Source organism: Phytophthora cinnamomi (assembly GCF_018691715.1).
Source record: "Phytophthora cinnamomi strain GKB4 chromosome Unknown Contig30, whole genome shotgun sequence".
Taxonomy (NCBI): Eukaryota; Oomycota; class Peronosporomycetes; order Peronosporales; family Peronosporaceae; genus Phytophthora; species Phytophthora cinnamomi.
In genome coordinates, this window is record NW_027150963.1 from 4328 (window position 1) to 66643 (window position 62316).

Consider the following 62316-nt stretch of genomic DNA (forward strand, 5'->3'; position numbering starts at 1 on the left):
CTTGAAAAATGGTAGTGTCTGTGAAGGGTGACAGTGATTATTTCTAAAAATCTTTGGATGAAAATCCAACAACGACTATCGAAACGGCGAAAAAAGGCAAAGGATAATCCACGCAAAGCGGCCGCATCAGCTGGTTTCTGGCGAGCGCATTTGAGCTGGTGAAGCGGACATTGGCATGTTGAGCTGGTGCTGCTCGCGATCTGCTCGCGTCGACCGAAGTTTTGAAAGCTGAGAGCCGGAGAGAACTCCTACGGGCTCACCAGTAGTGCACTACAACTACAACACAGGTGCAGCGTCTGCATTGACTTCAACTTCAACGGACACTCCCAACAATGGCACAGCAGCAACAGCAGCATCTCAGAGCCACCAGCAGCAGACAGACAGGCAATGCTGATGACCATCACACAGCGTTCAACAGGAGTTCCTCGACGACGAAAGCAAGAGCCTCATCTGTATCCCATGCCATTCCAGCTCGACCAGCAATTTCGCCGCCGCTCGCGAGTGCTGCATTGCACCGCGCGGACCGCCGACAGTTATCCGTCGATCTGCTCCTACCGATCTCCACCACCACCCCGCCATCGTTGCTACAGGTGCCTTTGCCGCCGCTGCTGACTCTCCACCAGTCCGACTCGAACCGTAGAGTCCACGAAAGGCGATAGCTGGACTGAGGACGAGCACGAGCGGTCTTTGCTCGGCATGGAGATGTTTAAGGCCGGGCCCTGAAGAAGATCGCCGGTGTCGTCGGTATCGCGATGCGAGGCAGACTATGAGTCACGCGCAGAAGTACTGGCAGAAGATCAAGGCCGCAAGCTGGGGCTGCTGACGCCCGAGTACTCCGCGCTGCGTTGACCACGGATCGTCATCGCCTCCTCCACCGCCAAAAGAATGCGGACGGCGGTGACCACGAAGCCGCGCCAACAGGTGAATTCGCGCAGCGGATCCGTGGCGCGACTGCGGGTCTCGACATGTATCACCGGGTGGGCCAGCTACCGGAAGCACTGATGAGAGAGCGCGCGCGTGACCGCTGGGCTTATTCCTGCGGAGACTCATGCACGCGATCAGAGCTGTCGCGGATAATGTGGGCAGCGGCGCGCGTACAATCTGACCGCGCAGTGGTCGGAGCTAACATCGACGCGAGGACACCACCCAACCGTAGTCACAGACGCGGCACTAGGAGCCGCCGGACGCCAATGTTTTGTGGTGCAGGATGCTGGCTCGACCAGATGAGCTGTGGAGTTCTCGGATTGGGCCGCGCTGCGTCGGGGCTCGATGCGGCCGGCGATGCCGAGGCAGCCATGCTTGCGAGAGGCAGGCTATCAGTAATCGGATTAAGAAAGTTAGGACGGCGGCGCCAGTGCAGCGCCAGTGGGTTGCCTTTGCCTGCGCAGCGGTGGCGGTTAGGCAATGCAAGTGCGGCATGTGCTCACGTTTGTGCTCATCGTTTGCGTGGCGGCATTTGGGCAGAAAACACGATCCCAACAATACTTGTACGAGGAGTCAGCGCACCGGTCTAACTTCAACGTTGACGAGCCACGTGAGCGCTCGTTGATCATCGGAATTCATTAGCGCAGCTGACGACTCCTGTATTGCAGGCGCTGTCGCTGTGCGGCGACGGCGACGCCGCCGACGTTGCACCGGTCCAAAGAAACCCAGAAGCTAGCCCGGGCGGCGGCCAAAGTTTAAAGGCTTCGCAGCCCGTTTGGGCTGTAAACGGTCAATGACGTGTAACTCGTACGTGTACTTGTTGAACAGCTGCAGTCGCGCTCGCTGATTCTACAGCGTGTTGCTCGCTGGGCGGCGCATTGTTATTGCAGCGCCTCGACGCTTCCGGCCTGGCCGGCTGGCACGCCCAACTGGCCCCACCGCGAGGGAGATAAGACAGCAGCGGCGTCGCCCTCATCGCTGGATTTTGCTCAATAGCTTCGCCGTCTGAGGAAACCCAGGCGTTCCATATTGCCTTTCAGTTGACTCCCGGGATTTTTTCCGCCAGTTCACAGCGGGCGCCGACTTCCGGCTGCGGTGGGCCAGAGAGCGCGAGCGACTACCCGTCCGTCTCACACCTTTACGCGCTTCCGCGCTTGTGCGCGCAGTAAACAGTCAGCAGGGCAGAGCAGGCATTCCAACTTTCGCCTCGCAGCGCTTCCATCTCTCAGTCAGCGGCCATCACCGCCGACGTCAAGAGCTGGTTCGTTCCAGCCTGCGACCGCGGGCGGTGGCGAGCTCATCCGCTTCCCGAGGCGGCGCCGCTGTCCCCGGGCTCGAGCTCCAGCAGCTCGTCCTCGGACATGAGAAGCTTCCCGCCCGGTAGCACCAACGGCCGCGCGTGGACGGCCGAGGAGCTACCAACCGTTTCCTCGAGGGGCTCGAGCTCTTCCTGTCCGGCCCGTGGAAGGAGATCGCGGCCCACGTGGGCTCGCGCACCACGCGCCAGACCATGACGCACGCGCAGAAGTGTTCGCGAGAAGATCGCGCGCTGCGCGCGGCCTGCGCTCGTCCGCTGGCGCAGCCGCGCTCGCTCAAGCGGCGGCGCGCGACCACAAGCAGCAACAGACGCAGCACAAGGCGACGCCGCGTCGCCCTGTTCCGTGGCTGCGCCCTGCGCCCGTGTCGGCGCGGCGAGGCGTGGACCATGGACTTCCACGGCTGCTTGTGCCGGCGCCCACCGTGACGCTGCTGACGCAGATGTACCCCTACGCTTTGGGCCTGAGAGCGACGGCGCCAACTTCGCGGCCATGCTCTGCGACCTGGACCCGCTGCCCATGTCCGAGGAGGAGATCGACTTCATCCTCGAGGTTGCCATGGTGCCCACGCCCGTGCAGTTGCCGCTGCACCAGTCGGCGGGAAGGCCGTGCTGTGAGAGCATGGATACGCGAAGCGCCGCTGAAATCTCAAGCTCTGCTGGAGCTACAGTACTCACTCACACCTCACGCGGACAGTTCCATCCCCCCCGAGCCTCCTGCACGCATGTTGCCCGTTGATCGTCGCGTCGTAAAGAGCTCTGCACACTCACACATACTATACTGCGGGTATCCGTTGAGGAACGCCAGTTTCGCTCCATTGCCCATGAAGCTAGACCGGGGCCAGAACAGCGGTGGAGAAGAAAAGGACGCGCAATTTGGGTGCAGACAGAACATTTTTTTTTCATCGCAGAATAGAACTCACGCGTATCTCATCAAGCATCACCTCGTCTCCTTTTAACTCCCCCCCGTTCGTGTGTGTGGCGGAGACCGAACTCTTCCGGGCACACGTGATGTGATTTCCGGTGTCGGGCCAATAACCTTCAGGCAGAGCGACATCAATGACATCAATGGCCGCGTCGGACACCAAGACTTCGACACCTTTAGCTTGATATACGTGTATTCTGCGGGCGCGGCGCGTTCCTACCTACCTACCTGCTGCTCTTAGTCCCAGTACTTGATGAGGCCGTCCCAGCCGCACGAGATCACCTTGTTACCCGAGCGTGATGCCATAGCGCCCCATCGTCGGCCGCGGTCGTGCGCACGCAGCTTCTTGATCACCTTGGTCGTCTTCCAGTCCCAGAACACGAGCTTGCCCTCGCCATCGCCTGACATGATGTACTGGCTGTTCGGGGAGAAACCGACTGGTACGCGCAGCCGGCGTTCTGGTGGGCCCTGAACACCTTCTTGCGGGTTGATCTTGAACTTGTCCTGCGCTGCACATCGCCGATCTGGTTGTTCAGCGACTGGCTGGCGAAGAAGCCGCCGCTCGGGTGCAGCGTCACGGGCCGGCATCAACGCATGCTCGGCTCCGGAGATGTACTTTGATCGGTACCGGATGCCCTAATTCTGTGACCAGCAGCTTGTCGTCGGAAGTACTCACGAAGCGTTTGTTGTCGTCCACAAACGTCACCGAGTTCACCGCCCGCAAGTGGTGTATGTTGGGTACCCTGCACGATCTCTCACCTGACCGCGTGTCGAACTGCAACCACCATGTTGTTCGAGTCGCCCACCACGAAGTTGGTGTTATCCAGCGGGTAGAACTTGACGGAGCACGGCACACGCCGAGTCGTGAACGAGCGCACGGCCCGCCCTGTTTCCGTGTCCCACAAACTGGACAAACCGGATCGAAGCTGCAGCTCAAGAACTGCCGGCCATCATTGCTGAAGTTGATACCGCGCACCGCACCTCGAGCGCCTTCATACACCCGCTGACACTTGCGTTCGTTGTAGACGTCCTAAATACGTAGGGGACCGTAAGCTGTCCACCGCCCGAGAGCAGCAAGGCGGGCCATACTGCGGAACAGCCTCGGATCGCCTGCACGCCCTGTGTGCCCTGTCCACTTGTGTACACACCCTGGGCAGAAGACCTGGTGATCGCCGTCGTCGGTTTGAGGTGCGGAGGCTCCACCCACGCGCGTCCCGGGTAGCGTCGTACTCCTGGTCTCCCGAGGAACGTGGACTTGCCTCGAGCGCCGTCTGCCCCGCCTTGAGCCCGCCGGGAGCAAGTGCCGTCTTCTCCACCATGCGGTCGAAGTCCATCTCGTCGTCCGCCTTGGCCTCCCGGCTTTGCGTCGCTTGGCCTCCTGGTGTTCCTCCTCAGCGCCTTCTGCTGCTCGGTCATCGTGCCCGCTCCGTCGGTCAGCGCCTGTTCTCCTTGTACGGGGCCCAGATGTCGGTGGCTTCGTCCCCAAAGTCCTTCGGCTGCTGCTCGCCCTTGGAGACGGTCTGGTTCTTCCTCTTCTAGTTGCGTCCTCTCGTAAAGACGTTCTCCGCCCGGGCGACGGTAGACTCAGCCAGCTTCTCCTGGCAGTGCTAGCCGAGGGCGGCGCCCCTTTCGGCTCTGCTTCTGGCGGGTTGCGGCTCAGCGTCTGCTGGAGCGTGCGTGGTACTGGCACTGAAGCAGTCCGGCGTCCGCCTGCTCCACGACGCCCGTGACCACCGCTTGCGCCGCCGGCGCGCAGCGGGTCCGCGAGCGCCAAGTCCGTCGTCGCGCTGCTCTGGGGACCCACGTACGGCGCGCCAGCGTCGACTCCACGGGCAGATTCACGGCCAATTGCGGTCTGCGTATGGCTGTCAGAACGCCGCCTTGTTTGCCCGTTCTGCCGGTCCGAGAGCGCTACGAACGGCGCCGAGTTGACCACGGGGAGAGCGAGAGACGGAGAGTCCGTGGAGCGCGGAGACGTGGAGCGAGGCGCTCCTCCTCGTCGCTAGACGCATACGCACCGAGCGCCCCATGATCGCAGCTTCGACGATGCTCGGGTTAGGCTACTGCTGCTGTGTGGTGCACGCAGAAAAGTGATGTTGTGTGTCGAACACAAGTTTGAAGTTGCACAGCGCCTGTCTCTGCGCGATAGACGGCTGCGTCGTCACGACGCTGCGTGGTTAACATCTCTTACAGCATCCGATATGACTCGTATTGTTGTACAGGTTTAAATAATAGAACACGTTCGTATATACCGGTATATACCGGTTAAAATGAAATGTCTACAGGTGAATACCGGTTTTGAATTTGGTTTGGTTTTGACCGTTACAGTCGGATGCGCGACGCTGCATTGCTCCACCCAATTCCGCTTGACGTCATTAGCCATCTTGCGGAAGAGCAAGCTGATATCGGATTGCCCTGTTCCGGGCGAAGCACCCAGCATCCAAGCACCATCACAATGGCCACGATCTTCGGTCTAAATTCCGCAGAAGGCGCTGCGCTCGTCGCCGCAGATCACGGGCCGCCGCGAGTCCGAGCGCCGCATACCGTCGGGCTTCGGACTCGACGACGCCCATGTTCGACATCGCGGTGCCCGGCGATTCCGGCGCAGACGACGCCCGTCCCGTGGTGTCTGGCGAGCTGCGCGACCAGATCATCGACCGCATTCGGCGTATGTCGACCTCGTTCATCGGAGCATCCTGAGTCGGGTAAGATAATGACGAGTACAGACGAGATGAACGTCGAGGAGCGAGCGCGCAGCCTGTTGATGACGCCGCCGCTGAGACTGCCCACACACGGACGCACCCCCACCAGATGAGGAAATCTGGCCTGAAGGGGCAGCATGCAGCTGCGAGACCTGACTGACTCATCGGCATGATAATGATTTGGTGAATTGTAGGTTGGGGGGCACCATCGGAGACCACGGGCTCATCAACACGGAGCCTGCCCTCCGAAGTCCAGAGATAAGTGACAAAACAACAACGTTGTGGCAACGCCGCTGACGCTGCCTAAGCCGTTTGTCGGAACGGGTATTTTGTTCTGCCCGATGGGTTCCGCAGTGGTGGCATTCTCTTCTCGCCGCTGTGTTTGGCGTTTGTCGCGGCTCACGCTCTACGCAATCGTCATGGCGGTGCTGCAGTGCCCGGAGTTGGTCGGTGGCACGTACGGCCATGTCGGATTCAAAGACGGCTCCTGGGGCGCCGCATTGGTGCAGATTCCATCATCATGATGGATGGCCCTGTCTAAGCTGCACCTTATGTGATTTTTTGTGGCGCAAAATATGGCCGAGGTGCTCTCGCGTTCGGGCCACACTGTGGATACGTCGATGCTTATCCTGCTTCAAATTGCGGTGTATATCCTGCTGTCTTGGATCCGGTGCACATCAGCTATCTCCATTAGCAACCTTATCGCCGCATGTGTTTATCCCGTAGAAGCGGCTCGCCTTCATCCTGGGAACAGCTTCTGGCTACTCACTGGATGGTCCCGCGAAGGATGTCATTTCTTCAACCAGCAGGATTACCCTGCGTTCATCGGCACTTCCGATCTTCACGTTTGAAGGTATTGGTCTTGTGCTACCCACGCAGAGCTCTTTGAACCAGTCACGGTAGCGCTCCTTCGCGTTTGCTATCGTGACGCGGTGGTCGGTCTCTCGTAAATTCTACTCTGTCTTTGCCGGCATCAACTACATCACTTTTTTTGGCAGCAGCATTGCTCCTATGGTCACGTCCAGTCTGCCACGCAATGGTGGTGAGTCGGTGCGCAGTTTGGCATACCAGTTTGCCCAGCTTCTATCGTCATCCTCTGTTCTCTTCCTGCTGTGAAGATCAGGAGGAGATGCTGGCTCCCATGGCGCGCATCCGGCCAGAAGGCTGTGCCAAGAACTGCTTCCGTGTTGTGGCTGTGCTCGCAACTGTCGTGCATCGCCTACTTGGCCAGGGTCTCTCGACCTCTTCTGCTCTTGATCGTCGGTGCTTTCTGCTGCGGTAAGTTTTTCGATCTAACCTGCTTCTTCTGTTGAGTCGGCCGTTATCTTACTTAGGTATTGTCGTGACTAACGTGAGAAAAGTCGAGTTTGCGTACCCTCCGCTGTTCCATCTGAAGCTGAACTCGAACGCGTCGTGGATGGACTAAGATCGTTGACAATGTCCGTGATCACGGTGGGTTGCTCACGTTCTTCTACGGACGTACTCGAACCTCCAATCCTGGAGCAAGTAGGGATGCCTCCACGTTGAAGGAATGTGCTGCTACCCATGTACTGAAAGCAACTGGTCATCCGATCGTAGCAGAGTACCTAAGAAGATCCAATCCATCGAGCTTGAAGGTGTAGCAACACAGCAAATAGCAAATAGCAAAACCCTCACACCTCAATTGGCAGCCTCTGCCCGACCTAACAACTTGAAACGCGGTCAAATCCCATTCCGTCTTGCATGCAGACTTCAACACAAAATAATAGAGAGAAGGAGATGGCGATTTCTAAAACATGTAGACTAGGGCAGGACTAGGAAAGTCACTTCCTGCGTGCCACATCAGTCCGAGCGTCAATCCTGAGCTTATCGTCCTCTGACCTTTGGGGCGAGGTGAAGCGCATTAGCCCATTCGTCGATGGCGTACTCGACGACCACGCGGCTGCATGCGACATGAGGTGACCTGCTCGACAGCGGCGGCCTTGGTTGAACATATTTAAATACCGGAGCGCGAACTGAGCCCACGGGCCTCCATGGCTGATGATGACGCGGTCGCCTCCTTCTGCCGCCGCTGTTGTTCTTGAGCGTGATGTGCCGGCGCCCAGGTCGCCGTGAGACCGAGAACTTGACGCCCTCCTGCCCACGGCGATGCCGTCGGTCGCCCATGGTCTGGCGGTCGCGGCAGATGCGCTGGAACTCGCCTGATGGCATGCGCACGGTGGCTCACATACCGGCTGCCGGGATGCTCCAGGTGCTCGCTGTCGATGTCCATCAACTTGAGCGAAAAGTCGGATCACGCGGTCGCCGGCCGCCACAAATAAGCCAAAGGTTAGAGGGGAAATCGGATAAAATCGCAAATGTGGCAAAAAATCCGGCAAAACGGCAAACGCACAGGTGGCCTTCGAACATGATGTTGAGCGCGTCGCCGTTGTCCTCCGCCGAGAAGCGGACAGGGTCGTCGTTGCCGAGCACTTGAGATCTTGACAGCGACGCCGTCTGCACGCCCAGCGAGATGTTGGGTCGCAGCGGTAGTGCTCGAAGCCCCGAGCGCAGCAGCAGCGACAATCGAGCGACACGTGCGAGCCGTCCATGGACTGCAGCGCCAGGCCCGACTGTGCAGTCGATGTTGCCCGGAGATGAGTCTTCATATCTCCACGATGAGCTTCAATGATGCGGCCCTGGGGAGTCTGGCCCGAACATGGCGGTTAAGCGTGCTAAAACGGTTAGTGGAGCCGAGCTGGGGCGAGGCAAAGCCGACTGTTAGGCGAAGTGTTATGAGAACTGGCAAGGATTTTAGGCGCTGGATGGAGGCGGGACGGAGGGGGAGAAGATGAACCACTGGCGATTTGTATGCTGCGTGGAGGGTGACGCTCTCCGCCAAAATGGCATTTGCGCGAATCAGAGCGAGGAAACAAGTGAGAGTGGACACCGGATTGAGGATAATATGGGGTACGTCGCAGCGTAACCTGAACTTCAACATGTAACCCTCAAGATCTGTGCGGCGCAGCATCTACGGCAATCTGTCCAGGCGACCTGAGCTGCTCCAGCTTCTAACGCGGTTGTGCTGTCGGAACGCGATTGGGGAGAGTGGTGCGGATATGATGTGCCCCCCAGCGCTTGGAGATGCACAGCCTGCGACCGGAGCTGATATTCGGTGGTAGGTGCTAATGGTGCTGGTCCTTCACGGGCTTTAGACACTCGTTGTGGCAGCGAACTGAGGTGAGGATTTGGTCCGCTTCCAGTGTTGCTTGATTGGGTTTGCGCAGCGTTCCTGCTTGTTGTGGTGCTAATCGTGACGCTACTCGGTGGCAATCATCGACGGGCTCCAGAAGAAATGATGCTGCAGAGCGTCGAACGAGTGGGTCGGCGGTCGGGACGTGGTTCAACTGGCTGTTGCTGCTGCGTTAGGTTCTCTGGTGGCGATCGCGATTGGCGATGGAGAGCGGTGGCGTCGCCTTTGCGACGTAAGCGTCCCTGAGCAAGGAGCGGCCGAAAGGTTGAGTCGTCTTGGGCTCTCGGTGCTGTTCGAGCTTGCTGTCGGAGCCGGGTCTGGGTTCATCTTGATTGTTGCTTGAAGATGTCTCTGGCAAGTATAAATGATTTGGCAATGCGGCAACCGGTTATGACGTGATGCTCTTACGTCGGCAATGCTGGCAAACCTCTTCTGTGCAATACGCAATCTCTGATCGCCTGGTTTGAGCGGTTTTGCACGATGAGGAGAACGCGTGCTGATTGGGAGCTGCCGCTGTTTCGAAACAACTGGATCTTGCAACACTATGGCTTCGCAGTGCCGTCCAGATCTTCAAACAGTATTGATGATAAGCCGCTAGACCTACAACAAATGTCGAGTTAGAGCCCTGATCATAGTTTCAATTTATCTTTCATCTTACATCACAACACTCGGTTCGACTGGAGCACATGCTAAAATGAATGATGCCACGTCCTTTCTTCTGAAAGCTAAACTGGCATAACGAGCACCAATTACGTGATCATAGCGTCAGCAGGGCACCATATGCAACTTTATTGGTGTAATTTACAGGACTCGGCGGGTCGCAGCGCCCATTGTCCACGTGGTCACGTAGTTCCGTGCGAGTGAATACTGCGCCACAATGTGAACACTTGCAACAAGCACTGTGCTCACAGCGCAGGATCTGCTAGTGTTTCTTCTGCTTTCACACACAAGTGTGCATTCTGGGCAATGCTGATGCCGTTCTTATTCACTGTAGAATGTTATTGTGGCAGATAGAGCATTCAAATCCGTGTTCACTCATCGCAAAACCACAGCAAATGCTGTCAAACTACAACATCATGAACTAGTATTCGTGACGTACCTTGTGATAAGCTGGGTTCTTGGTGCAGCGCAGCGTAATGAATTTCCAGTTCGTCGAGGATACATCAGCCAAACACAATTTTGCATCTGTGAGTCATCGGCCTGTTGCTGCTGAAATCAGAAGAAGCTTGATTCAGCACTCTAATATGTGCGTTTGAGCATTCGTCCCTTCGTAGATTTTGACTGTAGATATCTCCGAGATACTGTGTGGTCTATAATTCGTGGTTGCGTGCAGTCCCAAAGCATATCCAGGAGTTGAAAACGGTCCTGAGATAGACGAAGCTGGGTAGCTAGCACCGATGAATCCGAAGCTGCAGCAAGTGCATCGATAGAAGTAGGTCTTTACTTTTGTCTCGGATAATTTGTTGTGCTTTTTGTCAAACTATTCAGAGAAAGTTTGCGTGGATGCATTCTCATATCCCTGTTGTCAGTTGAGGATCAGGGGCGGTAGCTGAGCTTTCCACGTACGCCATCTTCTCAGTTTCTTCCATAGCATAGCCTGGAAGTCAAACTATTATAGTGGGTGCTGGGTTGCGGTCAGCATACAGAATTGGGTTCGAAACCAGTGCAGCTTCATTTGATGAAGATGAATTTTGCTGTTGACGGGCGCTTTAGGATCAGATTTCTGAAGAGCAACGGGAACAATCAGCTTATTTGGTCAAACTTGCGCAAGAATTCAACAGTACCACCACTGAGTCATGAAGTTCGTCTCCAGGTCAACATCGCTGCATAAGCGTAATCCACTCGACGCTGGTTTCAATTCTGCTACGCGTACGTAGTAGCGCACATTGCCATACTCGATTACGATCGTCGAGTTCACGCTCGGACGAGTATCTGCGGGAGACAGTTTCATCAACAGCTACCATATCGTTCTTAATTATTCCCAAACATGCACCATTTTTCAGTCGATGCTCTTAGTACCTTAGGGTCCAATTTCTGCAACCAAGTCCAGGAAGCCTGTAGTTTCGGTCTGTAATCGACAGTCACCATTGAGGAAGGTTGTGTACTAGATACGATGACTGACCCTCCTTCCGGCACATGTAGGTTCTGCATTAGTGCAGTATGTGGTCGGAAAACTTGGGCCTTCTGGAGCACTGAACCCTGGACGGAGTTCAATACTGGAGGCAGGCAATCAGCAATTCCTCGGCTACGTTTACCCTGACAGCTCGGACCTGACCATAGTACATCGCGTTGGAGATTATTCCCTTCACCAAGTAGTATTCGAGCCGACGTACCGTGAAAAGGAATGGTGTTGGGATTTTCGAGCACTGCAACCTGGCAGGATTTTGTACGTACAACATTTGTGTATTTGCACAGGAAAACAATATGCCTCGATAGCACGCACCGAGGTAGAACAACTTTGTCGCCAAACTCGAGGTGAGGTAATCTACCAGCGAAACAGAAAGCGATAGTCATTCATTGTCATGTCGTCATCATGATGGTACGCACGTACACGCGACCGAGGCAAGCTTTCCAGAGAAGCATTGCAGTTTATCTCGATAGAAGGGAGGCCCATCTTCACCTGAGCGGGCAGTTCTTGTTTCCCAGGGCGGCCATCCAGCTTTGATGAAATGGTCCGCGAACCCTAAATTTACGCGTAGGTTTTATCACATGAACACCATTCGTGAATGGGTCCGACTCCAGCGCAGTCGAATGACCGGCATATAAGGCGGCCCCTAATGATACGGTTCATTTGCCTGAGCGAGTAGTGAGCTGGCTGGTGCATCATCGACGAGCACTAACGAAGTTGTCAGCTTATACACCTAAGAATGACCGCCTTCATCGCGCAGAGGAACTTGGCGTCAGCAACGGATAGCCTGCTGGCAGATTACGCACGCTTCCCAAAGCGAAGTTTGGCATTGACAAGTTGTCATCCGACTAACTTACCAGCTACGACTCGTGCAAGCTCCAAGGCTCCTCACCGCCTTCATACCATCAACTTTTCACTCGACCATGAGCCCGAACATCCCTGACCAAGACGCTGCCCAGCGAGCCCGAAATGCCAATGGTTGGCCTGGGCGGTATCTCTCCGAGCCCGGAGCGGAGACCTACAACGCCGTCCCTCTCTCGCTCTGCAGGCTACCGTACATCGACACGGCCCAATACTACGAGAACGAGGCCGACGTTGGTCGCGCCATCAAGGAGGCATCCTCGTGACGAGATCTTCGTGACCACCCAAACTCTTCATCACCAATCAGGTTACAACAACGCTCTAGCGTAGGCCAGAAGGCCAGCAACGAGAAGCTCGGCCTCGGCTACATCGACCGTACTCCTTCACGCCCCAGGTGAGGTCTCCACGCGCGACGAGTCTTGGCGTGCTCTGGAAGAAATCTCCACCGAGCAAGGCATCCTTCGAGAACATTGGCGTCTTAACTTCAGCGAGGCTCACTTGGAGAATTCCTGAAAACGGCCAAAGTGAATAGCTCGCCTGAACAAGTGGAGCTCGCATCCGTGGATGATGCGTCGTCGTTGGTCATACGCAATTGTGAGCATGGCATTCTCCTGCAGGCCTATCTGCCCCTTTGCATTCGGGCGGCGCAAGATGGATGACCCCACGCTCTCGAGATTGCCTAACGATGTAGGCGCCATCAGCCTGCCCAGGTGCTGGTGGCCTTCAGCTTGGCAAAACGACTTCACGACGCTACCCAAGTCCGTGGACTTCTGACCGCCAGAAACTCAACCTGATGGAGCGAAAGTCGATTGAGCGTTTCGCAGGTCGCTGCTTGCAGCCCTGACGAGTATCCGTGGTTGGCTGGGGACCCTACTAGAGACCACGCGCGTGGTTGTAGGGGCTTCCTGGCCTCTATGGAGGACAAGAGGGAATCAATCGTTGTTTCCAGAAGGCCGTCTGGTGGTTGAGTTGTCTTCATACACATCGCATCTACCGCTTGTGAATAGTTTGTGCTCCACGCCTTCATTTTGAAGTACATTCTGGGTAAAGTAGCAGGTAGTGGCGGAGAAATCGTTTCGCCGTCCAAATTGCCATCGCACAGCCTGAGTTGAGAGGTGGCATTCTGTCGAGACGCGTGGTTGGGCGCAAATTCGGAAAAATGAAGCCGGAATGTTGAGTTTTCACCCGTAGGATCATTACAGGAAATGACTCCGATAGCTAAGCGATGCTGCTGCACGAGCTTTGGATGCACCCTCCCGGTTCTCTACATTTCGTTAATAGCATGTACACGTGTTGTATTGTTTTCAAATTCAGCCGAGACACAAGGAATTGCCGGTTATAAAAATGATGCGATGGATGAGCACTGTGCTCATATCATTCCTTTGAGAATTATCTCAAAGGTTGAAACGATATGGTTCCATTTGCCAGAGCGAGTAGTGGAAGTGGCTGGTGCATCATCGACGACACTAACGAAGCTTAAGTCAGTTTACGCACTCGAAGAATGACTCCGCCTTCATCGTGCAATGTGCCCTTGTGCGTCGAGCAAACGGATAGCTTCAGTTGCTACAGATTACGCACGCCTTCGAAAGGAAGTTGGCATTGATCGTGTCATTCCACAAATCCTTACTCCAGCTACGGACTCTAAAAAAGCCCTTAGCCTCACCCGCCTTTCACCATCCAACTCTTCACCTTCGACCATGAGCCCGGAACATCCCGACCAAGACGCTGCCCAGCGGAGCCGAAATGCCAGGTTGCCTGGCGTGTATCTCCGAGCCTCGGAGCGAGATCCATACAACGCCGTCCTTCTGCTTCAGCAGGCTACTCGCCAATCGACACCGGGTTCCACATACTACGAGAACGAGGCCGACGTTAGTCCGCCATCAAGACTATCCGCATCCTCGTGACGAGGTTTCGTGACCACCAAACTCTCATCCCTAACTGGAGTTACAACAACGTTCTAGCGGCCACGAAGGCCAGCAACGAGAAGCTCGGCCTCGGCTACATCGACCTGTACCTCCTCACGCCCCCCGGGGTGAGGTCTCCACGCGACGAGTCTTTGGCGTGCTCTGAAGAATCTCTTACATGAGCAAGGCATCCTTTTCGAGACATTGGCGTCTCCAACTTCAGCGAGGCTCACGAGCAGAGTTCCTGAAACGGCCAAAGTGAAGCCCGCTGTGAACCAAGTGAGCTGCATCCGTGGATGATGCGTCCGTCGTTGGTCGGAAGTACTGCCAGGAGCATGGCATTCTCCGCAGGCCTACTCCGCCCCTTGCTCGAGCGCGCAAGATGGATGACCCACGTTCAGGCATTTGCCACGATGTGGCGCCATCGCTGCCCAGGTGCTGGTGGCCTTCAGCTTGGCAGAACGACTTCACGACGCCACCCAAGTCCGTGGACCCTGACCGCCAGAAACTCAACCTGGATGGAGCGAAAGTCAGTTGAGCGCTCGCAGGTCGCTGCTTGCAGCCCTGACGAGTATCTCGTGGTTGGCTGGGGACCCTACTAGAGACCACGCCTGTAAGGTTGAGTTATTCCGCTCTTATGGAGGCCAAGTGGAAGCAACCGTTGTGCTCCAGAAGGCAGTCTGTAGGCTGAGTTGTCTTTCAATACCACATCGCATCTACCTTGCATGAATAGTTTTGTGCTCCACGCATTCACTTTGAAGTACATTCACTCCTACCAAGTCACATATGATTCAGAAATATAGGGTAGCCTCTTTGGCAGTGCTGTCTCAATCAATACAGCATTTACCTCTCGTCCCAACGTTCTACTACACACGTCACAGAAACTTGGGTCTGTTGATAGGAGAGACGTGTGTCCCAAAGGACCAATAGCGCATGAACAGAGATCCCAGTCAAATGAAAAGCCGGCAACAGCTTCAACTACGACGACAATTTGCAGTGACGTCAGCCCTCCTCGAAAGCGATATTCGCGTATCGATTGCATCAGCAAAACGTTATAGCAATCCTACCGCATCCTAAAGTCCTCTGAGTTATTCTTTCAGCTGAGCCATTCCCATCTTCCAAGCTACTACCAAGTTTCCAAGCATCCAAGCGTCCTTACGTCGATGAGTGCCAGCATCGAAACCTAAGACTCTGCCAGCGGCGCTCAAGATCCCAGCGCTCGTCGGACTGGGCGTGTATCGTCGGAGCCCGGTGCTGAAACCTACAACGCCGTGCAGTTTCCGCTCTCAAGCAGGATATTGTCACGTTGACACTGCCCAGTACTACCGGAACGAAGCCGACGTCGGTCGAGCCATCGAGGATCCGGTATCCCCGAGGAGATTTCGACCAGCAAGTTGTTCGTCCAGAACGGTAGAGAAGGTCTCTATGACGACCAAGGAGAGCAACAGAAGCTGTCCGGCTACATTGATCTTGTACCTTCGTTCACGCCCTCTGGGCGACTCTGCCACTCGCGACTGAGACTGGCGTGTCTTTTTGAGGAGCTTCCAGGAGCAGGGATGAGGATTGGCTGTGACCAGGCACTTAAAACTCTGGACTGTAGTCAACCCGCGACTAGTTACTGGCTGCGCACAGTCCCGTCGCCAAGGAGAATCGGCATTTTCCTGAGGCGTACTCGCCGCTGGCGAAGGCTTGCGAGTTCGCGGACCGACGCTGAACGAGGATCGCGAATGAGGTGGGTAGCACCTGCAGGTAGGTTCTAGTGATGGTTCAGCCTGCAGAACGACTTCATACGCTGCCCAATGCGGTGAACCTGGACCGCCAGAAGTGCACAGATTCAGGCGCAACGTCAAACTGACGCCTGCGCAGATGAGAGATTGGCGGCGCTGGACGAGTATCCTCGTCACTGGTCTGGGACCCGACATAGGACCATGCCGTGTAAGCCGGTTATGACACCGTAGCTCGTCTCTGTGCTTGATCAACCCACAGGAAGTTTGTATCTCGGAATTATAGCTCCTGGTGCCCGACAGCCAAAGCGCAAGATATCTAACACTGCAAGATGATCACCAACGCTGTATGTTATCCTTACTACCAAAGCACCACTCGCTTCGCGACGGAGTATAGACTTTAGATTGGCCCTCCACGCTGGAGGCTTGCATGCCTACGCTTCACTGCGGCAGTGGCGTCCCTGTTCCGCTTGCTGTCTTATGGTGCTCTCTGCACTACTCGCAGGCGTTAAGATAGTAATACAGTAGTTGGACCCCGCAGTAGCCCGACACCCAATCCGGCTGATTCGGAGATGCTCTCCCCATTGAAATCGCACCCGGCAGTCTGAAGACGGTTACGATAGCGACGCTCGCACGCGTTGGGATAGCTTGTTTGTTGAGGAAGCGAAGGCGGCAGCGGATTTGGCCGGGTCCGATCTCCAGCCACTCGAGACGACTCGACAATGAATGTGACTCGCCATCTCCAAGTACGATCAGTGTCTGCTGGTGCAGGGCCCCGGCCGCTTGAAACAAATGTGCAACGGTTTGACTACCCCATTTCGAGCGACTTTAAGACATTGTGGAAGCCTACGTTCAGGCCAACTGAACGTGGGAGGCAGAAGAGCATACACACCCCAAAGACATTCTGTTCATGACGATCGGCGCGCTGGACACTTCGGGAGTTGAACCGTCAGTCCTAATGTTTGAAATTGACCGTCTCCCTTCCAAAAGATGGTCTGCGCAGTTCCTCGTGATAGGATCGACGTTCTGATCGAAACCTTCGCACAGCAGAAGAAAAACGCTGGACGATCAGCAGTTAACTATCTTTAAGTAGCTCTACTACCGTCATGAGGTTCCCGAGTGCACATACCACGGACGTGGTGTTCCAGCAAGAATAAACCCAGTAAAGGCAACTAAACCACGCCAAAAAATTACTACAGTGAAAAAACACCTCCACGGCTACATAGTGAAATACCGGTATTTCGGCAAGAGAACACCGACAGGATGCGATCAACTCGTACGGGGTTTGAACTCGCTGTTGCTTCGATGATGCGACCATGTTCAAAGACAACGGCGACTTCACACGAACGGATGCGCAAGCTGCCAAACGAGTCTGAGCTAAACGATGAAGGCCCATTACCATCGGTATCCTCGGCGTGAACAATTGGCATTGCAACCAATTCCCTAACTAGATTACGACCAGGACTGCATCATGCGCATGAGCAGGCTTTGTATCATTTCCTAAGTCTGTCAACAGCAGCCGCAAGCCGACAACCCAGTTCGTTTGTCCATGAGCGCCAACGTCCTGACCTAAGACGCTGCCCAGCGGAGCCAAGATCCTCGTCGTCGGCCTCGGCTGTAATCAGTCCGAGCCTGGCCCTCGAGACCACAACGCTGTTCTTGTCAGCGCTGGCTGGTACGCCACATTGATACCGCGCAACATTGAGAATGAGGCGACGTCGGCCGCGCCATGAAGGACTCCCGGGTGTCCTGACGTGATGATCTTCGTCACCAGCAAATTGTCAATTCAACGGGATGAGAACGCCATCACCACCACGAAAACCAGCAACGAGAAGATAGACCTCGGCTACATCGACTTGTATCTCGCTCCATGCCCCTGCCGAGTCCACGACTGAGACGAAACCTGGCGCGCGCTCGAAGAATTGCAGGAGCAAGGGCATCCCAAAGACATTGGCGTGTCCACATTTCGGCGAGGCGCACTCTCGAGAAGCTGTGATAGCACCGCCAAGGTCATCGGCTGTCAACCGTAGGTGGAGCCGCATCCGTGGCTCATGCGCCCCACTCTCGTTAAGTTCCAATGAGAACGGCATCCAGCTCGAGGCCTACTCGCCTCTGGCCAGGGCTCAGAAAATGACCGACCGACTTCCGCTCGGAGGTCGCCAACGAAGTCAACGCGAGCCCCTGTCCAGGTGCTGGTGGCGTTCAGTCTGGCCAATGGCTTCGTCACGTTGCCCAAGTCGGTGCACACCGAGCGTCAGAAGACCAACCCAGAGCCGCCAACATCAAGTTGACTCCGACCGATCGTGAAGCTCGCAGCTTTGACGAGTACCTGGTCACGTGCTGGGACCCCATCATAGGAGACACGCTCTAGGGCTCAGAGGCCCACTCAGCGTCTCATGAACTACTAACTGACGCTGGAATCACCCTCACATGAGCCTCTTTGATCTCGAATTCTCACCGTCTTGACCTCGGCCGTGGGTATTGAGACCCTCGAGCTTCTTCTGAGCTCGAGCTCGTTCACGCTCGTCCATCCGGTTCTCGACCTGCCGTGCCGAGCATTAGAGCCTTGAGCCGCCGACGCGTTCGGCGCAATGTCGCTCCTTCCCCGAGAGTCTCGCACCATCCACGCGTCGAGGTTGTACGCGGAGTTCCGCCTATCTTGCGTCCGTTGTCTGCCAAGACCAAAACCGTCAGCTGTGGAGTTGTTTATTGCATAACTTTTGATCGAGACCTACCTGGAGCTACGCAACGGGTATCACCATAAAGAAAGCGGCGTTCTCTCCATCCTCGAGCGGGAGGCGAGCGGTGATGCCGTCTGTAGCGCGAGTATGTCCGACTGCGACTCTGACTGCGACTGCGACTTCGAATTGCGACGCCTTGAGCGGCGATCTCGACGGGGAAAGTTGCTACATCTATCCGAAGACGACGCACATCGCTTGAACTGGTCGAGGAACCTTTCGCGCCGAGCTGGCGCGCACGGCGAGCAGGAGACGTCGGCGGCGTCAGCGAACCACACCTCGATGTCACTGTGACACGGCTCGTAATCCAGATACCCCGTCTGAGTGGACGGACGATTCGAAGGGGATACACGCATCTGCAGCAACGCATACCGGTTGAATGAGCCATCTGACAGCGAATTCTATGAAGATCACCCTCTATAACCCGATGGAGGGTTGTATCGCGTGTGCGCTAAGTGGGACGTCGGCTCCGACGACTCACGCAAACTTGCGGCTTACTTCCAGAACTTCCTGGCTCGCAACAACCGGCAACAGTGCAAAACTGTGCGTGGCAAATTGACACACCTAACGCTTTGCCAGCTCCGGCACTCACCTATCTTTATTCTGTCCCGCATACCCAGTCCCAACCCGTTCACTCGTCACCCATCGTCCCCACTCAAAGACCCCAAAACCCGCCGCCTAGGGTTGCAGCGGGGACCGTCATGACTACCCAGTCCCAGTCGCAGCCATCCCAGCCCCTGCCACGAACCGGAGCCCTCCCGTCGAGAAGCCCCGCGACCTGGCTCGCCCCACTCCACCGCCGAGTCGCCCACTACGCATGGCGCGCGTCGCCCTGCTTCTCCTTCATGTTCGCGTCCAGTGTGAGCGCATCGGGACGCCGCCGCGGCACCTGGACGTCGATGAGCTGGGGACGCCCCGTGCACACGCCCATTGTAGCACCGTGAGTCCCGCACTTGACCTCCTGAGCAAAACCAAATTCCACGGACGTGACCGTCGGAATGGTTCACCACTGGATACCACGCGACCGTTGACGTACCAGACAGCGCTGAGTCCCCGACAGCAGAGCGGTAAAGTCGTCCATGGCGGGTACCTGGCAGCATCGAGTCCCCGTGCGCGGCGGTGCCTCATTGGAAACGCGCAGTATCTGACTGCGGGAGCACGGACTTGTGCTCAAGACGCAGGACGCAGCGACGCCGCTGTTCGAGGTGTGAACTTCACGGCGCACTTCGAGGCTGCTGCAGGAGAAACTGCAGGGAGATCGGACGTCGAGCAGCGGGAGCTTGGAGCGAGCAGGTGGCCATGCTGAGACGCCTACGCGGACCCAGCGGAGAAGCACTCGAGGACGTCGGGCCATCCCGAACTCCGGGTCGTTGGTTCTGGTCTCGCTACGTGGGAGGTCTACGGGTACCAGAAACTCCGGCGAAGGCGGTCGAAGTGCCGCTCTTCCTGGAAAGTAGAGACGAGGGCGGACCGTACAGCGTGGACAGAATGCGTCCGCTATATGATTGAAGCGCACAAGCGTGCTCTGGTTGCAGGCTGATCTGGAGAAAGGTCAAAGTGATGAAGACACAGATGAATTGATGTCGCCGGCAGTCACTCCCAAGCGCTGACGTAAGTAAATGGGATTACCACCATGCCGAGGATCGGAAACAGCCAAGAAGTCGCCAAGAAGCAACGACGTCGTCGGAGCAGTGGGTCTGCTGTGGCACCGGATGGCTACGAGGTTAAATAACCTGGTGGAAGTAGAGACTCGACGCCTTTCTCTGTCAAGTACTTGCTGATGAAAGAGATTGGCGAGGGCTCATTCTCGATCGTTCACCGCGCCGTGAATCGCATGACTGGCCAGGTGCGTGCGGTGAAATGCCGCAAAATCTCGGCTGCTTTGAAGAGGAGCGTCTGCTGCGTACACTTCCTCGCACCCGAATGCGGTAAGTCTGGAAGGCGCATACGAACGAAACAAGGATCTCCATTACGTGGTAAATGGATCATTTGAAGGACGGCGATTGCGCGACCTCCCCATCGAGAGGCAGCGCCTTCCGAACTCCGGAGGCACGCCGCATCATTCGGCAGGCGTTTGTCGAGGGACTCGCGTATCTGCACCGTCGCTGTAAGTTGCATCGCGATATTAAAACCGAAAAACATCTTGATCCACGGCAACATCGTAAAGATTCGGATTTCGGCTGGCGAAAGGAGCTTGCGCAGCCCTACAACCATGCTAAAGCGCAGCTGTGGAACGCTGGAGTACGCAGCGCCTGAGTTGCTTTGCGGACGGCCGTATGGTCTCAAGTCGGACATCTTCAGTCTTGGCATAGTGCTGCTATACGTGTTGCTTTTCGGTGCCTTCCCGTTCAGCGTGGAATCTGCTGCCGCCTTGCAATGCATGGATCACTTCCCGGAAGGTGTTGACGTGAGGGACATGAGCTGCCTGAGTCGCTCTAATGTGCAGTGGCGTACGGTCAGCCCACTAGCGCAGGATGCGCTGCTTAAAATGCTGAAGACGAACGAAAGTGAACGGATCTCAGCTGAAGACTTGATGGGCCACCTTGGTTTGATGAGCTGGACGACGACATGTCGGGATCGGCCAACTCCAAACGGAAGCACCCCGGAAGAGTTTGAGCTCGCTGCATCGAGGCCTGCGAAGGTCTTGGATTTGCCGAGCTGCTCTCCCGCGGCTTCCAGGTCATCAAGTATGGGTACAAGGAATCGACAAAGCCGCACTCGACGTCGCTGACCCTGAATTTCATGGAGGAGTGCATCACGTGGACGCCCCGAAACACCTCAATGCTAACCCGGACATCAAGCAACATCAATGGAAATGGATCAGACGATACTAAGCGAGAACGTACTATTCCACTCCGTGAAATCAAGGAGATTCGGGAGGGCCACGCGACGGAAGCGTTCTTGTCTTGCAAACACTCGAAGTTCGTGCCCGCTCCTGAACTATGCCTTTCCATTATTTGTCCCTGGCGAACACTGGACTTGGTGGTGGAGGCCCCAAGTCAACGCGAATTCATGGTGCGTGGACTCCGCCGATTACTGCCATTATCGCCTCAGTGATCCAGTTGCTTTCAAGGACAACTCATCGTGCAATGTCAAGAAAACGCTGTAATATTATAAAGCGTCATGCTGTAATAATTCACAAGTCGATCTTTAGTCAATATTGAAGACTTCAAGTTCTTCCTCCTTCACCTTTTCCTCTGGCAACCCATGCTTCTCCAAAAATTGCAGGGAAAAGATAAGTTGCTGAAGGTATTCACGGAACTCCAGCACATGCTCGTCCTTGAACATCGTTGGTTTCAGTGTCGATGTCAAATTGCTTTCCAGGTCTTCTCGGGTAACCCCAGCGGGAAAATGACCCACGATCAATGCAGCATACATGAGAAGAAATACTCCACAGTCTGAGCTATTGCTCTGCAACGGAACCTGCCGTACACACATGCAGTCACGTAAGATTGAGAGCAAGAACGAGGTGTGCACATCCACGACTTACATTTGGCTCGAGAAGACCAATACCTTCCGAATCGAATGATGTTATGATCGTCTCTTCCTCCCCCACCGCATCAGCACCAAGCTCATTTTTCTCCTTCGGTACGCTGACAACAGTGCTCGAAGAGAAGCGTGATTTCCACTCACATTCCAAATAATTGCGGAGCATTTTTGTGAATTTCTTCTTTCGATGACAACGAAGTGAATCCAGAAACAAGAGACAAGGTGGGTTTGCCAGTCGATCTTCTTGGCAGGACTGCAACTCCTCCTCTTCGATCTCTTCTTTAAAGCCATCATCACCGCTAGCCGTTGAAGTTCCTTCTCCACCGTCACCATCCACCAAATCGACCACCTCTATTTTGCTATCATTGGGGACTGTTTGGCGGTGGCGTCTCACCTTTCTGTGCTTTTTGATAATAGCGGAGCCAGGATTGCAAAGCACTGCAATGCTCCAGTGAAAACTATAAGGCACATGATACGTAAGTTGTTAGCTACTAGACCCATGATACAGAGGACATGAACAACATACCTATCGTTGATAGGAATAAATAAGAATCGTTTCTCGAAGAGGTTTGTCTCTTTTGTGTCCAGCGAGCAACTCGTGCAAACCGCTCGTCTGGATCTGCAGTTGTTAACTCGTGAGCGCCGTTTGTGCCATTTAATTGTGTGAAGAAGTGTGACGTGAAGAAGTACGTTTGCTGCTGCTGCCACGGCGCTAAATGACGCCAGAGAAATCTGCATGACCAACAGCAGAGTCAATATAAGTACCCACGTGATGTACAGCTCAAACACGCGATGGGTTCTACCTGAGGTAAAGTCGATGATATTGTCGTTCAGAAACTCCCCAGGGACAAGACGGTCCATCACCGAGCGTCACCGAGATTCGTCCAGCCGTATCCGAGCCATCATACGGATATGTAAGCAGAACTTCACTGCGGCGACTTTCTATTCTCCGTCGTTTCAACTTTTCGTCCTCACGGCGAGCCGCTGCTGCTGCTCTCTTCCTACTCTCCACCTTTTCGCTCTTCTTTTCCTCTTGCTCCAATGAAGAAAATGCCAACCCATCCACTACGGCTGCTTTATGTTCCAATCCATCAACCTGTGAGTTTTGAATAACCACCACGGCCCCGTTGTTGATACCTGGCCCACGATCTTGCTTGTCAGGTACCACCGCATCATCAATCTGGATAGGTGCTTTCGCTTCACCAGAGTCAGCGCGTAATACTCCATTGCTCTCACGTGACAGATTTAGTGTCCCCCCTTTCGTGGCTCCTCCGTGATCGCTGACAACGGCAGCACCACTGTCCTCTTCCAAGACGGAGGATCGCGGAGTGAAGAATGTTTTCACACTACCAAAAGCGTGTTTGGTAAATGACGCCAAACGCCCCCCAGCACTAGAAGACGCGCTGCTTTTCGACTCAATACGCTGTTGAACCCGTAACTTGTGCGTAGCATCCCACTTCGAATAATCTCTCACTTCGCTATCTCTGAAAACCGTGTGAACCAATACCAGCGTTAGCTTTGACACCAGAACCCCACAAACTCCACCCAGCATGAACTTACGATAGCTTCTCACTAAATAGCTGCGCCAACCTCGGGTTGCTGTCCCCCATACTCTGGCAGCGCATCACCTCCATTTCCTCGTCGAAGTAAAACACGACACCAAACACTTCTGCACAAAACACGCAACACACACAACCACAAAAAAAATAATTAGCACCACCCCGCCATCGAAGCCAGCCAGCAGACGTACTCGGCGTCATGACTTCCTTCTCGTTCTTCTTGGAACAAACCCTGGCGAACACCGAGTCATACCAGTCCGCAAAATTGGACCGGCCCTTCGCGCCATCCAGCTGGAGGAGCAAGATGTACGGCGGGCGATCCACTCTCGAGAAACTACCAAATAAAAAAATCAAATAAAAATAAAAAAACAATAAGATACTTTTTTCTCCTCCATAGCACACTTAATAGCCACCGCGCCAACGCACCAGAAGCGCCCCAGGTGGGCGTACTGGACCTCCCCTGCCACTGGCGCTTGCCCGCCTGCCAGATCGTGAGCTCCACGCGGTCCTGCTGGAACTCCATCTCGCAGCGGTCGTACTTCTCGCCGCAGACGTTGGTGCGCGGCGCGCAGATGACCTCGTGCAGCTCGTCCTTGGCCGGCGAGCTCTGCGCGCTGCTGCCGCTGAGCTGCGCGTCCTCGCGGCGCCGCTGCCTGGGCGAGCCGTACTGGAAGAAGAAGTTGAGGCGCTGGCCCTTGTCCGTCTGTTGCGGCTCCTCGCTCGGCCCCCGACGCTGCTGCTGCGGCTGCGACTGCGCTCGAGGTCGTCCTTGTGCTCGCTCTGCTTGCTCGCTGTCGTCGCTGCTCTCGTAGTGCAGCGTGCGGGTCGAGAGTGATGGTCCGGGGCTGCTGCGCGGCTCCGCGTCGTCCGAGGAGTCGCCGTCCACGTCGATGGGGCTGAACGCAGAAGCACGTGACAGAGGAGGAGGCGACCGCCGCGTCGCGGACGTCTGCGCGCCCATGCGCAGCGACGGAGACGTCAGGCCGAGCCGCATGGAGGCGGCCGTCGGTGACGTCGAGTGCGGAATCGCTGCCGTGGTCTGGTCATTGAAGCGAATAGTGACTCGGAGTGATGGTCATGACGTTGGAGAGGGTATGCTGTGTGGTGGGATTGGCTGAGGGTGACGACATGGTCGAGCGGCTTTGACGACGGGAAGCGCGAGTTTGTCCGACGTGCTCGCGACGCCAGCGCTGGTTTGCGCACGCCTAACTAACCTGCACCGTCCGTATTGGTGTGCGCCTGGTTGGGGCACTGGCGGCGGATGGGAAAGGGGACCGACCCGCGCCCCGGCCCGCAGTAATGCCTACTATTACAAGTAGGTATGCGTCAACCTGGGGGCTGTGTGAAGCAGGGCGACGAGCAGCAGGAGCAGGAATCAGCAGCCGGCGCTGCCGTCCTCTCCGGTGTTGTCGCCCCCGTAACGCAGCGGAGAAAGGGCTGCGCGTGTCCAGCTGGGCCCGAGACCGGTAAGACGGCGCTGCTTGTATGAATCGTGCAGCCATCTGCTGCCAAACCGAGGCGATGGGAAGAGCACCCGCACGTCGGGTGACCGCCATACAAGCCGCCGTGCCGAAAGCGTCGCGGATCCAAAACAAAGAATTGAATGACAACCGGCGGGACGTATACAAAGCGTATACTCGCCAATTTTGGCGAAGGTAATAAGAGCTGGCTGCTCCACGTTCTGCTGCCACGCCAAGGTTCGGAGCAGCGCGGTGCAGCAGTCTTCTTTCGCCGGCAATAGATTGTCGCCAGCGTCAATTTCTAGGCGGCGCGGCGAGAGTAACGCCACTTTCCAGCTCTTGTTCTCTGAATTTCAGACTGAAATGCCGCACGTGTTCCTATCATAGGCGACGGGCGGAGGCGGAGCTCTCGGAGAAGCACACGTTTTCGCCGGCTCGCTGCTTGCATGCGATACCTTAGGTGCGTCGCGATAGAGCTGTTTGCAACAGCAGCTGTGGAGGCCGGCTCTGTCGGATCGAGAGGTGCTTGCTTTCATCATGCGAGTGGTATTGCGGGCAGGCAGCAGACGAACAAACCTCAGTTGCCACGCTCGACAACCATGCACACACAGCCCGCTGCCTGAATGTAGGCGCTGCAGCCGCTCCACCACCGGCCGTCGCTCCCCGTTGCGAATGTAGAAGAAGAAGACTTGCTGTCGAGATTGGACGGCGAGCAGGCGACGCCGAGAGGAGCGGCCAGGCTGGCGCCCGCGATGTGCTCGACGATCGGCGGCGGCGGCGGCAACAGGCTGCTGCCAGCAGCTCAACACGTAGCCAAACAGCGACTCACTGGGAGAGCAACGGTGCCTTCCATCTTCGCCAGGAAGCCGCTCCTGGGCAACCCAACCCACATTGGAGCGGCGCCGGTCCTTTTCGGGCCGCAGCGCCTCATTGCTAAAATGCCACTTCCGGACGCGAATTTTCTACCCGCACAGCGTCTTTGTATGGGCTCGATCTTGAATACCAACTTTCCGCAAGGTGCTCTTGCGCGGCTGCTGCGCCCGACCTGCGTGTACATCATTCCGACTTGTTATAAGCGATATCCGTATGCTGTGGAGTCGGTCGCGCTAGCCTAGTCTACCACACCCGCCGGGTCGGTGGCGAGCGTCTTTTTTCGCAGAATCGCTGGCGTGGCCCGATTTGCCAATATTCGCCAGCAGTTACACAGACACTGTTTTTGTATTGCCGCGCCCCTGTCCCAGAGCAGTCGGTTTCTTCCCCCGCTGCATTTTTTCGCCGCAGGCCTCGGCAGCTCATTCCCGCTTTCGCTCCATGGCGCGCAGCTCGTCCCCGGTGTTCAACGAAGCCCCCTCCGTGCCCGCCGACGCGTCCGAGCCCGTGATGGTGACCAAGACCTCGACCTCCTCGGGTGCCGCGCCCGCCGCCGACGCCAGCGTGTCGTCAGCCAGCGCCACCCCCACAGCCACCGCCTCGTCCTCCGTCGTGGCCACCACGCCGGCGCCCGCTGCCAGCGACTGCCTCAAGGCCGCCTCAGGTGCGGCCTCCCCGTCCGGTGTGGACGCGACTGCCGACGCTGCTTCGCCTGCGCCCTCGCAGCGGTTCGCTCGCGTGCCGCCCGCCGTGCTGCAGAGCGTGAAGGCGTCGCTGACCTTCCGCAAGAGCTGCCTGAAGCGCTCGAAGTCGTCGGCGCTGCCGCCCGCGGCCTTCGAGGCGCACCCGGCGGCCTCGGCGCTCAAAGCCGAGGCGCCCGCAGAGAAGAAGGAGGACACAAAGCCCGTACAGAAGAACCGCCGGCGCTGCTGGCAGTGCAAGGTGAAGGTGGGGCTCACGGCCGTCAAGTGCCGCTGCGACTACACGTTCTGCGGCAAGCACCGCTACGCGGAGGAGCACAACTGCGCCTTCAACTTCAAGACGGCGGGCAAGCGCAAGCTGGAGGAGGAGAACCCCATCGTGGTGCCCAGCAAGGTCGCGCGGATCAACTAAGGCGTGAAGGAGTTGAAAGACCCAGCTTCTCACTGAGCCGCCCGGGGCCGATTGGGCCTCTGGGTTTTGGGTGATTGCGCCATCTCGGCGACCTCACGGCTTAGATCCACCCCAGATTCGATTCGACGCGTGCAGTTTTCCTCCAACGATAGAACAAGAAGTTAAGGGACGCCGCCGCCTCTCTGCGCTCCGCCCTCCTATCCGACGGCCAGTGTGTGCCACACGGAGCTGCGGGAGGCAACCCAACGTCCCGAGTAGTTTAATAGCCGGCGGGCGCAGTCGCGCGCCGCCCCCGTGTCCAGCCGCGTCCTCAGCGTAGTGCACGCTCCAGTTCAGCGCGGACCGAGCTTAAAAAGAAAAGTATAGTACCAGTATTCTGCAACCATCTGCCCGCCTCGTTCTCGCCTTCTTCTGGTGCCCGGCTGGGGCTTCTTTGGTGTCTCGTCGCGAGAATGTTCGAGCCTCAAGATGGGAGCGAGCGGGAGGGGAGGGAGGGAGGGATCGTAACGATGCGAGAACCCAGTGTGCTAAAACAGGCGAGGCCGAAGGTATGTTCGAGAACTTCTTGCGCATCCCAGCTATCTTCGCCGCTCTGCCGTTGGTGCAACTGGGCGCCAGTTGGTCAGGTGAAAAGGGCTGGATTTCTATACAAAAACTCGGGTCATGTATCCGGTTCGAGGCAGCCTTCACACGGGCAAGTTCCATGAGCGCGTGGCACTCGCCAGCGCCTTCTTGCCAGCCAGCGCCTCCGCGGACGGCATGGCCGTCTCCCGCTCGCGGCGGGTGGCCTCGGCGGGCGTCTCCAGCTCGATGCGTGGGGCGCCGTCCCACTCGAGCAGCTGCTTGACCACGTCGGGCATGTCCGGCGTCTGCAGTGCATCGGCGTCGCCGCCGAAGATCTCGGCGTAGAGCGTGGCGGCCGAGACCCTGGCCCCGTCCTGCCGGCAGCTGGCACGACACAGGCCCTCGGCGTACAGCTTGCCCGTGGTGGGGCACTGGAACTGGTGCAGGAAGTACATCCACTCGTCGTCCGCGAACACGAGCTGCGAGCGGATCTCGTAGGGCCGGAAGGGCGGGATCGGGTGCCGGAAGCGCACGGCCTGCGAGGCCACGAGCAACGCCCGGCGGTGGCGCGCCACGTTGCCGAGGATGCCAGTCACTCTGCAACACAGAACAAGAACGTGAGTGCGTCTGGGTTGTCGTCAACGTTAGTTTAGGTGCAAAGGCGAGTTTAGACTCACGCGCAAAAGTGCCAGCGCGCGAGCTCCATGTTGAAGAGGTACGACGCGTTGTTCAGGTGCAGGTTGATGTCGCAGTCCAGGAAGCCCGGGCGTGCGCGCCACACGGCCGGGTAGGCGAAGCCCATGCCCGGCCGGATGTTGCCCTTGTGCAGCACGCGGTGCACCAGCCCAGCGCCGATATTCCACACGATGCGCCCCACCATCGCGCCGCAACAAGCTCGAGTGAGGAGGGCTCAGCTATTGGCACCGTCTGAAGCGGACTCAGACAAGTTGCATTTCATCGTTGCACACGTCCTGCAACTCATTTTTCTACCCAGCACATTCCGACGTGAAAAAAAAACAATTGACAGAACCCGTGTATCATCGCAAGCTATACTTTCCCTCAAACATACAGCTTACGGCAGGTTCATGGACTTCTTCATCTCCTGCCAGACGCGAGCGCCGAGCTTCTCGGGCGTTGGCGGAAGAGGGTTGACCTCCAATGTCAGCTCCGCTTGCTTGCCAGCGTCTCTCATGCTGGCAGTGCAAGCTTCATCCCAGTCCAGAAAGCCTTTCACCACGTCGGGGACCTCCTTGGGGCCTCGATCCTCTCGCTGCCGCTCACTTCGGCGAAAACCCGGTTGGCAGACACCCGGCGACGCCCTTTCATCACGACGCCACGCACGAGGCCCTAGGCGAACTGCTTGCCGGTCGTGGGGTCTTGGAACTGGTGCAGCAGGTAGATCCAGTCGTCGTCCCAGTACACCACCTGGGTCTTGATCTCGTAGGCGTGGAACGGGGGGATCGCGTGGCGATATCGGATCGCCTGCGAGCCCACGACCACCATGCGCCGGTTTTTGATCGCGTGCCACAGAATGCCATTGGCCGCGCAAAAGTGCCAACGCGCCAGCTCCATGCTGTAGAGGTACGACGAGTTGTTGAGGTGCAGGTTCACGTCGCAGTCCAGCAGCCCCGTTCTCCCCTTCCACACCGACGGGTAGCTCACCCCCAGGACTCCCTTGCCCACGGAGCGCCTGTTCGCCAGGCGATGCACCAGCCCCGCGCCGATGTTCCAGAACGCACGCAGCACCATCGCTCAAAGGGATTGAGACCTCCAGCACAGAGGTACCAGCGAGCGAGCCGCACGTTTATCACGCGCGCCGATTGGCCGAGCGCTTCAACCAAATGTAGCCATCTTGGGATTTCTTTTTCGCTAGTATTTTTGCAGTATCGCTCTACTTGCCAAGAAGAGGCCTGATGCGTACGACTTTTTGACCTGGAGCTAAGTGGTATTTACATTATCTACACTTCGAAGACAAAACCTATAATAGTTATCAAGCCATCATATTGGTTGCTTCAATTGGAAAAGGTGCTGCTCCACGGCAATACGTAGTGCTCTACGGAGAGCAGCATTACCACCTCCAAGCTGTATTGATAATCTATGGATCTGAAAAAAAAATAAAAGAGAGGCGATCTATTTGGCGCGATGCAGCGGATTGCTTGTTGATGAAGAACAACCGCTATCTGGGCGGCTAGTGCGCTTGTACTTACTACTCGCGGAATGCATGAGATTTTTATCGACGAAGAGCCACATTGTACCAATGCTAGCCAGGAACACTATAAAGGTAACCAGGCGCTAGATTTCGTACCCATACAGGCCGCGCGTCATTGACAGGTTTCTCGTAACGAACGCTTGGATGCAACTGGTGGTCGTCTCAGGAATACTTTGCGAGCTCTTGGCAGCGATTTCGGAAACGGTAGGGTCTCGCCAACGTCTTGACCAGGTCGGGATTCTTCCGGAACGCGGTCTTCAGCTTACTCAGCCTCTCTTCTCCCGTAGTTTCCGGCGCGCCGTCTTCGGTTGGTTCTTCACTTCCTTCAAGGCCTCCGTAGTCCCGCCATGCAGCTGGTTGGCCTCCAAAATGAGGGGGCAACCCGGCTGGCAATTTTCTCAATCACCTTCCTCGATACTGGGCATCTTGGAAAGTGCGTTAGCACACGCTCAAATCGCCGCGATCAACCCCGACGGCGAGAGCCTGAGCGAATTCACACGCAAAGTAGTGGGGCTCCGTTTCCAAGAATCTCAGAGCGTTCCACTTGTCACTCGTGGGATTCTGAAAATTTCTCGATCACATCAAATCTAGTAGCTCGACGGGAGACTTCGCACGTGCGAGCCACCGATATGTGAACTCGGAGACGTACTCGATCGTGCTGGCCGGAAGATTCCCGCGGAGAACGAAGTCCGCCATCGTAGTCCGAAACTGCGATCCCGTCGCAAACCCGGGGGACTCGGGAGCAAATCTCCAAGTGAGACACTAGCGGAATCCACAGCTTCGCTTTTGGGTTCACAACGATCAAAGCATCCTCCACCTTCAACTCCTCCTCGAGCTCGACAGCGTTCTATGGAAATGTGATGAGGAGGGTGAGCCACCGAAGGATCGTGCTAACATTTCCTTTTTTACTACATGCAAACATTAGCAGCACGGAAATACATCCAAGTGTGAAATCCACCATCGAAAGATACAGGAAACTCGCCAACTGGAGCGAATGTCGGCGTACCACTACTTGGCTGCCGAGTTTTAACGCAGGAACACATTCGCAAACGCTAAAAATGAGCACTTAGCTCGGCGTCCATGCATTCCATGTCTCGCACCAAATCTCTCTCCATGTCTGCCTCAAGTGGGTACGGGTAGGTACTCGCCGACCATTTTGCTGATGCTTGATTGGGGCGTCTGCTGACTCCTTCGATAGTGACGCAAGTTATCCCACACGCCTTTGACGTCATAGGCTTTAGGGCGTCCAACTTGCTTCAACTTGCTTCGAGTGAAGGTAGAGAAGTACCTCGAAATGACTGTTGATGACCGCCCCTTCCATTGCTCGCACGATGTGCAACTCGTCGCAGTCGATGGCAAGACACTCGACAATGTCAAAGTAGCTACCACTTGATGCTTCGTTGGGAGCTTTGATATTTGCCAAATGAGCAAATTCCGCTGGCTCGTAATCGAAATCAAACCCAAAGTCGTCAAATGTAGCCGAAAGAAACTCGTCCTCAACCCCTCCTACAACGTGAAGATCAGGATTGTGCTCATGCAGCAGCTTCACCATTGTGAGGCTACTCGCACATGCGGCCCCTTCGATCGCATCCGATGTGCATCCCTCGCTTCGGTTCTCGCACAGCCACTTCACCGTCTCATACTCGCCATTAGTAGCAGCTTGATCCATTGCCATCGTCGTGCAGCCCTCTCGGCGATTCTGGTGAAGCCATTTCACCACCTCAGATAGCCATCCGCCGCCGCTATATCGCTATCTGCCTTGGTGCAGCCCTCCTGACGATTATCGTGGAGCCATTTCACGATGTCAAGGCGACCCTGACGAGCAGCGTCGTCCATAGCCTCACGTGTGCTCATGTTCGAATGGAGCCATTTCAGTAATGGACGATTGCCATTGCTGGCTGCTGTGTTCATTGCTGTAGACGTGCAGGAACTGGAGCACCTCCATGTGACCAATCATGGGGCACGGGCGGGTCCCCCAGCCGGACGTGCTGCGTGATGCTGTTGCAGCGCAGCAGCAGATCCGACACGAGCGGCAGCCTGTGGCGCAGCACGAAGCTCGCGAGTGTGAACTGCAGCGCCGCCTCGGTGGCGAAGAGCAGATCGGCGAATGTGGGTGGGTGGGTGGGTGATTGGGTGGGTCATTGCGGGACAACCCAAACTAGGTGACAACTTCAAGGTGTATCCATGTCGCGCGAATGTTGCTTGAATCATCCAATCACCGAGCCGTCTTGTGTACCCATAGCGTTGAAGCACATCAATGGCATCATAGCTACAGTCACATGGAGTCCAAGGAAGCTAGATCGTCTGCTTGGCGATATTGGGGAGTCCGGCCACATCTCGATGCTGAAGTATTTCCTCGCGCATTTGAACAAAGTCGGGTTTGAACATGACCCGTCGCGGGCTATGTATGATGCAGCGAAAGCGGGGAAGCTGGAAGTGGCGAAATGGCTAGTTGAACGGTACTTTAGCGACCCGTCAGTTGATCTCTTCCGGAGTATCCGTGGGAGTCGTGTTATCAAGCGAGTAAAGCTCACTGTTATGGATATCGCGGCCAGTCACGGACATTTGAAAGTCCTGAAGTTTTTACATCGCATTGACGCATCGCAGCAGAAGAAGTGCAAGCTTGAGGAACACAATCCACATTCTAGTCGTGAATCCTACTTACGCTGTACGACGAGAGCAATGGATACAGCTGCATCGCATGGCCGTCTCGAGGTTGTCGAGTGGCTACATGTGCATCGAAATAAGGGGTACACCACGTTCGCGATGGATGACGCTGGCAAACGGGCATCTTGACGTGGTGCAATGGCTGCATGAAAATTGCTCGGAGGGCTGCACGGCTAATGGCGTCGATCAGGCAGCTTCTCGCTACTGCTGCATGTCTTCATGTTGTCGAATCTCGCCCTATTCATCTAGGTGCGGTAATCATCTGAAAGATCGCAAAGCGTACGAGCCCAACACGTTCGTGAAGGGTCAATTATCGATTGTGAAGTGACTGCATACGAACCACTGGGTGGGCTGCACAACGGAAGCCATGGATGGTGCTACTGCGAATGATAACTTTGAGATGGTCAAGTGGCTTCACGAAAACACGACCACCGAGTGCACTCACATCGTGATGGATGAAGCAGCACGCTATGGTCGTTTGGACATGGTGGAGTTTCTGCATATGAATCGTTCGGAAGGGTGTTCGGCGGCAGCTATGGAGAACGCGGCTGCGGAAGGCCACCTGGAGGTGCTAAAATGGTTGCATGCGAATCGAACAGAGGGGTGCACTTACAAAATTCTCGATGGCGCGGCAAAAATGGCTACTTCGCAGTGTGTCAGTGGCTTGTTGATCATCAGGAAGGCCTTGGCATTGCGTTTGGCATGACGTTAGCTCTGGGATCTGCGCTACATGAAAATCATCTAGAGTTGGTGTGCTACCTGTATGAGCGGATGCCTGTGAACAGTACATACTACGGCAAAAGCTTTGATTATATGCGAGAACTTTCTCGTCAGGAGATATTCTTGATCTAGAGCCCGGTTAGTCCGATGCTCTGTAGTACACTAGATCACACGGAGATCGTTCAAGACATGGAGAGAATCATGCAAGGTATGGGCACGGTTTGAAGCTGACTTCAACACCAGGTTCGACCAACTGTTCAGCCATTGAACGGACTTGGGTCGTCTCATGTGCTGTTCTGGTTACGAGATCATTCAACCTACAGCCCAGGGTGCACACCAAGGTAGCCCGGCGTCGCCTCGACCTGGACCTCGCCGAAGTACAGCGAGAATGTCTGCTTCCACGCCTCCACCGCCTCGCGGTCCGCCATGAACTTCGGGAACTCGTCCACGTTGGCAGTGGGAATTTCCCACGGGTGGTTCGAGCCGCTGTTGGGCGCCAGGTCCACGCGAACGTTCTCAGCGACAACCGTCTTCTTCACCTCCTCCGAAATGGCCCAGTTCGTGAAGAGCTTGGCCGCCGCCGGGTGCTTGGCCTTCTTGAGGATGGCGATACGCTGGCCCCACGACAGATAGTCGTTATCACCGTCCGCTACAAACGTCACGTTGGGCGTGCCCTGCGAGTACGTGCCGATACCGACGACCTTACCCTTGGCCGTCACCGCGTCGCTGGTGATGTGGGAACCACGGCGGAACACGACGTCCTGGTTGGCCAGGTTCTTGACCCAGTCCCAGCCGTACTTCTCGACGTAGCGCACTTACATGAACAGCGCGGCATCGTCGTCGTGTGGGTACGTGGATGCGATCTTGCCCGCCCATCGCGGGTCAACGAGGTCGGCCACTGACATTGGCGCCGGGAGTCCGCCTAGCGAAGTGTCGTCGTACAGGTAGCTGAAGGTGATCGCCATGTAGGCCATGTAGGCGCCACGCTGGTCGCGGAAGCCGTCGTAGACCTGCGAGAAGTTGGCGGGCTTGTACTGGAGCAGCTTGCCCTGTTGTGCCCAGCGAGGGAAGTCCTGCAGTGTTTGGAGCGCCACGAGGTCGGGCACCAACGTGTCGGTCTCCAGCTAGTTGTCGATGCGCACGTCATGGTACTTGCTGTAGTCAATGATGAGCGTGAAGTTGACGTCGGGGAAACGCTTGACGAAGGCTTGGCGCATCGTGTCCTGCTGCAACACGATGTCTCCGCCGTGGTACATGATGAGGTTGCCTCCTTCGGCGATGGCGTCAGCGTAGAGTTGATCGAGACTTCGTCTCTTCCGGGCCAGCGAGAGTGATGGACACGACAAGTGAGCAGCAGGCAGCGACGAGGGGCGCGAAAAACTTCATGGCGGATGGTGGGCCCGTGGGTGGAGGAAGTAAAATTCGCAATGAGCAGTGCGCTCCGCGAGCGACCTCGGAGTCGTTCTGATGACGCGAACAGCAATGCAACGTCTTGTTGAATAGGGTCCAGCCCCAAGGCGTGTCGGTGGTGTTTATCAGATACAGGCAAGAAATACTTCATAATATTTTAAGCTTGCACATTTGGGGTGATTGATTAGAGCTGAGAGAGCAGTAATCATTGACACTACTACAAAGGTGGTTCACAAGATAGTGTCCCGTAAGCGTTCGCCGCGATAGCCTGCGAGTGACTTGCCAGACTCGATCCACGTGATGTACTAAGTAGTCAATGCCCGGTGATATTTTTCGCCCTCACTATTGGTTTATATGTATTGTTGCCATGCTGAATACTGTATTTACACTTTGGATGTCGGTGATCTTATATGTATTTTCTACGTGCGAAGCATGTGAATTTGATGAAAAACTCTGTAGCCCAGCTTACGTAGTACTTCACTGAAATACGGATCGCAGCGGCGAACAGTATCGTATTCGAAAATCGGTTTACCTGTCTTTCAATGATGAATGATAGTACTAAAATCGTCTTAGTCATGGACCAAGCTGCGGTGTTATCACGCAGCCACGGCAACATCGGTTGTGCAGCCTTCGTTACGATTCAGATGCCACCATCGTCGCAGAACCTCTAGTTGCTTTTCGTGAAACGAAGTCGGCGTGAAGGCAGCACGAATCACTGATCGATCCTTCACAGCCTTCAACGTGAAAGCATCAAGCTACGGCATTATCCATTCCAGCTGTAGTGCATCCTTCCGAGCGGTGCGAATGCAGCCATTGCACAACTGCCAAATGACCACTTCCTGCAGCACGATCAATTGCAGGCGTCGTGCAGCCTTCGGAGCGATGTGAATGCAGCGACTTTACGACACTTAGATGCCCGTACGCGGCAGCAGCATCCAGTGCGAAAGGTGCACAACGAGGGTAGTGACCGCCCCGCCGACCATGTGCACATCTCGATTTCCCACTTCGTTTATTGTGCTTAATGATACAGTATCGACACCGTCCAAATAGTCCACAAGTACTTCAGTACGCACGAGTGTCCGAGTCTGGCTGCTGCATCCATGGCAGATGCTGGGATGAGGTCTTCATTACAAGACAGTTGCTCACCACCACCACTAGTGTCGGTAGGAACTGCAAACTCTTGAAAGAGCTCTGCGTTTAACTTCCCGCCATATTGTGCTAGTAAAGCCATTCCACAGCATCGATTTTCCTGTTTCCCCCATAGCCTCTGCAGGCCGAGATAAGGATGGATACACTGTAATAGTGGTGTGGCAGACACCATGACACCTCGCCCACCCTGAATGGGTGCGGAAGCTGCCCTTTCCGGACGTGTCATCCCTCCCCAGGCGACATTGAAACCTGCAGAAATCCGATATCCTGAGTATCTCGTGCGACCCATGAGCCTCGGTTTGAAGAATATATTTGATTTTAGTAGGTATAACATAGCTTATAGACCTGCCATATTCAATATCGCAATTCCATACAACACGGTTGTGTAACTTCCATCACGCCCCGCTTAATCGACCTGGCCCTGCCACGGCGATATCACCGTGTCAGACGTCGATGCTCACGTAGAAGTTGCCTTTCGACGCCCGTGACAGGAAAGCGAGCGCCGAAACGGCGCCAACTACATGCACGTGCCGATCAGCCAGGCCGAGGCGGGGAAAACCACCCGTTGTCCTCGCATCCCCCCGCCCGGGAGATTTCAGGGTGCAGCGCCGTACGCGCGCACGCATAGTGGCATCAAGATATCGGGACAACGCCGTACGCCGCCCCGCTGGCGACCGAGCACTCGGGCGCACTGGCCTTTTCGTCGAGCAACGCCACGCCGTTGACCTTTGCTGCGATGGAAATGAGCATCCTGCACAACAGAAACCCATGCCCCGCCGTTGGAACTGGTTTTGCTCACTAGTTAAGAAGTAAAGCTTTACTTAAAGCAGCAACGTGGCGCGCATGTTCCGCCCGATTAATAAGACCAACTTGGTCTCATACCGCAGATCAAATCTTTGCCAGGCGCTTCGCCCATCCCGCGTCGAGATCCAGTGCGCACCAAGTGAACCGAGGTCATCCCTCCCCTGAACCCCTCTAAACGCAATACCCTTCAAACTCTGCTTGATGTAGAAGCACACCCTGCTGGGGTTACAGAGAAATAAAGTATGGAACCTTCGGAAAACTATAGCCCAATGCTTTTGAAAATAAAGTCCAGCGGGGCGAAAGTGCTGATTGCACGGCCTTGCCGTGTTCACAGTCATGCTGTGTCTCTTGATGATTAAAAAAATGGGCGAATGATGCATACTTACTTGTAGCATGTCGTGGCCGTAGTCGTGGCGTAGTCGTGGCGTGTCTTCATGGTTGGAGGCATCCGTGCCCGACCGTGGAGTCCAACGCATTATATAGACCATTGCACTGCCCCCGGGAGGGGAAAACCACCCGCCTTCTACCTTTCCGACCGGGAGTTTCCGCGTGTGCATCGCCGTACGAAGGACCTCATACTCGAGCAAAGATATCGGGACAGCGCCGTACGACGCGCCACGACAGACTGGCGATGCGGTGTTCCAAAGCGCTGGCCCACCGGCGACTGCCGCCGTCCACTCAGCCGGGCTGCGGCGTATGACTGTCGCCGCCTTCGCTCCTGTCGAGCAAGAAGCTCATTTTCCAATTCGCCTCGGTTTGCTCAAGACCCCCCCCCCCCATTCAAGACCACCACCTATTTCGACTAGTGTTTGCCCCACTCACCACCCACGATGACCCCGGAGTCCCCTACGTCGGACCCGAAGCATGTCGAGTTCACGGCCATGCCGTTGACCCCAACGGCTGGCGGAAATACACGAGGAGGAGACGACGAGCGCTACTGGGAAGCTTACGTGCAAGTTGAAGACCTCCAACCACGAGTGCCCCGCAGTCGCATTTTTCCAGCCAACCTGGAACAGAGTCAAGGTCTTGCCTCGGTGAATGCTGAGGAAGCTCGCAAACTGTGCGGGTTTAACCGCTTGTCGCCACCCAAAACCGTGCCGGACTACATTCTGTTCCTCCAGCAGTTCCTCGACATGTTCATGATCCTGTTGACCGTCGCGGGGTTTCTGAGTCTCATCGCGTACTTCATCGACACGTCGACGTCCCTGAACCTGTATCTATCCCTGGTCCTGTTTGCCATCGTGGTCGTCACCTGCACCATCACGTTCCTGCAAGCGCGGTCGACCAGCAAGGTCATGGATTCGTTCAAGAACATGCTCCCCCAACAGTGCACGGTCGTTCGTGATGGCGTTAGCCAGATTATCCCAGCCGAAGAGCTTGTGGTTGGTGATCTCGTGTGGGTGCGCAACGGTGACAAGGTGCCTGCCGACCTGCGGATTCTACTTTGCAACAACCTCAAGGTGGAGAACTCATCGCTGACGGGCGAGTCCGAGCTGATTACCATCACATCGGAAGCCCAGGAGGAGACCGTGGCCCACTTGGAGTGCAAGAACGTCGTGTTTAATGGGTCGCTTTGCTTCGACGGGTCTGCTTTGGGCCTCGTGCTGACAATTGGAGATAAAACCGTGATCGGGCGGATCGCCGAGCTGGCAACGTCGACGACGACGCGCGAAACCAACATGCAGCGTGAAGTGAAGGCGTTCGTGCGCTTCATTAGCGTCCTGGCTGTGGTTATGGCTGGAATCCTTTTCGCAGTGGGTGTCGTCCGGAAAGGTGGGAAAGATGTGATATCGACGTTCGTGAACGGCTTCTTAGTGATCATCGTGGCAAATGTACCCCAGGGGCTGCCTGCAACTGTGACCTCGTTGTTGACCATCACCGCGAGTCGGATGGCAGCGCGCAATGTATTTGTGAAGCGGCTTGACTGTGTGGAGACGATGGGGTCTATCTCGTTAATCGCTACGGATAAGACCGGCACGCTGACCAAGAACGTAATGACTGTCACGGATACGTGGGCTGGTCGAGAGTTCGCGGCTCAGCCTTCGGGGGACCGCGTCGTGATTGAGTTGGATGACAAAACCGATTATTTGTCGGGAATGACCCCAAAGGCTGTTCTGGTTCGTGGCGCTGCGCTTTGCAACCGGGCAGCTCCTGATTTGACTGCTCCTGAAAATAGCAAGGTTGCTGTCGATGCTTTGGTGGATGGTAGTGACGAGAAAATGAATGGTGCAGTTCGACCGTCCGGCGTCAGAAGCTCATTTAGCATTTCTCGGCTCAGCTTTCAAAGTCATGTGTCGGCGCGTGAACAGCCTAAAGTCTTGGCGAAGCGCCAATACACAGGCAACCCATCCGACATTGCTCTGCTTCGCTTTGCTGACTCGAACTACTCGTCAGACGTAACCCGCGAGGAGTACCCGCTCGTGTTTGAAATTCCGTTCAATTCAACGAACAAGTGGCAGCTGGTTATTGTGCCGTCCCCGAACGAGAAACACACGCTTCGACGCTTTGACGTGTTCATGAAGGGCGCGCCGGAAGTGATCATCAAGCGGTGCAGCACGATTTTATCTCCAACCGGCGAAGAACTACCGATGAACGATGCCCTGATCCGAGAGTTCTCCCAAGCATACGAATTCTTTGGCAGCAAAGGACGTCGTGTTCTAGCGCTAGCGACCCGGCGTTTTGCCTCTCCAAACACATCCTTTTCTGTTGAGGAAGCCAATTTTCCTTCGGATAACCTGTGCTTTGTTGGCATGATTGCGATCATGGATCCTCCTCGCGATGATGTTCCCGAAGCCATCGCCAAGTGCAAAGACGCTGGTATCAAGGTTTTTATGGTCACGGGTGATCACCCACTGACAGCTCGGGCTATTGCGACTGAAATTGGTCTTCTCAACGACCCTGACAACGTGTTCGAGTTATCGTCGCCCTCCTCGGACTACGAAACAATCAAGTTGCCCGACGATATATACACATACGACAGTGCAGTAATCCACGGTGGTGCGATCAACTCACTCGCAAATGATGATCTGAAGGTCATCCTGCGCATGAAATCAGTGGTGTTTGCCCGGACAACCCCTCAGCACAAGCTCCAGATCGTGCAGGCAAGTCAAGAGCTGGGCGAATGCGTTGGTGTGACCGGAGACGGTGTGAATGATGCTCCAGCTCTAAAGCAAGCTGACGTGGGGGTCGCAATGGGGATCAACGGTAGCGATGTGGCTCGCCAAGCTGCTGATATCATTCTGATGGATGACAATTTTTCCTCGATTGTCCGTGGCGTGGAACAAGGGCGTGTGATCTTCGACAACCTGAAGAAGACTATTGCCTACACGTTAACGCACCTGTGGCCGGAGATTATGCCGGTGGCAATAAACTTAGCGCTTGGGATGCCTGCTGGAATGACCTCGCTACAGATTTTGAGCATCGATCTCGGCACGGAGCTGGGCCCAGCGATTTCAATCGCCTATGAAGGCGCGGAGAATGATATTATGAAGCGACCCCCCCGCAATCTCAAGAAGGACCGCTTGATGTCGAAGTCTCTGCTGATCTACGCGTATGCCGTCGCAGGTATGGTTAACGCTGGCGGTTGTCTGATCGCCTACGGAACCGTATTCTGGCGCAATGGAATCTCCTTCTCGGACTTGTTCATGAGCGCCGACGACTACTGGACAAGTGGTGCTGATACGTTTTGCACCTCAGCCGACGAGTGCTTCGATGAAGCAGAACAAACACATCTACTTGAACAGGCATGCGGGTCGTGGTACATCGCACTGATCGTGTGCCAATTCTTCCACATCTGGATGGCGAAAACTCGGAGGGTGTCTGTTATCAATGCTAGCCCCTTCAAGAACACCGTCACGATCTATGGTGCCACCATCGAGATTTTAATCGTTGTGCTGGTTGTGTATGTTCCTGGGTTCCAGTCTTTCTTCGGAACGGCTTCAGCGGATTATGTGCCATGGCTGATTGGCTGCGGAACTGGTGTGATCACCTGCTTGTACAGCGAAACGATCAAAGCTCTTGTCCGGCGGGAAATACCAGGTGAGGAGCGTTGTCTTGCTCGCTGGCTAGCCTGGTAAGCTAGTTTTATGTGTTTTGTCCTCCATTCGAAACACAAGAGCGTAGTTTAGTGAAGACTACGATAACTCCTTTCCTTGATAAACTGTTTCATAGCACCCAGCGTCTACTTAAACGTGCGGCAGATTGTTTGCTTTTATTGCATGCAACACAGACATAACTGACGATGTTGGGTGCACTGTTAGCATCTGCAACAAGAAGCGTAGGGCGTCAGAATCCGCTGGAGTCTGCAGCGACCTGACAAAATTCCACATGCACCAACAGGCGTTAGAAAATCGAACTGGAACACGATCAAATGAGGTTAGAGGCTGTAAAAAACTACCATCAGTAGGAAATGCAATGCTTTTGTATTGACCGAGACATCAAACTACAGGAAAATTATCCTCGATCCACTCGCGAATATCGTTACAGTCAGGTCTCTCGAGTTTGTTTGCCTGCATTGTTTGAATCTCATCATGTGTATACCTCATAGCATGCTGTGCGTGAAGATATAACAGTACCTCGAAGTTGTTCGACTGAATTGCGCTGCATGACGGACAGAGTGTTAACCTCAGTAGTACGATCGTAGATCCACTGGACAGTAGCCAAGTGACCATTAGATGCTGCTTCACGCATCGCGGAATCTGGGCTATGAGTTAAGGAACTGTAAAATAGCAATTTCACGACTTCCAAATGACCGTGGCTGGCTGCTTTGTCCATAGCATCAGCCGAACACCCTTCAGACCGATTAGCCAGCAGCCACTTCACCACTCTAACGTGGCCTTTAGCGGCTGCGTTATCGATTGCATCCGTCGTGCAGCCCTCAGAACGATGCAAATGCAACCACTGTACAATCGCCAAATATCCCAGACCGGCAGTAGTACCCATCGCTTTCGTTGTGCAACCTGCGGTGGTGTTATCCTGCAACCACTGCATCATTTCCAAATTTCCGCTTGCTGCCACACCATCCATAGCTGCAGTTGTGCATCCTTCTGAACGGTTGGACTGGAGCCACTTCACGATGTCGAGCTGCCGATGAAAAAATGCCCTGGATGTGACACAGCATGTGCGCGTGTATACACGATCATAAGACTCGTGGAATCGAGCTACGGCGGCCTTATCCATCGCTGAACTTGTGCACCCTTCAAATCGGTTCGTATGCAACCATTGTAAAACGTCCAAATGCCCATTACCCGCAGCTTGATCCATCGCTGCAGTCGTACAACCCTCAGATCTGCCACCGTGTAGCCACTTGAGAACATTCAGGTGGCCATGAGCGGCAGCATTGGCCATAGCTTTCGATGTACAAATTGGATCTCTAACCGGCCGGGGTTGCGAGGCTTCAGCCTTCGAAGATCCGACGCCATCTAGAAATTGAAGGACGTCGAGGTGCCCGTATTTGGCAGCAACATCCATTGAATGGAGCGGCGAAAGGTTGTCCGACTCGTTAATGTTGCTTCCGTCTTCACTGTTGCCGCTCACGTCCCGCTCGCGGAAGAGATTAACTTCAGTATCGCGAGAAAAGTTATCGTACAACCACTCGATGATGCGCAAGTGCCCATGCTTTGCCGCTTCGAATAACGCGTTGGCAGGAACACCAACACTGAAGTGCTCACGTAGTGGAGGCACAACCCATTGCACCACAGCAAGGTGACCTTTCTTACAAGCTGTGTACAGGACACTTGAAAGAAAGTCAAGATCGTTTGTTACAGCCCCACAATATCCCATCGCCCACTGTAAGAAATCAAGATCTCCTACGTCCACAGCTTCATTTACGGCATGGCGAGCGATCTGCAGACATCCTCCCTCAATCAAATATTGCAGTATCTTCGAGCGCACACTCCACTGTGATCATGGAGCAAAGGAATACTCGTAGTTCATGGACAAAAAGAAGACCCGTGCAACTGTCCATTTGACTTCGTCAAGGCTGTTCTGGTTGATGGCGATGTTGAGCAAGGTGCTAAGCCACGAGGTCCGACTGCGCTTTAGCTACCACCTTGCTAAATCCCAGTGATAGTGTTTGGCAGCTTCTTCGACGCTGCTGTACCTCCATGAAATGTCTCCAATTGTTTTATTTGCCTCCAGTATCTGCAGCACCCACAAGTGGCCAGCACGAGCAGCTTCGTCAACAACATCTCCACTCACGGGGCACCCCGAGAAGTGATGCAATATCCATTGGACCATGTTCAAATTGCCATGCCGAACAGCTTGGGTCAGAGCCTCGGAAAATTGCCACTTGTAGTAATGGGTTTCTGTGTGCAAAAGTGTTGCCAAATTCCACGATTCGCTTCGAAGACCCTGGACCAAATAAATTCCAATAATGATAAGGATCCAGGCCGGCTCAACTCACAAGCTCTCGACAGCGACATATCAGCCACCAGGAAGTCCGAGATAAAGCTGATGATGCAATGTGGTTCGTCGGTCGGGAACTTGTCCCCCAGCGCAAGGTACACTATCATGAGCGGCACCGACGGCGTCATGATGGCGAGGTTTGCGGTCTGACAGAAGAAAAAAGTGTAAAATCCAAAGCGGTTTCGTAACTGCTACAACTATCTATCTACATGTATTTGTATACGGAAGGATACTATTTTCGCGCTGCTAAACCGTAAGTTGCACAATGCCAAACATGAAAACTTGACTAGGGGGAGCAACTTGTAACGCTAACGTACCGTGAATGTAGCTGAATGTCGTTCGACTAGCCGAGCGCCGCCGCTTCGCGGCGGTGGGTGTGGGTTTGGTAACAGTAATGTGGGCCACCCGCCTCCGCTTCGCTCCGGCACCGTCGAATGACAAAATACTTGCATACCAAGGACAAAACTCATCCATTTAAAAAACGCAGAGATGGATACTTTTGTCATCATCTGCACCATATGGTATTTAAAACTGGTACTCTGCCTCACTCGCGATGTTGCTCGTAGCAACACCACAGTGTCGGAGTCATCTGCACTATTGTATCTAGCTACCAGTTCGTCTATCATCGTCATCGTCAGCCTCTTGAAGCCGTACGACTGTTCTACATCAGCTTGATGCTCTGGTGTAAATTCTGTGTAGCGGTCAGGAAGATAGCTATCTAGCAGGTGCTCAAGGTTTTCGGGGAACATCGGGCAAAGGCCCGTTTCATCACGGCTATGGCTGGCTTCGTAAAGCTGTTGTGTGAAGACCGGAGTACGATCTTCAGCATACTTTAGAAAATGTTCGATGTGGAAATAATACTGGCGGTATCGTCATTCGTGATTCGCATCACTTGGTCTGTCAGATTCGCTTCAGCATACTTTTGCTTTCATCAGTAACAGAGGTATCCGAGCGAGATCGCCACAAACGCGACTTGAGTAGACCGAAAAATTCTTCCAATGGGTTTACGAATGGGGAGTAAATCGGCAGGAACTCAAGTCCAATCTTTTCCGCAACGACGCTTCCCATCATGTAGTCTCTGACAGGATCACGGTGGTGGATAGATGCATTATCCATGATGAACACACGCTTTCGGCTTGCTAAGCCCCGCGCCATGTATTTAGTCATTATCTCCTTCATGAATTCCAGGCAGGTTTCCCCCGTGACGCTCCCCTCAACTATCTCGTAATATAGCGTTCCACAAGCTGGTGAAGCAGCATATAGCAGGGTAATGTGCTCGGGTTGTAACGGGGTTACACGCACAAGTGGCTACAAGCCACTTGTGATTTTAACAGATAGGATATCTGCTAAAAGTTTTAGATACTTCCTCACCTTGGTGTAAGTCACACCAATGGATACATTGAAGTGGGCCACCACAATGAGTGGTCCACACCTACCCAAAGATCTTATTGATAGAAAGCAGCATCTTTCTACCAATTAGAGACGTGCATATCGGCGGGCCAGCCGCTGTCAACCCCTTTCATAGATGATAAACAGTTTTAGCAGATTTAGGAGGAAGATCAATTTACAAACGATACAGTTCTCATTTTACCTTAAACTAGCTATTTGGTGGTTTATTTGATTTATATTATACTTGTGGACTCAAGTATAATTAATTCAAATTATTAATAAACTCCTACGCTTCCTCATACACGTAGCGCGACGTGTAAGCTAAAGTAGTGAGCCAAAGTAGGCCCACTACACCTGGTAGCACTTTGTAGTCCGTCCAACGACCGACTACGTGACGTTCGTACAGGGTGTACGAACGCGGAGCCGAGAACCACATGAGCACGGAGGTGCCCATGGAGAGCTCCAACACTCCTGCAACGCATGTTGCACGCGCGGACTGCCCCCACCTGTCTGACCCAGATTGGGAAGCCCTCCAACGACTGTCAACAGACATTGAAGAAGCAGCGATAGCTACAATACTGCGTACGCTATCGCCGACAGAGCAACATGGTGTTGCTCTGGGGTTCATCATGAAGGAGCAGCGTGACGCTGCTTCCTCAGTGACGGCGTCGTCAGGGACGACACCGCGTGCTCAACCATTAAAGTTGAGCGTAAGCAATTATGTGGGAAGAGAGGGCGAGCCTCTCCTCCGATGGCTTGTCGAACTCGACACAGCCATAGCGGCTCGACGCATCGTCGACCCGCTGTCGAAGGTCGCTTTCGCCATGTCCTGCCTTGGCGGACGCGCAAGGAGTTGGGCGTATGGACGCCGACTCTCCGATCCTACGTGCTTCAGCACGTACGAAGTGTTCAAAGAGGAGCTCAAACAAGCGTTTGAGCCCCCGCAAAACGAATTCCGGTCGAGGGCGGAGTTCCTCGACCTTCAGCAGGGTAAGCATGACATCCATGCTTATGGGCAGCGCGCACGATATTTGGTATCAAATATCGTGACTAACCAGATTGACGAGGCGACCAAGGTCGTCACGTTCATGAAAGGACTTAGAGATGGGCCCATGAAGACTATCTCTTCCGAGAGTACCCGAGTACTCTCGAAGCTGCAATCACCCTTGCCATGCAAGAAGAATTTAGCCTGCGGCAGGCTAAACTCCATGTGAACGTGCCGAGGCCGCAACCGCGCCCGGTAGCGAGGACGGGAGGTCCGGAACCAATGGACCTCTCGAATGCAACGGCTGCTGGTTACCAGCAGCACGGAGGCAACGTGCGATGCTTCCGTTGCGGAAGGATCGGTCACGTTGCACGGGAGTGCACAGCTCCCATGCCCCCTGGAGGTGGCAGTCGTGGCGATGCCAGGCATCGCCGCGGACCAACAAAAAATGCGAACGTCCAGTAGGCGCGGGGCGCCCTACTGCTAATGCAGTCGCGCGTACCGACATCGGGCACGCGACACTGAGGACTGCAGCCCCCAGTGAGACCAGCTCTCACTGCAAGAAACAAGATGACAGGCCAAACCTAGTCACCTTGACGGTTACTCGAAGAGAGCGAGTGACTCTCTTCGAGCTTTGGTAGATTCAGGCGCGTCGAACAACTTTGTTCGACTACGAAGCCTGCCGAGACTTGACTTCGAGGAGGTAGATACACCTCGAAGTCTTCTGGAGGTACGACTGGCAACAGGTGCCATCGTAAAGACCGAGAAGCGCGTCGTGAACGTGCGCTTCTCGTACAAACAACGAGTGTTTGTCGAACACGTTATCGTCCTGGATCTGGACGATAAGGTCGACGTGGTAATGGGTATGCCGTGGCTTGCACGGCATGATCCGGTAATAGACTGGAAGAAGCGCACGCTCGTGCGCTTCGGCCGCGACAGCGGAACAGAGAGCGATGGCCCTGTTACCGCAGCGCACGCACTAGCAGGTGCGCGCGCTTACCAGTCGAGACAGCGCTTAATGCTGCTGTCCCGGAGTGCCCAAGAAGTGCGCGAGGGCGCGCACAAGTGATACCAACGTCGGCAATGCTGCTGACGTCTGAAGAAAAAGATGTGCTGGTTCCGGGAACCAACACCCACGTTCAAGCGTGTAAGGGACAGTCCCTGACCCGAAGATGTCAGGTCGACGACGACGCGTCGGCTCCGGGGGCCGACGCACCCTCGGTGATGAGGGGCTCCGCCAATAACTGGCGTCGAGGTGACAAAGGCGTGTCAACTCCGGGAGTTGACGCTGCAAACAGTACGGACGGTTGCAAACGTCCCGTACTGACGCAATTTGTATGCTGTCGTGCAGCCGGGCTGCACGACGAAGCGCCATGCGATCAAGCCGGGCTTGATATCGCGCGCTCGCAGACAGGGTCTGCCGGCGAAGAGACACATTACCGTGCAGCCGGGCTGCACGAAGGAACATGCGGTCAAGCCGGGCTTGATACCGCGCGCCCGCGGACAGGGTCCGCCGGCGAACAACTGTCCACGGCCGGGCCTGGACCAGAAGAACAACTGCGCGGAGCCCGGCTCTGCACAACAAGAAGACGGCGCATGCGAAGAACGCTGCGCAAGTCTCGGCCCGGGACCGAGACGCTATAAGAACTGTCTGCTGGGCAGACTGAGGCGGTGACGCCGGACGTCGAGACGCTAAGCGTCTTGACGCGCGCTGATACTGGATTCCAGTATCGCGAAATGGAACTTGCTAATCCTCCGACGACGGTGTCGGAGTTGACTTCGCTTCCTGTCATGAGCTGGAAGCGCTTCACGCGCGACTTGCACGATGGACGCACCGAGCAGGTCTGTGTTCTTTCGGACAGCGAAAGAACGAAGAGCGAGAGCGAAGAGCTGAGGCAGCTCTTCATGGGAAGTACCACTGAGAGGGAAGACACTCTCAGTGCGAAGACGAAGCGAGAGCGTAGACGACGTACTCCCGGAAGAGATTCCTGGGGAGCTTCCGCAGGATAAGGGCATTCAGCACGAGATTGATCTCGTGTCGGGCACGAAGTACTGTGTCACGCGGCAGTGGCCACTGCCGCGAGAGCAAGTAAAAGCAATCGACGACTTCTTTGAAAGTCGTCGCAAAGCAGGACAAGTGCGGGAATCAAAGTCCCCGCACAGTGCTCCGACGTTCTGTGTCAAAAAGCCACAGGGCGGGTGGCACATCGTTCATGCCTACAACAAGCTGAACGATGCGACGGTGCCGGCGCAGACGCCGATACCGCGAAAAGATGTTATCATCGATTCGATGGCAGGGAGCACCGTTTACAGTGCTCTCGACTTGCGAGATGGATTTTATCAAATCCTAATGCGTGAGAGCGATATCCCTCTCACGGCAGTGAGCACGCCAAGCGGCATGCTCTGGGAATGGCTAGAATGCCACAGGGGCTTAAGAACGCCCCTGCGACTTTCAACAGGTGCGTGACGCACTTGTTGCGCTCGGTGCGCGACTTCGCATCGAGCTACTTCGATGATATGTTCATCCACAGCCGGGCTGTGGACGGGAAGACCGACGTAGAGATGCACAGGGTGCATCTCCGGAAGCTACTTGAGCTTATGCGAAAGCATAAGCTCTACGCGAACCTAAATAAGTGTATCTTCGGGGGAGCGAGATACCCGTCCCCGGGTGTCTCGTAGGGAAAAATGGTGTTCGCCCTGACCCGGAAAAGGTCAGAGTGATTAATGAATGGCCAACGCCTTCAAGTGTCAAGGAACTGAGGCAGTTCCTTGGCTTGGCCACGTACTTGTGCAAGTACGTGGAGGATTATGCGGGCAAGATCCGCCCGCTGTCACAGCTTCTTAAGAAGGAAGCTGTGTGGAATTGGACAACCGATTGCCAAAAGGCATTCGATGCAGTCAAGCGGGGCTTGACTGAGGCGCCGATCTTGGCAGTGGCTGACCAAGATCGCCCATTCCACGTCGTGTGTGACGCATCCGATTTCGCGATCGGATGCGCGTTGATGCAGCACGATCGCGAGTGCCGTGACCGTGTTGTCTACTACCAATCGCGTCAGCTGAAGCCAGTTGAGCGCAACTATCCGGTGCATGACAAGGAACTCCTTGCCATGAAGTATGCACTCGCAAAGTTCCGAGTGTACTTGCTTGGGAGTAGACCATTTGTGGTCTACACCGACCATGCTTCACTGCGCACCGCAGTGAAGTCGCCACACATTTCACAAAGAATGGCGAGATGGCTCTCATTCTTTGCGGAGTATAACTTCCGGGTCGAATACAAACCCGGAAGATTGAACGTGGTGGCCGACGCGTTATCACGTCGGCCGGACTATGCCATTGACGCCATGCGATCGAGCAAACCCACATCATCTCTGTTGGATGATGTGAAGGCCGCGTACGCGCACGACGCGGACACGAAGCTCTTGCTGGTCTATGGCACAGCACCTTCTGACAAGGCTCGTCAGAAGTTGCCCAAACACCTTCGTGCGCGTGCACACCGATATCGGGTGCACGACGGACTGCTTCTTTATAATGCAGTCGACGACAACGCGGACCGCGTTGTCGTGCCGAATGACCATGACCTGCGACTCAGGATCATGTACGAATATCATGATGCCCCGACAGCGGGACATCTCGGACGTGAGAAGTCATACGTCCTTCTCACGCGCGACTTTTACTGGCACCACCAGTATAAGTGGGTGCGCAAGTACATCCGTGCTTGCGAGGTATGCCAACGCGTAAAGCATGCGCCATTCGCGCAGGCTTCTTTGCAATCACTGCCGACTCCGTCGGAGTGTTGGAAGTCCATGTCTTTGGACTTCATCTTTGGTCTTCGCCCGGATAGCGGAGGGAACACCGGTGTTGTGGTCTTCGTCGACCGCTTCAGCAAGATGGTCCATCTTGCTGCGGTGCCGGCAGAAGTGACCGCGAAGCAGACGGCCCGTATGTTCGTCGACATGGTGTTCAAACACCATGGCATGCCGACCGACACCGTGTCGGACAGTGTAGTGGGTCTAACTTGACTCACTACTTTAGCTTACACGTTGCGCAACGTGTATGAGGAAGCGTAAGTACTTAGTAATTACTTAGGTTAATTATATTTGAGTACACAAATATAAGTTAAGTAACAAAAGGATTCCAAGTGACTTAGATTAGGTAAAATGAGAACTGTATTGTTTGTAAATTGATCTTCCTCTAAAATCTGCTAAAAACTGTTTATCATCTATGAAAGGGTTGGCAGAGGCTGGCTGTCAGAGCCCCGCTAATATGCATGTCTCTGATTGGTAGAAAGATGCTGCTTTCTACCAATAGGATCTTTGGGTATGTGTGGACCACTCACTGTGGTGGTCCACTTCAATGTATCCATCGGTGTGTCTTACACCAATGTGAGGAAGTATCCAAAACGTTTAACAGATAACCTATCTGTTAAATTCACAAGTGGCTTGCAGCCACTTGTACGTGTAACCCCGTTACACCATCCCCCCCTTAAGGTTAGACGCGCGGGGTCCCCGCACGTCAATCTTTGGAATTGACTATTCGTCAATTCTCCGCGTTTGGAGAAGAAATCCGCGCTCATTCAACGATGAGCGCGCCTCAGAAGAAGTCCGCTAAGTCGATGGGGAGTCATCTCTCCATCGACGACTACTTCGAACGCCAGAAGGCGAAGTACGGTGACGTCGTCGACTTCGACGACGACGATGAAGACATGGAGGGCGAGGAGGACTCGCCCTCAAAGCGTAAAGACTCAGTGTCGAGCGAATCGCTCGACCCTCACGCCAAGAACGTTCGCCCGCGTGAAGGGGGACGAATCGGACGCTTCGAGCTCGAAGCGTTCGCGTACTGAGAGTGATACCCCACTCGCTTCGGCTGGGGCTCTCAGTACTCCGCGCGCTGCTGCTGCAGCGCGTGATGTTAAAGCTCAAGGCTCTCCGCGCGCTGCGCCTGCAGCGCGCGATCCATGGATGCCGTCCGCGTCCGAGATCGCGGACCGGTTTGGGAACTCGGTACCTCCGAATGAGGTGCCGCTGTACGTATGCAGCGCCATCAAAGATGACGCTGTGGCTGCCGAGCTGCACTTTGATGCGGAAACGCATCAAAGGCGCGATACTACATCGGACTCTTTCATGAGCTCCGATGGTTTCAAAGCAAGAAGACCTCTTCTCGCAGCAAAGTGCCCGAATGGCAGGCACTTTGTCAAAGCTGGAACGCCTTTGTTGAGAACTTCAACAAGAGGCCGAGTGCTTACCGTGATCGGATTAAGCAAGCGCGTGATCGCTTCGAGACGTACTCGAAGCGTGGAAAGCTGGAGCAACTTCATGTTGCTGCTGAGGAGGCAAATGTGCCGTGCGCTGTGCCCGAGGGCTTTCAGTGCACGAAGTGCTTCCCAGGTGCGGTCCGCTTGAGCGACCGCGACCTGAACGGGTACACGTCGTTCCGTGTGCCCGAAAGTCTCAAGAGCTCCGTGCTAAGTTCTTAGCACGTGAGGGTTCGGGCGCTGGCGATGATCGCAGCGCTCGCTCTACTCTCCGCTGTGCCAGTGCGTACTGCTCCTCGTACGCCCTCACCATTTCCGGAACGTCCTCCAGCAAGACGTTCCGCGGCTCCTATGTATCTTGACGGGGAGGAAATCCTCTCCAACGAATACGAAAACGAGCCCCTTGAGGGTTCGTTTTCGGGATACTATGGTCAACAATCCACTCAACAATCCAGCGGATTGAGCCGCGGGCGTCACGGATCGGCGGTGGCGGGGTGGGAATCGGGTATGATCAGCCCCGGGCTGATCTGTACGCGTCTCTCCACGACCGGGTGACCGCCGTAAAGCGTCTGCAGGGCGCTGAGTTCGCCGAACCAGAAGGCCCAAGTCGCGGCGGTCTCGCAGACCGCCTCGAATATCCAGGTCGAGCTGGGGACCCAGCTGAAGGGGTTGCTTCAGCGCGTCCGCGCGCTGGAGGAGAGGCTGCTCGTCGCCGAGGCCAAGGCTTCCGCTTCTGCCTCGGCTCCTGCCGAGGCTTCGGGTCAGCCGAGTTAGATGGCTCGTGCTGCAGGTATGGCTTCAGCCGTCCGACGTAAAAGGTCGGATGGAGGCGCATGCTAGACGGTATGTCTAGCGTGTATGCGTTGCCGTGCCGTACCAACACAGCAAACGGCCCGATGAAGCGTGGAGCAAGCTTGCTTGCTCCGAAATCCGAAACTGCATGTCTAGGCAGGTTTTGAGTAGCTAACAAAACTAATGAACCAACTTTAAATTCATTTGTGTTGCCTCTGCCCGCATTGTCTGCGTTCAGCTTCTGTTGATCAACAGAAGCTGCTATTGCATCCTGGAAAAACCGAATTACGGCTTGGCTTTTGGTAATGAAGTTGAATGCATCCGAGCTGAAGTCATTCAGCTCGCTCTCCGCTAGAGGCCCGGCCTCTGCGTGGTTCTTTGCGGTGTCTGCGCCCTGCGCAGACCCGTGGCCTTTGTCCTTGTTGTTGGGGGAGTCTGCGCCCTGCGCAGACTCATGTGGTTTGTCCATTGTTGCAGCTGACACTGTGCAAGTGTCAGCGGTTTTCTGCGGCTGCTGTATTGCAGTCGTAGATCCTCCCCCACTTAAAGTGGGAGCCATCACTCCGAGTAAACTCGGTAGACGTGGATGCCGCATGGCATTCACGTAGAACGGTGTATGCCCGGTCGAGGCATGCACTGAGTTATTGATGGCAAACTCTGCCATCGATAAGCACTCGCTCCAGTATTGGAACGAGTGAGCGTAGCTCTTCAACATGTCGACGAGCACGCGATTCACGCGCTCGGTTTGACCGTCCGTCTGCGGATGATCCGCAGTCGACATGGAAAGCTGGCTCCCAAGAAGTGTAAACACTTCTTGCCACAGATGCGCTGTGAAGCGCGGGTCTCTGTCCGACACAATGTCGGACGGCATGCCATGGTGTTTGAACACCATGTCGACGAGCAGACGGGCCGTCTGCTTCGCGGTCACCTCTGCTGGCACCGCAGCAAGATGTACCATCTTGCTGAAACGGTCTACAAAGACCACAACACCGGTGTTCCCTCCGCTATCCGGGGGAAGACCAAAGATGAAGTCCAAAGACATGGACTTCCAACACTCCGACGGAGTCGGTAGTGATTGCAAAGAAGCCTGCGCGAATGGCGCAGGCTTTACGCGTTGGCATACCTCGCAAGTACGGATGTACTTGCGCACCCACTTATACTGGTGGTGCCAGTAGAAGTCGCGTGTGAGAAGGACATATGTCTTCTCACGTCCGAGATGTCCCGCAGTCGGGGCATCATGATATTCGTACATGATCCTGAGTCGCAGGTCATGGTCATTCGGCACGACAACGCGGTCCGCGTTGTCGTCGACTGTGTTGTAGAGTAGCAGTCCTTCGTGCACACGAAAGCGGTGTGCACGCGCTCGAAGGTGCTTGGGCAGCTTCTGACGGGACTTGTCAGAAGGCGCTGTGCCATAGGCCAGCAAGAGCTTCGCGTCCGCGTCGTGCGCGTACGCGGCCTTCACATCATCCAACAGAGATGATGTGGGTTTGCTCGATCGCATGGCGTCAATGGCATTGACGTCAACAGCTTCTGCATAGTCCGGCCGACGTGATAACGCGTCGGCCACCACGTTCAATCTTCCGGGTTTGTATTCGACCCGGAAGTTATACTCCGCAAAGAATGAGAGCCATCTCGCCATTCTTTGTGAAATGTGTGGCGACTTCACTGCGGTGCGCAGTGAAGCATGGTCGGTGTAGACCACAAATGGTCTACTCCCAAGCAAGTACACTCGGAACTTTGCGAGTGCATACTTCATGGCAAGGAGTTCCTTGTCATGCACCGGATAGTTGCGCTCAGCTGGCTTCAGCTGACGCGATTGGTAGTAGACGACACGATCACGGCCCTCGTGATCGTGCTGCATAACGCGCATCCGATCGCGAAATCGGATGCGTCACACACTACGTGAAATGGGCGATCTTGGTCAGCCACTGCCAAGATCGGCGCCTCAGTCAAGCCCCGCTTGACTGTATCGAATGCCTTTTGGCAATCGGGTGTCCAATTCCACACAGCTTCTTTCTTAAGAAGCTGTGACAGCGGGCGGATCTTGCCCGCATAGTCCTCCACGTACTTGCACAAGTACGTGGCCAAGGAACTGCCTCAGTTCCTTGACACTTGAAGGCGTTGGCCATTCGTTAATCACTCTGACCTTTTCTGGGTCAGGGCGGACACCATTCTTCCCTACGAGACACCCGAGGACGGGTATCTCGCTCGCCCCGAAGATACACTTCTTCAGGTTCGCGTAGAGCTTATGCTTTCGCATAAGCTCAAGTAGCTGCCGGAGATGCACCCTGTGCATCTCTACGTCGTCTTCCCGTCCACAGCCCGGCTGTGGATGAATACATCATCGAAGTAGCTCGGTGCGAAGTCGCGCACCGAGCGCAACAAGTGCGTCACGCACCTGTTGAAAGTCGCAGGGGCATTCTTAAGCCCCTGTGGCATTACTAGCCATTCCCAGAGCATGCCGCTTGGCGTGCTCACTGCCGTGAGAGGGATATCGCTCTCACGCATTAGGATTTGATAAAATCCATCTCGCAAGTCGAGAGCACTGTAAACGGTGCTCCCGGCCATCGAATCGATGATAACATCTTTTCGTGGTATCGGCGTCTGCGCCGGTACCGTCGCATCGTTCAGCTTGTTGTAGGCATGAACGATGCGCCATCCGCCCTGTGGCTTCTTGACACAGAACGTCGGAGCACTGTGCGGGGACTTTGATTCCCGCACTTGTCCTGCTTTACGACGACTTTCAAAGAAGTCGTCGATCGCCTTCACTTGCTCTCGCGGCAGTGGCCACTGCCGCGTGACACAGTACTTCGTGCCCGGCACGAGATCAATCTCGTGCTGAATGCCCTTATCCTGCGGAAGCTCCGCAGGAATCTCTTCCGGGAGTACGTCTTTGTACTCCCTCAACAATTCGTAATAGGGACTCGACTTCAGCGAGTCCCAACCTTGTTCCTCGAAGCGCTCTCGCTTCGTCTTCGCACTGAGAGTGTCTTCACTCTCAGTGGTACTTCCCATGAAGAGCTGCCTCAGCTATTCGCTCTCGCTCGCCGTTCTTTCGCTGTCCGAAAGAACGCAGACTTGCTCGATGCGTCCATCGTGCAAGTCGCGCGTGAAGCGCTTCCAGCTCATGGCTGGAAGCGATGTCAACTCCGACGCCGTCGTCGGAGGACTAGCGAGTTCCATGTCACGATGCTGGAATCCAGTATCGGTGTGCGTCAAGACGCTTAGCGTCTTGACATTCGGCGTCACCGCCGCAGTCTGCCCAGCAGACTGCTCTTGTTGCGTCTCGGTCCCGGACCGAGACTTGCGCAGCGTTTTACGCTTGCGCCGTCTTCTTGTTATGCGGAGCCCGGCTCCGCACAGTTGTTCTTCTTGTCCAGGCCCGGCCGTGGACAGTCGTTCGCCGGCGGACCCTGTCCGCGGGCGCGCGGTATCAAGCCCGGCTTGACCGCATTTTCCTTCGTGCAGCCCGGCTGCACGGTAATGTGTCCCTTCGCCGGCAGACCCTGTCTGCGGGCGCGCGATATCAAGCCCGGCTTGATCGCATGGCGCTTCGTCGTGCAGCCCGGCTGCACGACAGCATGTAATTGCGTCAGTGCGGTACGTTTGCAACCGTCCGCACTGTTTGCAGCGTCAACTCCCGGAGTTGACACGCCTTCGTCACCTCGACGCCATTCATTGGCGGAGCCCCTCATGACCGAGGGTGCGTCGGCTCCCGGAGCCGACGCGTCGTTGTCGACCTGACCGCTTCGGGGCAGGGACTGTCCCTTACACGCTTGAACGTGGGTGTTGGTTCCCGGAACCAACACATCTTTTTCTTCCGACGTCGGCAGCATTGCCGACGTGGGTCTCACTTGTGCGCGCCCTCGCGCACTCCTTGGGCACTCCGGGACAGCGGCATAAAGCGCTGTATCGACTGGTGAGCGGCGCGCACCTGCTGGTGCGTGCGCTGCGGTAACAGGGCCATCGCTCTCTGTTCCGCTATCGCGTCCGAAGCGCACGAGCGTGCGCTTCTTCCAGTCTATTACCGGATCATGCCGTGCAAGCCACGGCATGCCCATTACTACGTCGAATTTATCGTCCAGATCCAGGACGATAAAGTGTTCGACAAACACTCGTTGTTTGTACGAGAAGCGCACGTTCACGACGCGCTTCTCGGTCTTCACGATGGCACCTGTTGCCAGTCGTACCTCCAGAAGACTTCGAGGTGTATCTACCTCCTCGAAGTCAAGTCTCGGCAGGCTTCGTAGTCGAACAAAGTTGTTCGACGCGCCTGAATCTACCAAAGCTCGAAGAGAGTCACTCGCTCTCTTCGAGTAACCGTCAAGGTGACTAGGTTTGGCCTGTCATCTTGTTTCTTGCAGTGAGAGCTGGTCTCACTGGGGGCTGCAGTCCTCAGTGTCGCGTGCCCGATGTCGGCACGCGCGACTGCATTACCAGTAGGGCGCCCCGCGCCTACTGGATGTTCGCGTTTTTTGTTGGTCCGCGGCGATGCCTAGCATCGCCACGACGGCCACCTCCAGGGGGCATGGGAGCTGTGCACTCCCGTGCAAAGTGACCGATCCTTCCGCAACGGAAGCATCGCACGTTACCTCCCTGCTGCTGGTAACCAGCAGTTGTTGCGCTCGAGAGGTCCATTGGTTCCGGACCTCCCGTCCTCGCTACCGGGCGTGGTTGCGGCCTCGGCACGTTCACATGCAGTTTAGCCTGCCGCAGGCTAAACTCTTCTTGCATGGCAAGAGTGATCGCAGCTTCGAGAGTACTCGGGTACTCTCGGAAGAGATAGGTCTTCACAGGCCCATCTCTAAGTCCTTTCATGAACGTGACGACCTTGGTCGCCTCGTCAATCGGGTTAGTCACGATATTTGATACCAAATATCGTGCGCGCTGCGCGTAAGCATGGACGTCATGCTTACCCTGCTGAAGGTCGAGGAACTCCGCCCTCGACCGGAACTCGTTTTGCGGGGGCTCAAACGATTGTTTGAGCTCCTCTTTGAACACTTCGTACGTGCTGAAGCACGTAGGATCGGAGAGTCGGCGTCCATACGCCCAACTCCTTGCGCGTCCGCCAAGGCAGGACATGGCGAACGCGACCTTCGACAGCGGGTCGACGATGCGTCGAGCCGCTATGGCTGTGTCGAGTTCGACAAGCCATCGGAGGAGAGGCTCGCCCTCTCTTCCTACGTAATTGCTTACGCTCAACTTTAATGGTTGAGCACGCGGTGTCGTCCCTGACGACGCCGTCACTGAGAAGCAGCGTCACGCTGCTCCTTCATGATGAATCCCAGAGCAACACCATGTTGCTCCGTCGGCGATAGCGTACGCAGCATTGTAGCTATCGCCGCTTCTCCAATGACTGTTGACAGTCGTTGGAGGGCCTCCCACTCTGGGTCAGACAGGTGGGGGCAGTCAGCGCGTGCAACATGCGTTGCAGGCGTGTTGGAGCTCTCCATGGGCACCTCCGTGCTCATGTGGTTCTCGGCTCCGCGTTCGTACGCCGCGTACGAACGTCAAGCAGTCGGTCGTTGGACGGACTACAAAGTGCTACCAGGTGTAGTGGGTCTAACTTGACTCACTACTTTAGCTTACACGTTGCGCAACGTGTATGAGGAAGCGTAAGTACTTAGTAATTACTTAGGTTAATTATATTTGAGTACACAAATATAAGTTAAGTAACAAAAGGATTCCAAGTGACTTAGATTAGGTAAAATGAGAACTGTATTGTTTGTAAATTGATCTTCCTCTAAAATCTGCTAAAAACTGTTTATCATCTATGAAAGGGTTGGCAGCGGCTGGCTGTCAGAGCCCCGCTAATATGCATGTCTCTGATTGGTAGAAAGATGCTGCTTTCTACCAATAGGATCTTTGGGTATGTGTGGACCACTCACTGTGGTGGTCCACTTCAATGTATCCATCGGTGTGTCTTACACCAATGTGAGGAAGTATCCAAAACGTTTAACAGATAACCTATCTGTTAAATTCACAAGTGGCTTGCAGCCACTTGTACGTGTAACCCCGTTACAGACCGAGACCCGCGCTTCACAGCGCACCTGCGGCAAGAAGTGTTTACACTTCTTGGGAGCCAACTTTCAATGTCGACTGCGGATCATCCGCAGACAGACAGTCAAACTGAGCGCGTGAATCGCGTGCTCGTCGACATTTTGAAGAGCTACGCTCACTCGTTCCAATACTGGAGCGAGTGCGTATCGATGGCAGAGTTTGCCATCAACAACTCGGTGCATGCCTCGACCAGGCATACACCGTTTTACGTGAATGCCATGCGGCATCCACGTCTACCGAGTTTACTCGGAGTGATGGCTCCCACTTTAAGTGGGGGAGGATCTACGACTGCAATACAGCAGCCGCAGAAAACCGCTGACACTTGCACAGTGTCAGCTGCAACAATGGACAAACCACATGAGTCTGCGCAGGGCGCAGACTCCCCCAACAACAAGGACAAAGGCCACGGGTCTGCGCAGGGCGCAGACACCGCAAAGAACCACGCAGAGGCCGGGCCTCTAGCGGAGAGCGAGCTGAATGACTTCAGCTCGGATGCATTCAACTTCATTACCAAAAGCCAAGCCGTAATTCGGTTTTTCCAGGATGCAATAGCAGCTTCTGTTGATCAACAGAAGCTGAACGCAGACAATGCGGGCAGAGGCAACACAAATGAATTTAAAGTTGGTTCATTAGTTTTGTTAGCTACTCAAAACCTGCCTAAACATGCAGTTTCGGATTTCGGAGCAAGCAAGCTTGCTCCGCGCTTCATCGGGCCGTTTGCTGTGTTGGTACGGCACGGCAACGCATACACGCTAGTCATACCGTCTAGCATGCGCCTCCATCCGACCTTTTACGTCGGACGGCTGAAGCCATACCTGCAGCACGAGCCATCTAACTCGGCTGACCCGAAGCCTCGGCAGGAGCCGAGGCAGAAGCGGAAGCCTTGGCCTCGGCGACGAGCAGCCTCTCCTCCAGCGCGCGGACGCGCTGAAGCAACCCCTTCAGCTGGGTCCCCAGCTCGACCTGGATATTCGAGGCGGTCTGCGAGACCGCCGCGACTTGGGCCTTCTGGTTCGGCGAACTCAGCGCCCTGCAGACGCTTTACGGCGGTCACCCGGTCGTGGAGAGACGCGTACAGATCAGCCCGGGGCTGATCATACCCGGGGGGGGGGGGGGGGGGGGGGGTGTTCCCACCCCCGCCACCGCCGATCCGTGACGCCCGCGGCTCAATCCGCTGGATTGTTGAGTGGATTGTTGACCATAGTATCCCGAAAACGAACCCTCAAGGGGCTCGTTTTCGTATTCGTTGGAGAGGATTTCCTCCCCATCAAGATACATGGGAGCCGCGGAACGTCTTGCTGGAGGACGTTCCGGAAATGGTGAGGGCGTACGAGGAGCAGTACGCACTGGCACAGCGGAAGTAGAGCGAGCGCTGCGATCATCGCCAGCGCCCGAACCCTCACGTGCTAAGAACTTAGCACGGAGCTCTTTGAGACTTTCGGGCACACGGAACGACGTGTACCCGTTCAGGTCGCGGTCGCTCAAGCGGACCGCACCTGGGAAGCACTTCGTGCACTGAAAGCCCTCGGGCACAGCGCACGGCACATTTGCCTCCTCAGCAGCAACATGAAGTTGCTCCAGCTTTCCACGCTTCGAGTACGTCTCGAAGCGATCACGCGCTTGCTTAATCCGATCACGGTAAGCACTCGGCCTCTTGTTGAAGTTCTCAACAAAGGCGTTCCAGCTTTGACAAAGTGCCTGCCATTCGGGCACTTTGCTGCGAGAAGAGGTCTTCTTGCTTTGAAACCATCGGAGCTCATGAAAGAGTCCGATGTAGTAATCGCGCCTTTGATGCGTTTCCGCATCAAAGTGCAGCTCGGCAGCCACAGCGTCATCTTTGATGGCGCTGCATACGTACAGCGGCACCTCATTCGGAGGTACCGAGTTCCCAAACCGGTCCGCGATCTCGGACGCGGACGGCATCCATGGATCGCGCGCTGCAGGCGCAGCGCGCGGAGAGCCTTGAGCTTTAACATCACGCGCTGCAGCAGCAGCGCGCAGAGAGCTGAGAGCCCCAGCGAAAGCGAGTGGGGTATCACTCTCAGTTCGCGAACGCTTCGAGCTCGAAGCGTCCGATTCGTCCCCTTCACGCGGGCGAACGTTCTTAGCGTGGGGGTCGCGCTACTCGCTTGACACTGAGTCTTTGCGCTTTGAGGACGAGTCCTTCTCGTCCTCCATGTCTTCATCGTCGTCGTCGAAGTCGACGACATCGCCATACTTCGCCTTCTGGCGCTCGAAGTAGTCATCGATGGAGAGATGACTCTCCACCGCCTTCGGGTTCTTCTTCTCTTGGGGCGTGCTCATCGTTGAATGAGCGTGGGTTTCTTCTCCAAACGCGGAGAATTGACGAATGGTCAATTCAGAGCTTGACGTGCGGGGACCCCGCGCGTCTAACCTTAAGGGGGGATGGTGTAACGGGGTTACACGCACAAGTGGCTACAAGCCACTTGTGATTTTAACAGATAAAATATCTGCTAAAGTTTTAGATGCTTCCTCACCTTAGTGTAAGTCACACCAATGGTTACATTGAAGTGGGCCACCACAATGAGTGGTCCACACATACCCAAAGATCCTATTGGTAGAAAGCAGCATCTTTCTACCAATTAGAGACGTGCATATCGGCGGGCCAGCCGCTGTCAACCCCTTTCATAGATGATAAACAGTTTTAGCAGATTTAGGAGGAAGATCAATTTACAAACGATACAGTTCTCATTTTACCTTAAACTAGCTATTTGGTGGTTTATTTGATTTATATTATACTTGTGGACTCAAGTATAATTAATTCAAATCATTAATAAACTCCTACGCTTCCTCATACACGTAGCGCAACATGTAAGCTTAAGTAGTGAGCCAAAGTAGGCCCATTACAGAAAGCGTTGTGCAAACCTTGCGTCTTGTTTGGATTTCTTCGGGCAGACTGGATGACGTTTTCACGCATGCAAAAACGGTACGCATACAAAACCCAAGTCAAATACCACAATGCTATCATTCACTGTTAAATGCCGTGCAGTTTGCACCAAGTATTAACCCAGATGTTCCGTTGAATAGGGGTCGGTAGAGTCATAGCCATCAAAACCATTTTTCAAACTGTTTTCTTCTTCTTCTTCCAAGAACCGCTTCCGACACCATTGCAGCTAAATGCCGCGAGCTTCATTCTCCGTGAGACGGTCGGAATCGAAGTCCCTGAAGTCGTCGATGGCGTCGTATCCGACTTCCTCGTGGAAGATATTTCACTGTCACGCTCTTGCCAGCAGTGCTCGCTTGGACCACTGGGGCTCGTGGATTTAGTGGGCCCAACGTTTCGAGCCACCTACAAGTTGCAGCGTGGCAAGACCAAGCACTACTATTGCGAATGCCAATTCTCGCAATGTACTGATGCGGGTGGTTCGTCGGTCTGATCTGCACATGGCTAACTGGATGTTGAATCTTTTTTCGGGATGCGCCGTGGGTCTAAGTAAAATTTGCGATGGAAGTAGCTCAAGGTGGATGGCCACCTGTGGGCTCCGCAGTTGCTGTGAAGTGGAGATTAGCTGAAAGCGATTCGGTGGAGTGATAAAAATATTAAAGTAAGTCATGAGTTTAAGACCAATGCATGTATTTAAGGCCGCACATAAATATCCAATCGTGAGCTCGGGATAAGAATAGCGCTCTTCTGTTGGCTAAAATAAATTTTCATGTAGAACCTTCGAGATCTTGTCATCTTCAAGCTGGAACCAAGACCTAAACATCTCACTACCAGAATGACGAAGGAACGGAAGACCTACACGGTGTTCGAGAAGCGAGAAGCGGTTGCTGATGATGTTCATAACGGTGCTACGACGGAGGATGTCGGGAAAGCAAGAGGAATCCACGTGCGAACGCTGAACCGCTGGCTAACGTTGGCTGCTGATCGCGGTGAAACCACCGAAAACAAGCGCCGAGAGCCACCCCCTCGACTTCTGACGGAAACACAGGAGTGCATCGTTCAGTGGGTGATTGCCCAGCAGATGATGGGAGACCCTGTTGGCCGCCAAGCTCTCATCCGAAAAGCGAGTGAGGTCGCGATGCTGATTGATGGAAAGGGTGTGGGCGATGGCTGATATCGAGGCTTCTTAGTTCGATACCCAGTGTTGGGGAATCGCAAGTCACTAGTGGTTACGAAGGATCGAAATGCAGTCATGAAAACCGATATCACAACATTGTTTCGGTCGCTTGCCAAGGTGGTAATTGAGCACAAATTGGATGCCTCTCGCATTTTCAACGTAGACGAAACCGGATTTGAAAGCGGTAAGAAGTCAACGCGTGTGATCGCTTTGCAGGGATCTCGAAGTGTATGGCATACCGACCCACAATTAATTTTCACCTATCATTTGTTGCGTGTGCGAGTTCTGGAGGTCTTGTGGTGCCCCCTCTCTCATTCTTCCCGGCGAGCGAGCGGATAATCGTATTCTTGAAGACTGTGCACAGCTTCCTGGTGCTGCTGTCACTACTACCGACAGCGCCTTCATGAATTCAAACCTCTTCACTAAGTGGCTAGAATTCTTTTCGTCTCCCACTGAAATCAAGCGCTCTGGTTTGTTGCGGATGGACGGGTATTCGTCGCATATTTCCGCTGATATGGTCGAAACAGCGGAAAGGCTGCACCTAATATTGGTCTGCCTTCCGGCCAATGCAACGCACTTGTTGCAGCCGCTAGACGTCGCAGTATTTGCAGCGTTCAAGCTCAAACTGAAGACGCTAATCGACAACTTACTCATTGGGACCGGTGAGGCTGCCATCAACAAGCCAAAAGCATTACAGCTCGCCGAACTTGCGTGGGTTTGCAGTAACGTCGAAGCTAACATCACGTCTGGATTTTTGAGCTGTGGGATATACCCACTGTCAATAGGGGGACTCAAACCTGCCGAAAATAGCACTAGTTTCTCGTTTGGTTGATCCCTGGTTTTCGCCACGAAGGGTTGCTGGTTTCGCCGACCTACGCTTTTCTAAACAAGCCACCTCGCGAG

At 55.1% G+C, this 62316-nt stretch overlaps 8 protein-coding genes across 8 annotated transcripts; 3 read left to right on the plus strand and 5 right to left on the minus strand.

Annotated features, from left to right (window-relative positions):
* Window positions 1-3401: 3401 nt before the first annotated feature.
* Window positions 3402-8410, minus strand: IUM83_10128 (putative pre-mRNA splicing factor; the record flags this gene model as incomplete). Its single annotated transcript, XM_067934614.1, has 4 exons — window positions 3402-3582; window positions 3924-4050; window positions 4372-4523; window positions 8238-8410. The coding sequence occupies 4 exons, from the start codon at window positions 8408-8410 to the stop codon at window positions 3402-3404; spliced, it is 633 nt and encodes a 210-aa protein (XP_067793175.1).
* Window positions 8411-21582: 13172 nt separating this feature from the next.
* IUM83_10129 (Sentrin-specific protease 7) lies at window positions 21583-24474 on the minus strand (the record flags this gene model as incomplete). The annotated part of the gene is made up of 9 exons (XM_067934615.1): window positions 21583-21855; window positions 21923-22025; window positions 22316-22379; window positions 22448-22653; window positions 22725-23405; window positions 23482-23590; window positions 23672-23712; window positions 23805-23814; window positions 23907-24474. 9 exons carry the CDS (start codon window positions 24472-24474, stop codon window positions 21583-21585), a joined length of 2055 nt encoding a protein of 684 aa, XP_067793176.1.
* A 1777-nt stretch (window positions 24475-26251) lies between these two features.
* IUM83_10130 (zinc finger protein a20 domain-containing) lies at window positions 26252-26923 on the plus strand (the record flags this gene model as incomplete). Its single annotated transcript, XM_067934616.1, has 1 exon — window positions 26252-26923. The coding sequence occupies one exon, from the start codon at window positions 26252-26254 to the stop codon at window positions 26921-26923; it is 672 nt and encodes a 223-aa protein (XP_067793219.1).
* A 686-nt stretch (window positions 26924-27609) lies between these two features.
* IUM83_10131 (THEM6 protein) lies at window positions 27610-28367 on the minus strand (the record flags this gene model as incomplete). Its single annotated transcript, XM_067934617.1, has 2 exons — window positions 27610-28084; window positions 28165-28367. 2 exons carry the CDS (start codon window positions 28365-28367, stop codon window positions 27610-27612), a joined length of 678 nt encoding a protein of 225 aa, XP_067793055.1.
* A 467-nt stretch (window positions 28368-28834) lies between these two features.
* On the minus strand, window positions 28835-29236 carry IUM83_10132 (THEM6 protein; the record flags this gene model as incomplete). Its single annotated transcript, XM_067934618.1, has 1 exon — window positions 28835-29236. The coding sequence occupies one exon, from the start codon at window positions 29234-29236 to the stop codon at window positions 28835-28837; it is 402 nt and encodes a 133-aa protein (XP_067793054.1).
* A 4164-nt stretch (window positions 29237-33400) lies between these two features.
* IUM83_10133 (ATP-binding Cassette (ABC) Superfamily) lies at window positions 33401-34339 on the minus strand (the record flags this gene model as incomplete). The annotated part of the gene is made up of 3 exons (XM_067934619.1): window positions 33401-33809; window positions 33903-34156; window positions 34226-34339. The coding sequence occupies 3 exons, from the start codon at window positions 34337-34339 to the stop codon at window positions 33401-33403; spliced, it is 777 nt and encodes a 258-aa protein (XP_067793053.1).
* Window positions 34340-37276: 2937 nt separating this feature from the next.
* On the plus strand, window positions 37277-38709 carry IUM83_10134 (Sodium/potassium-transporting ATPase subunit alpha; the record flags this gene model as incomplete). The annotated part of the gene is made up of 2 exons (XM_067934620.1): window positions 37277-38557; window positions 38698-38709. 2 exons carry the CDS (start codon window positions 37277-37279, stop codon window positions 38707-38709), a joined length of 1293 nt encoding a protein of 430 aa, XP_067793225.1.
* Window positions 38710-38764: 55 nt separating this feature from the next.
* IUM83_10135 (Sodium/potassium-transporting ATPase subunit alpha) lies at window positions 38765-40522 on the plus strand (the record flags this gene model as incomplete). The annotated part of the gene is made up of 1 exon (XM_067934621.1): window positions 38765-40522. One exon carries the CDS (start codon window positions 38765-38767, stop codon window positions 40520-40522), a length of 1758 nt encoding a protein of 585 aa, XP_067793224.1.
* Between the last annotated feature and the right edge of the window lie 21794 nt (window positions 40523-62316).